This window comes from Pinus tabuliformis, chromosome 1_1 (assembly GCF_031772625.1).
Source record: "Pinus tabuliformis cultivar Carrire ecotype Pingquan chromosome 1_1, CPIR1, whole genome shotgun sequence".
Taxonomy (NCBI): domain Eukaryota; kingdom Viridiplantae; phylum Streptophyta; class Pinopsida; order Pinales; family Pinaceae; genus Pinus; species Pinus tabuliformis.
The window spans coordinates 265444551-265516639 of NC_142297.1; the positions used below are offsets into that span (position 1 = coordinate 265444551).

The 72089-nt window shown below is 39.2% G+C and overlaps 1 pseudogene; it reads right to left on the reverse strand.

The window, feature by feature from the left end:
• Positions 1-10188: 10188 nt before the first annotated feature.
• On the reverse strand, positions 10189-52095 carry LOC149212557 (uncharacterized; annotated as a pseudogene).
• Positions 52096-72089: the final 19994 nt, after the last annotated feature.

Sequence of the window (72089 nt, forward strand, 5' to 3'; positions counted from 1 at the left end):
TAAGCCACAATGCATCCTGAACGCTCTTTTCTAAACCTCCTATCCGATAACATAATCGCAATTAGCAATTAGAGGTAACACACGACACATAGCGGAAGCCCTTTTGAACTTCTTGATTGCGATATCATGGAGTAAGGCACATGTTTCAAGAACCACCAAAAGGTTTTATGGGCAGGCGGAAAACAAATAAGCAGTAATAGATGAAAAGGTAATAAATCAAATAACGCGCTGATTACCCCTCTGCCTTATTATATTATTTTATCGCAATCGGAGCTATGAGTCTGAAGCATTAAGCCTGAACCATTGAATCTCCTGATCTCAATCCATGATTTATCGATGATCGCTGATTGGGAAAATTGAAAGTTACGTTTTAAAAGGACCATTAAGCATATGTGTGATGCGATGGGTAATTATTACATTTATTAACTAAGATTGGCGGTTATGATGGTCATTAAGTTTGCAGTTAAGGGTGAATCCTTCAAGAATTTCACCTGTGTTAACACTTAATTACGTTTGGTTTATCATGTGTGAATTATTTTAACTATTTTCATTTCATATTAGCTTTGAGCAGGTATTTCTCTGTTACGTTTTCCATTGTCCTTGCAGAGCTAATCTGAACCGATGAATCTGGAAAAAATGGGAAAGAAGGTGAAGAAAGCTAATGCCCCTGTCATAGTCAAAGAACCAGAGCTGAATAAGAAAGGATTAATATCAGATACAACTTGCCTTAGTTTAGGAAAAGCAAGCTAGGAGAGTATCTATAATTTACTAGAAGTGGAAGAGCCTGAAGAACTCGAAGATGAAGCTACAACAGATTCTACAAGAAAACCAGAGAATACATTGAAAGAATTAGCCTGCTCATACCTACACATAATAGCAGTGCGTGCCAAGGTTTTGCCATATAATAATGTCGTCAGATGGATTGTTGAGAGCATTGAAACCATAGACAAGGAATTTACTACAATAGAAGGAAAAGTGTTCGGGTCATTTAGAGCAGAGGATCTCAGACAAATGTACCATTTACCCCAGCCAGAGAAGTAGTATAATAAAGCATTCTTAGAAGCTTTTTCCAAAGAAAAAGACATTGAATCAAACCCTATTAGGCAATGGAGACATTTCTTAGCCAAACACAAGCATGAGACATCAGGTATGTAATTTGTAGATTCATTAGCCTCTCCTTATTGTTATGCTGGCGCAATGATGTGCAGACTCTTCGGAGTCCACAATTCTTCTACGTTCTCTATAGATATGGTTCCTTTAATGGAGGCTGCAATTAATGGTTATATCATGGATTGGGCAAACATTCTGTTTGATAAAATGGCCATCGAGATACTTGAATATAGAAGAAAGAGGTCTGTGCCTACCCAGGTGATACCTCCCTTTTACTTTAGTGCCTATATTGTGGACACCATCTATTTCAATTCTGAATACCCTATTCTCAGATGGAAATGGACTCCCCATGATCCCAAACCCATTCACATCTATCATAAGGAGCTATGGAAAGCCCATTATCAAAAGCATCTATATATAATTTGTCATGGTTTTATTCTTCCTGCACATATTGCCATGTTCAATAAGCCTGCTCCTAGGTTATCCGAGGAGGCAATGATCGACTTAACATTAGTTGGCAGTTGGTTTGGAGAAGAGAAATTCACCTATATAAGGATTTTCAGCAGTCTTACTGATCCTCGTGTTCCTCCTCTGTACATCCCCGATAAACTACTGGCCCGGGAATTAGCGTATCAGATAAAAGTTGCAGGGATGTCAAAGATCCTTAGGGATTCCAAGAAAAACATGTCGCCTACGTTTCCTCTTCGGTGTGGTGCCTTTACCTTGCATGATTTTAAACATGCAGAGAAAGAGGATGAGAAAAACAAATTGTTAAAAGTTGCAACTATACCAAAAAGGCAGTATGACTCTAGAAAGGTTGCCTACAATGTTGCCTCTCAGGCTAAAATCGCCAGATTTGATAATGGAGAGGATAGCTTTAACAACTTGTTTTCTTCAATAGAAATATTTTACCAGGTCAAAGAAATGGCTAAGACTAAATTGGGAACAGAAGGATTAGAGAAATTCAATAAGCTCAGGGCCCAGAGATTGGAAACCCTGCCGCTAGATTTATTAGAAATGACATCTATGGTACGAACTCAAGGCTACGTTGAGGAGAAAATTACTTAGAATGCTCCTGAAATTGAAAAGGTCCCTGAGAAGAAGTAGACACTAGAGCAGGAGTAGAGGTAGGTAACAGTTAGTGAACCCCTTGATACACACATTAATGTTCACCCTAAGTTAATCAAGGAATGGGAACAGTTTGATTCTATCATCAGTAATCCAGAGAACACCCAAGGGTTCACTTCACCAAAGGTGTTTAAAGCACAAAATCAGTAGTCAACACAATTCTGATTGTAGGAACAAGTGGCCCACTCCAGCTTCACAAATACATAGAGATCATCCTTGAAAATCCCACTGATGAGATTGTTTTGCATATAAAAGAAACACCACCATTAGATGTCTTCTATAGCCCTAAGCATAGGGTTGTAGTCAAAAGACAGAGGAAGAAGAGGAAGATTGATCACTCTCCTATTTTGACTCCTTAGATGGAAATGATGAAGGTGGTGTGGAGGGAGGAAATAAATCCCTCTGAACATTTAACCAAACTTTCTCAGTATGCCAGAGCATATTCAGCAGAAACAATAGATAAGGTTTCAGAGTTAATCATTTGTTGAAGGAAAAAGACTAGGCAATCATTCAGCAAGAGGCATAATTGGTAGAATGACAACAAAAAATAGAGCAACTTGAACAACAGTTGGTGAAACATAGACAACTTAATGAATAATTGAATGAGAAATTAATTAATGAAAAGCAGAGAATTGATGAACAGGCCATCCATAAGCAGCAACAGTTGTCTCAAGCATTGAACAAACTACAACTATTGAATGAGCAGGTGAAGAAATCAAAAGAAGAGTAGATTTCCCAAATGAAAGATCAAATAGAGCGATTTAAAGGATATCCCCAGGTGGATGACTTTAGAACTGAAGCCATGGAGATGACCAAGGTTTTATCTCGGAAATTAGACCTTCTATGTCATAATATATCATTGGCCCTTCCTTTATGTGATATCTCAGCAGCTATGATCGAAAAATCAGTGGATGCAAGGCTTGAGTTAAAGAATGCAGATGAAAGCTTAACTAATTTTCTATCTTGGCAAGATTCAAAGGAAGGAAAAGTTTCCAATCTACCAAAAATATAGGAGTCACATAAAGAAATCCTATTTTCTGAATGGGAGTCTCAGTTAAAGAAAGCTGAGAGAGCTACATCCAGATGCAGATCAACAACAAACAATCTGATTGAATTAATCAACAACAGTCTGTATTTATCTAATCTAATAACAGAATTATCTCCAGGAAAGCTCCCAAAGGTAAAATCATTAGAACAACAGTGGAAACAAGAGCTAATAAAAAGAGAAAAACTGATCGAAGGCATTCACAACTTAACATGGGAAACGTTTTGGTTTTTCCTTGTAAAACCACATAGTCAGTGAATGGCGATGAAGTGTCTCATAGATGAGATCAACCATATGATCCCCGAACTTGTCGATGCAACATTTAAAGCTCAGTTACACTCTCGTATGAGTCAGACACCAGAGGTCCAGCCAATGCTTGCCATTTGTCAACTACGATCATAAGAAGACAAATCGATAAAGTGAATCCTTGCGATCGACTGCAGCACTGCTATTCCAAGATAAATCCCAAATTTCTATGTTTTAGTTATACCAGTGCATAACATATTTATTTCATTGTTTGTTGTTAATTATAGTATTTATAGACCCTTTCATGTTTTTAGAAAGTGTCCTCAATTTTGTATTAAGACTTAAATCGGAGGTTTCACTATTGTACTTCCGATATATAACTTTTATAAAAGACTGGACCAGAATTCTGAATTTTGACAAAGAAGGCTTTTATGAGATATGCACTTTTGCTTCCTATGAAAGTATTTCTAAATTAGAAGGAAAAAATTGATTTTGATTTGCACCGGAGGAGATTCAAATGCATACGGTACTACTATCTATGTTTTCGCTTTATTTTTCTATGTGAATTAGCATTTATCAACTTTGATATTGTTGATGAGTATATGTTTCTACAAAAATTCTTTAACCTGTCACTATTGAATGTTTCTGAATTATCATCTTTCATATATATATGTTAGTGATATATTACGATCAGTGCGATAATGTTTTAATTATTCCTTTGTTCAATTAATTGAACAAAGTAATTATCATATGAATATATATTTTTATATATGAGTAAGTCATCTTCATGTTCACTTGTCAATAGAAACAATCAACAACCGCATTGTGAGAAGGATACCCAGGATAGATTAGTTATCTTTGTATATTTTTTGCACTTTAGAATAGAGCACTTATCACTCCTGTTATACATTACAAACCAATCATCCATCAACTCATGTATCACTGGGAAACTGGTCCCATTACATCAAGTCAGAGCCACCACACCAAATGGAAAAGGAGCTACTTTAAGGTATGGACTGGGTGGTTTTTCTCGATGTTGATGTAGCGATTTTAGAGGCATCAACAAGAAATTACAAAGTTGCCACCTCTCATGGAAGTATACTTTTCTATTGAGCTAGTGCTAGGGGCAACTCCAACATTGATGGCACCTTACACGATGATAACACCTGAGTTGGTTGAGTTAAAGTTGTAGCTAAAGGAAATGTTAGACAAGGGACACATTATGGTGTATTGCCTTGGGGCGCACCAGTCTTGTTTGTGAGGAAGAAAGATGGTACTATTAGACTATGCATTCATTATAGGAAATTGAACAAAGTGACTATCAAGAACAAGTACTCTTTGTCGAGGATTAATGATCTGTTTGATCAGCTGAAGAGAGTATTAGTGTTCACGAAGATTGACTTGAGATCCAAATACCATCAAGAACGCATCAAAGAGGAGAACAATTACAAGACTGCGTTTAGGACCAGGTATGGGAATTATGAGTTTGTCGTGGTTCCATTTGGAGTAACTAATCCTCCAACTACATTCACGTGTTTGATGAATAGTGTGTTGCATCCATAATTGGATAAGTTTGTTATAGTGCTCATTGATGATATATTGGTATATTCTAAAAAGGAGGAAGAGCATGCCAAGAATTTAGCAGCAGTGTTGAGGTTGTTGAGGGAGCATTAGTTGTATGTTAAGCTTAGGAAGTGTAGTTTATTTCAGAGTGAGGTACATTACTTGGGACATGTTATCTCCAAGGAGGGCATTGCAGTAGATCCAGAGAGGATAAGGGCCATCATGGAGTGGGTAGATCCTAAGAGTGTGGATGAGGTGAGATCTTTCATGGGTCTTGTAGGCTATTATAGGAGGTTCATTAGGAACTTCTCATATACTTATTATCCTATTATATCATTGCAATGAAAATTTAGGAAGTTCAAATGGACATAGGAGTGCGAGGATATTCTTGAGTAGCTTAAGAAGTTGTTGGCACATGCACCAGTGTTACAGATTGTAGATCTCGACAAAGAGTTTGTGGTATGCACATATGCTTGCAATAGAGGGCTTGGTGGAGTCCTTATGTAGGATGGAAAGGTGGTATGTTATGAGTCACGGAAAATAAATGCGCACGAGTAGAACTAACTGACACACGATATTTAGTTGGAAAGGGTTATATATGCATTGAGGATGTGGATACACTATCTTCTTGGCAGGAGGTTTGTACTTATGAGTCATCATATTAGGTTGAGTTATTTATCTTACTAGCCAAATCTCAATTCCATGCATGCTAGATGGTTGGCCACAATTAGTGAGGTTGATTTTGAGATCAGGTACATCAAAGGTAAAGAGAATAGGGTGGAAGATGCTCTAAGTAGACGAGTACAGGTACACCACTTGGAAACTATGAGCTCCTATGGTACAAACTTACAAGATAGGATCTTTCAAGAAGGTCAGTAGGATGTTAGATACATGGAGATTGTGCATAGATTGCAGCAAGATTCTGGTACAGGTATAAGTGGCAGTATAGGTATAAGCACAGGTGCAGGAAAATAAGGTGTGGATTATTGTCTTACAGTTGTGGATTGGTCAGGTTATGCTACATGATAAAAATGAGCTCAAGAAGGCTATCTTGAGGGAGTTTCATGCGAAACTATATTTGGGTCACCCAGGATATTAGAAGACACTGACAATAGTGAAGAGATTCTACTATTGGAAAAATTTGAAGAGGGATGTATCAGAGTTTATGGTGAGGTGTTTTGACTGTCAGTGAGTGAAAGAATAATGTAAACATCCAGGTGGACTGCTACATCAGATTGCAATTACAGAGTAGAAATGGGAGGTTATTTCCATGGATTTCATCACAAGTTTTCCGAACAGAGTGAAGCAGCATGATATCATCATGGTCAATGTGGATAGGTTGACGAAAGTTGCACACTTCATTCTGGTGAAGTCTACATTCTTAGCTAACAATGTGGCATATGTATTCATCAGAGATGTGGTCAGATTACATGGTGTTCTGAAGAATATTGTGTCAGACAGGGATGCAAAGTTCACTTCCAAGTTTTGGAAGGAGTTATTTGCAGGTTTGGGCATAGAGTTGGTCTTCAACACAACTTATCATCCATAGAAAGATAAAAAAATAGAAAGGTTCAATAGGATATTGGAGGACATGTTGAGGATGTAAGTTATGCATCAACAGAGGAAGTCAGAAGAGTATCTCCCTTTGGTAGAGTTTGCATTAAACAATGGTTATCAAGATTCATTGAAGATGAGTCCTTTTGATACATTGTATGAGCGGAGTTATAGAACTCCTATTAGCTGGAGTGATCCGACTATCAAGGTATTGATTGGACAAGATATGTTGGCACACATGGAGCACGAAATGCAGGTGATCAAGAAGAATCTAAATGCAATACATCATAGGTAGAAGAGTTATGCAGATAGGAACAGGTTGTTCAAGGAGTTCCAAGTTGGTGATCATGTGTACTTGTACATCAAACCGAAGAAGAGCTCCTTGCAAATTGGCTCATGTGCCAAGCTAGCACAACGATTTTGTGGACCCTTCAGTATCATTGAGAGGATTGGGCCATTAGGATATTGACTTGCATTGCCTCCGATAGTGAAAGTCCACGATGTTTTCCATGTATCTTTGCTTAAGAAGTATGTTAAGTATGTTGATCATGTGATTGATTGGTTTGTACTATAGGTGGAACCAGAGGGAGAATTCCAGTCGAAGCCTCAGTATATATTTTAGAAAAAGGTACTCATGCTCCAAAACCAAGCAATTGAGAAAGCTAAATTGCAATGGAAGGACTTTGGGCCCCATTGTCACTCACTACATTGTGGGTTTCATTGGTCAAGATTTCCCGAGAGAAGTGACTTTAAGGCCATTTTTCAGGCCACAGAAGCTAAAAGAGCTTAACCAGACCATGTCCATTGCCAAGTTCTCATAATTATTTTTCCAACGGTATATAGAAGTCTGAAAATGGACTTCCACATCAAAAGTTAGAGCTTCTTGAAGATTTCCTTGGAAATATCAGGAAACCCAAAAAAATGACTAAGTGTGGAGATGAAGCATAATCAAGGTCTTGGATAGATCAGAATCAACCATCAACAGGATTTTTGGGGCACAACTAAACTATTATTAGCAGGGGGGAGGAGATTTGCGATATAACGTTGAACCACAAGGGAGGGTTAAAACAACATAACACATGAATGGATTGCAAAAACAAGGGTCAAGCCTCCCCTTTTCTCTCCTGCATGTGGTGTCAGAAATTGGCTATCGGTGGGTCAGGGCACAACCTTTATCGGTGGGTTTTTGATTTAAAGGACCTTTGCAAGACCCAATTTGCAATATAAGGTTATATCACTGGGGAGGGGCTGGAAAGTGTTAACAAAGAAAAAGATGAAAAAACCAAGGGTTGGACCTCCCTATCGCTCTTCTCCATCGGTGATCGGTGATCAACCATTCGACAGAGTGTCAAATTAAAGCAATCTTCCAACCTCCGATATGGCGATAAAATGTTACATCGTGGGGGGGGCTGAGAAAATCAAATACAAAGGAATTCCCTGCAAAACCAAGGCATGGCCGACCTTTTTCTCTCCTCTTGGGAGCCATGTGGCAACCTCTGATTGGTCCACCAAATTGATGTGGTGGATGACGTGGTGAGTACAGATGATGATGTCGAGATGGAAACATGTTACTCATTTTTGGAATTTTTAGGGGTCCTATGGGGCTGTTTTTGGGTGCCACGTGGCACCACTCACATGGTGACACATCGTAGTGATGATGGAAACAATGATGTCTGCAGGTTATTGGCGATCAGTGATCAGTAGCTCTAAGCGTCGAGCTTATCGAGAATTGCGATGTGATAAGAAAGGCCCCAGATATGATATTTCATGAGTTGTAGTTTATAAAAATTTTGGGTCTGAGAAATCAGGTGGTGAGGGATATTGTGATATAAATAAAAATTCCCCCCACAAGTTTATTGAGGGGCTTAACCGATTCAAAGAAAATCCCCCAGTCTTCGCCTATGGTCCAATGGGGAAATTCAGCAAAGGGGATGAAAGTATAGAGACTAAGGGGAAAATTAAAGGCGCTCGCCTGTTTCATCCATTTTTTAACGTTTAAAGGCCCACGACTGAGAGAATTAGCTACCACACTTCAGCAAGGGCGATAGCATAGGACAAAAGGAAAAAGGTCATGATAGGTCGGTGGTTAAGGAAAACAGTGACCAGGGACCTATTGAGAGAGGATTAGTCATGACTTAGCAGGAACATGACAGGACCAAAGGCCAACAAAGAGGAGTGGCATGAAGATATTTCCAAAAACCATCATTTCAATTTCGATGGACTAATTCTAATTTTTTGTGGTGATCATTGTATTGTTATTCTATTTCTCTTTCAAGAAAGGAATCCCCCTACTGTAATAGTTAGATGATTCACACTGAGACACCAATTCATAGATACAACTATAATTTCAGCTTGAAATATATTTTATGTAATAGATTTTCTTGTCCTCCTGCTCATTATAAAAGGGAGGAAGAAACATTGAATAAAGGTTCTGAATTCTAGGAAAAAACTACATGTTCTTCTGAAGTTGTATGGATTTTAGATCTACATCTTTTTGAATATAAATGAAACAACAGTGATTCCCAAATTCGAGTATTATAATATGTTGTTCCTTTGTTAAAATTCCATTACGTTCGCACTTCCTCTCCAATTTCAAGAAATTTTAGCTTCCAGAATATCTCTTATATTCTTGTAGATTCATTGGTGTTGACTAGTTAATACATATGCATGTATACAAGTCTAGATTATATCTTTAGATGTGTGCTTCCTAAAATCATATAATTCACTCTTATTACATCCACTTGTCTATCTTTAGCTCAAATAAGTATAGAACTCTTGATGTTTCAAGCTCTATGTGATGAGTTAGTATTCTCTTTCTCTTCTTTCATTATTCAGCAAAATCTGATTAAAGTGTAAGTCCTTGATTATTCGGCCTCCACTTGTTTTTTTCCTTATTCTTGTGAGTTATATATGTGAAAGGATACTAGAAAGACATGGCTTATATCCTTGGATGAAGGAACGAACCCATATTTTTATGTGTATATTTGTATATTTGTACTTACTTTGTGTAGAAGATGCATATAATACCTTCAGTTTGTTGAGGATCATATGAGATACATAGAATTTAGATGTGCCCAGGAATTGGTCTTGTAAGCACTCCAAGTTTTTCTCTGGGAGAGACAACATCTTTTGGCGCCATTTCCCGGGAGCTTATTGAGGTATTTTCCCCCCAGGATATGACAAGTTGAACACCCTTTGTGTAGATGAGTGAAGCCTGTTTTGATTGCATTCATATCACCTTGGTGACTTCACACTCCCCTCATTATAATTAATAACCTTGAATTTTAAAAGGCATCATACTTACTCAGATACATCCCAAAAGAAAGTCCCATCTGTATCTAATCTAGATAAGTTAATTTCCAAGAAAGTCGAGAAAGAGAAAACTCCATCGGCTTGTAATACCATCTCATCAACCTTTACCACCTTCGCCTCCAATTCTCAGTCGATTGTTGTGCACTACTCAGGACATACTCCTAAGGCCCTGACATACCCTACTTATCCTCCAATCACTGTGGTCTTGACCCCAGTTCCCGAAGAAAATTTTAATCCCCCTCCACCCATCCAGATGAATCTTCTGATATTTTTGCTAAATAAGTATGTACCTCTTAATTTACCTCAGCCTCTAAGTGCAATTCCCCAGAACCACCTAAAGTAGTTTCCTAGGTTCAATGGGGAAGATGATAACATTTCAAAGAGTCACATTGAAGCCTTTAGTTCTTTTGCTCACATCCTAGATGTGGTCATGATACTTTTTATACAAAGTCTTGGTGGAGAATCCAAAAAATGGTTCAAAGATATACCCAATGCCTCCATCGCTACCTGGGAAGAGCTGGAAAATTATTTCACCTAGAAATGGGGAGGAAAGAGGGATCATTAGTACCTCCTCATTGAGTTTAATTCCCTACAAAAAAATCCAAAGGAGGATACTTAAAAATTTATCAAAAGATTCAATAAGCAGTACCATAACCTGCCTACTCACAAAAAACCTTCTCAAACTGTGGCTCGTGTGGTTTTCCTGGGAGCTTTTGAGTCTGACATTTTTCTTTTCCTTGAGAGAAAGGAAGTCTCTCACTCTAGACCAACTATAGACTGATGCTCTTGAAGTGGAAGCAAATCTGGTCTCCGTTGGAAATTCAAGGGTAAAGCAAGAAACTACTCAATCCAAAATATGGAAAGAGGAGGCATCCTCCTCTAGTCAAGGTAGAGAATCATCAGACCCAAAGTTGGGTGAGCTGTACAAACTCGTCAATAGTTTAACACAAAAGGTTGGAAAGCTTGAAATTGAGAATAAGAACCTTTCCATACAGAATGCTCAAGTCAACAATGAAGGCTAATATAGAAGGCCTCCACTGCAACTACTTCCGAGGGAAATAAAGGAACAACTTGATCAGATCCATCATCCTTTGTACTTGGAATATGGCCCCGATGAACAATAATTGGATACACAAGAGATGCAGGGAAATATGTACTCTTGTTTTACTAAAGAAGAATATGAGAATATGGCTCACTACGAGGCCAACCATGATAGAGAATGATCAATAGAAGAAGAACATATGGATTATTATTGCAAAAGTTTTGCAGAGTTCATGCAAGCACAACCACAACATAAGTATGATTTAAGATCTTCAAAAAAGAGGATGAGAGAACTGAAACAACACAGGGAAGCTGCTCCCCAAGTTGTTCCACCAGTACTGAATAAAGGGAAGGGTAAGCTGAATCCTGACCCTTCCAAGATAGAAGTCTCCCCTAATCAGGAAAGAACTAGTTCATAGGGACACATAGAAAAAGAGACACCTATTCTGCCAAAAATTTCCAGTGGCAAGGAAGAAGTAACAAATACAAGAGGTACAGAAAAGGTCCAACTTGCATTCAATCTCCAAAAAGAGCTTGAGAAGGTAAAAATTCCTATTCCCCTAACTGAGCTTTTAAAGAAGCCTATTTATAAAGCTCAGGTCTCTCAATTTATGTATCCCTTTATCTCAACACCGACCAATGATAGTCTAAACCTCTAGGAGGAGAGGCTAATGGTCATTTTTGGGCTACATGTGGAAGAGTTGGATCCTTCTACCACACCTTTTTATGTGACTTTGGTGATCCATGACCTTTTTCTACATAATGTTGTGCTGGATTTAGGAGCTTCACACAACCTCATGTCTTTATAAGTAATGGAACAACTGGGTTTGGACATCACCAGACCATACAAAGACTTGTACCCCTTTGATTGCAAGAGAGTCAAGTGCTTAGGCATGCTAAAGGATCTGTTGGTAAGCTTGTCCCACATCATGTTGAAAAGTGTGGTCATGGATATAGTGGTGGCAGATATACCTCCTCACTTTGGAATGCTCTTATCCATATCTTGTGGTTCCAAGGTGGGTGGCTCTATCAAGCTAGATTTGACTTATTCCACCATTCCCACTTTTGGAGGTGAACAGAGAAGGTTATACAGAGAATCTCAGTTTTTGAAAACTGTAACCCCAACTAAAGGCTCAAAAAACTCCCAGTGCATGGGAAAGATAGTGACATCTCCTGCCTATTCTTAGAAGAAGATGAGAACCTCTTAGAAGAAGAATCAATGCACCTGACAAGGCAATTGAAATAACAAAATTTAAATCAAAATGAAGTATGGAAATTGTACTTCGATGGAGCAAACTCAAAAGAGGGAAATGGAGCTGGAATATTGTTAGTATCCTTGGAAGGCAGCATGATACCCCTCTCATTCAATCTTGAATATTTGAGGTGACCAACAATGTAGCGGAGTATGAGGCATTACTCCTGGGGTTACAAACAATCAAAAAGATGAATATCAAATGCCTAGTAGTCTATGGATATTCTGAACTAGTCGTAATGCAGATAAAAAAATAATGCCACGCCAAACAACCCAGGCTGAGGACGTACCGAAATGAAGTGTGGGACTTAATCAAAAATTTCTTCTTGGCCTTTAACATCTAATTTCTACCCAGGGAAGAAAACAGGATCTCTAACTCTCTTGCAGTAGTTGCAAGCACTTTCAGACCCCCACATAATCCACTGCTCATATATGGGATAGAAGTGAGACACAAGCCTTCAAACCTGATAATGTCAAACACTAGTAGGTATTCGAAGATGACGAGCAGGTCATGAAGTCATTAGAGAATTTTCCCACTCTACCATCGAAGAATAAGAAGAAGAATAAGAACAAGAAGCCACTCCATGGAAAGACACAGTGGTTGGGAAAAAAAATTTGCAACTAAAAGGGAACACAATCCCTCGTGGACTTATTCCACTTGAAAGACTTTTCAATAAAGATAATATACCATTAAGCAAATGGCCCCAGAGAAGGCTGAGCAAGTAGAGTGATAAACTTTGATAATATCTATATATCATTAATCATTTGTAATCTGTTGGGTGAGAGAATATCTCAACCACACACCAATGTAGGAAATAGATCCTAACTACTAGGAATAGACTCCCTTACTTAGTAAGAATCACAGTTGAGACAAGTAGGAATTAGATATTCCAACACTCCCCCTTAATGAGTACTTGTCTCCATATCAATCTACAAAATCTAGTTGTGGTCAAACATAACTAAAGAATATGTCAACGTCCATATAAAGGAACAACCATCTATCGGAATGCATGGGTGCCAACCGCTGCAACCGCCAGTCTTGTAGGATGTCCTTCGCATACATGGTTCTGTCAACCATTATAGATGCATACATGTACCTGTACCTGTAAATCCCCCTCCATCATTGTTAACCTGGGTTTTGTCGGATTACCCATAACCATGCATTGGGTTTTATTGGATCACCCTCAACCATGCCTCTAAGGGCTCTCAGCCACCAAGGCTAAACACAACCACGAAGGCTCACCTCAGCCACTATGGGCCACAAATCTGCCGCTAGGGCACTCCATCCACTCTAGGCTACAATCCTACCACTAGGGCACTCCAGCTACTAAGGCTCACCAAAGACTCGACTCAACTAGGCCAAGGGTTTTCTCGGCTAACCCTAAACCATGCTAATAGGAATCTCTGTCCCACTTCACTCTTACATGTGGTTTCTGGCTTACCACAAACCAACATTGCAAATACAAAGTGGTTTTAGATGACCACGAACTATATGGGGATACACGCGCCTTACAAGGCTTACAACACAACTCCAACTCTTTGGATTTACCAGGTACATACATTACAAAGACCACTACAAAACATCCTAGACTTGCTTACATTACAATTGTGATTCACATTACAACATAATAGAGTCTATTCCACAAACAGAAACAAACTCACACTTTCACCTCACTGTCCATCATCGTTTAATAGATGTTTCTACTCGTTTCACATCTTTGGCATATTTTTCTTTGTCAATTAAATCTTGGAACTCCATGCTTAACCTGTCGTCATTTGTTAGAGTCACGAATTCTAAGAAAATAACTTTACCTAAATTGAGTTAGCTAGACTCAATAAGGCACAATAAATTTATCAAGACTCCAAGAAATAAAAAAATAAACTTTCCGATTAATAGTTGATCAAATTTCTCTATCTCTACCCAACATAACTTTTGATCACTATTTGAAAAATAGTCACAACTCTTGATTTGATCAAAGGCCGCTCCTCTGATTTTAGTGGGAGATGCCTCTGAAATGTACAGTGGGATGCTCAACCATCACACACAAAATACTAGTACCAATAACAAACATCAGCATCACAGAGATAGGCACCATATCAATTCCCTTCCTCACATCGAGAAATTGAGAAAGAATGGGATGCAGTATCACCAAACTCCACATGCCACACAAGTGCTATTGCAGTCACCATGGCAACCGAGAACATCATGACCAGCATTACCAGAGGAGTGAACAGAGGCGATGCAACTATTTTATAGGGGGTTGCATTATCTGTTTCTGAATTCTTGGGTGTGACTGAAAACCCTATTTCTACCAACCCAATAGATATGAAGAATGCTTCCAGAGTGCCCAATAGGAAACATGATGCGTTTGATATCCACCAAAATCGCTCTTCATTCCACCATTGTTGAAAACTTCCATCACTAGCCCACCAAAACTCTAGAAAGCTCATTACATGCTGGAAACACATTGCTGATAAAAACCAAATGCTCTCTGGGTCTGAAATCTTAGGAGTAAGTGATTTGGCAGACAATAAACAAGCAGCATGCAATATCGCATACAACACTACCAACACAGTCCACAAGATATCTGTTTCCTTTGTGCTAAATGATCCAAAGCAATAGCAGGTGCCACCCCTTTAAATGCAGGTCGAGTAGGCCAAAAGTAAATAGATCTCCAACCCAGACAATGCATCTCTAATCCTGTCAACAGATCTTCTGTGCTTGTCCCATACCTCCATCCAATCACAATAATTGGTGGATGGTCTCTTGGATTATCAATAGGCCAGGACGTGTGCTCCCTTGCGAATTTCAGGGCTTGATTAGGGCTCTGTGCCAAGTAGTTAACTCGAATCTTCAACTTCATACCACACCAGATAAAATACACAACCTCACCAAATCGGGCAGCGAATGTGATGCAGCTCCATCACCCAGATATGATTACTACCAGACAAGCACAATCTGAACACAACGTCGTGTGCCACTTCGATCTACACAGTATACAACTTGACTGTGAAACAGCTCCACAACTTTGAAAAAATTGAATGTCCAAACACTGATCTTCCGCATCCTCTTCAACAACAGCAGAAAAACCACAAACGACTCTCTACATGCCAAGCTCAGCCCGAATGAATGGACAAATAAAAAAATATTACCAACTCTTTATTTCCTTAGCCTAGGAGAGGCCAAGTCCACGAGGGCAAAGGCCCTCAGGGCTCTAATACAATGATAAACTCTGATAATATCTATATATCATTAATAAAATGCAATTACATATATGCATGCATACACAATCTGTTGGTTGAGATAATATCTCAACCACACACTAATGTAGGAAATAGATCATAACTACTAGGAACAGACTCCTTTACCTAGTAAGAATCACAACTGAGACAAGTAGGAATTAGATATTCCAACATAGAGGACTGCAACATCATATCAAAGGAGGAACCCCAGATGATCAGGATGTCCAAAGAAATCCCCTTGCAATAAAGACGAAGTTATTTAGATCTATTCAAAACTTACAAAGATGTATTTTATTGGTCTTACAATGATTTTAAATATTTTGATACAAATATTATTCAGTATAAATTCCTTTGAAGGGTGGGATAAAGCCATGCAAATAGAAACTCAGACAACTAAATCCATTCTTATTGCCCTCAATTGAAAAGGAGGTAAGGAAGCTATTGCAAGCCAAGATCATATTCCCTCTAAGATACTCTGAGTAGGTAGCTAATCTAGTCCCTGTCCGTAAAAAGAGCAGAGAGATAAGGCTATGCATGGACTTTCAGAATTTAAACAGGCCATCTCTAAAAGATAACTACCCTCTTCCAAAGATGGATAATATACTGTAGAAGGTAGTAGGTGTAGCCATAATGTCCATGATCAATAGATTCTCAAGATATAACCAAGTGTCGGTCCACCCCAAAGACCAAAGAAAGAATGCTTTCACCACCCCGTGGGGAACACGCATGCCGTTTGGGTTGATAAATGTAGGGGCCACATTTTAGAGAGAAGTGGACATATCTTTTGTGGGTGAGCAAGATACATTTGTGGTAGTCTACGTAGTCGACATCACAATCTTTTCTAAGACTGATGAAGGGCATATCCTCCATTTAAAACTCACTTTCGAGAAGTGTAGAAGGTATGATCTCTCTCTGAATTCGAAAAAATCTCAGTTCGCCCTGAGTGAGGGGAAGTTGCTTGGACACAGTAGTTCAAGAAGGAGTAAATATTGATCCTAAATGAGTCAAAGACATCAGCCTTATTCCCCTGCCTAGAAACAAGAAAGAAGTCCATGCCTTTTTGTGGAGGATAAATTTATTAAGGTGATTCATACCCAACTATGCTGAGATAGTTAAAGGAACCACATATATGCTCAAGAAGGAGAATGAAGTTAAGTGGAGCTTCGTCCCTCATGATTCTTTCACAAGGATCAAATAATATTTCGTTGAGGCCCCAGTGCTACTCAGCCCCAATTATTCAGTACCCTTCTACATATTTTCTTTTTCCTCTCCACATACCATTGTTGTTGTGTTGTTACAGCAAAATAAAGAAGGACACAAGCAACCCATTTCCTTTTTTAGCAAAGTCCTAAGGGACGCTGAGATGAAGTATGATATATTGGAGAAACAGACTTATGCACTGGTCAAGGCATTGAAGTCATTCCGTATGTATGTACTACAATCTAAAATCATAATGTTTGTCCCAATGACTACAGTCAAAGACATTCTGGTGCAAGGAGACATCGAAGGAAAGATGAGTAGATGGATAGCTAAAATACATGAATATGAGCTAGAAATAAATCCTACCAAGCTTATCAAAGGCCAGGGGTTGGCCTAGAATTTTTCTGAATCCAACTGCCAAGCTCTAGGGATAAGCCTGATCACAGAGGAGGGTAGTCTAGAGGATGAACAAAGTAGAATTAAAATGGATGAACATAATATACATGCCAAGTATGAGGGATCACCCAGGTATAAGAACATTGTTCATTACCTCTTGTTTCTAATATTCTCGTTGGGATTGCATAGATCAAAATACTGGAGTCTGAGATTGTAGGCACATAAATACATTATATCCAATAGATTGTTGTACTGGAAGGACCCGATGGGTGTATTACTGTTGTGTTTGGTTGAGGGAGAGACCCATGAAGTGATTGCGGATTTCCATGGGGGAGTCTATGGAGGACACTACAGTTGGAAGGAAACAACACAAAAAAGTCCTCAAGGAAGGATTTTAATGGCCCATGCTATTTGGAGATGTTTATTCTAAGGTCAGGTCATGGAAAAAATGCCAGTTGTTTGCTGAAAGACAAATGTTTTCTCCTCTCCCCCTAATTCCTGCATAGGTAGAGGAGCCCTTTAGACAGTGGGGATTGGAGTTCATCGGAGAAATAAACCCAGCTTCTAGCAGTCAACACGAATGGATTCTAACAACCACTGACTATTTAACCAAGTCGGTAGAGGTTATCCCAGCTAGGAATGCTACTGATTTAGTGGTGATAAAATTCATGGAGGAAAACATAATGTCCCGCTTTGGGTGTCCTTTTAAAATCATCAATGATAATGCACATGTCTTAAAATTGGCCAAGTTCACCAACTTTTGCCACAAATTTAACATAGTTATTAGACACTCCACTACATACTACCCTTAAGGGAATGGTTTGGCTAAGTCTTCTAACAAAAATGTGGTGAGAGTTCCAAAGAAGATCATCACTAAAAATCAAAGGAACTTGGACTCTCAACTAAAGTTTTCTTTGTGGGCTAACCATGTAACACCCCAAATATCCATTGGGAAATATCTTTTTGAGCTAGTATATGGCAAGGTTATTGTCTATCCTATCCAATTAGCAATGCCAATAGCTATGTTGGGAAATTAACTAGTGGAGCTTAATGGGAACAGAGAGAAGGCGGGGACCAAACTGTCAAACTACCAACAAATGATGAAATCTCTATTTGACAAGAAGGCTAAGGATAGACCGCTTCAGCAAGGAGATTTAGTTCTCAGATGGGATGTCAAGTGAGAAGACAAAGGAAAGAATGGGAAATTTGATCCACTATGGTTGGGCCCCTTCAAGATTGCAGAAGAGAGGGGAAACAACATTTACATGCTTGACAACTTGCATGGTGAACTGTTAGAACTGCCTGTAAATGGTCAGTTCCTAAAATTTTATTTTCAAAAATTAGAGATAGTTGTCTCTTACTTATTGTAAATATCCAATGTCTGTGTTGAAAATTGTTATTTGAATTTTCAATTTATTCTCAAAAAAGTCCTTTCTTTCACATAATTATATGTTGTTTAAGAATAACTCCATGCCCACTGGAAGGAAAGGCTACTGGTCTGCAAGTCCTCAACACCTTGCCAACAATACACTGTCCCCAGTTAGAGCTAATGTTGTCACTCACTACATTGTGGGTTTCACTGGTCAAAGTTTCTCAAGAGCAGTTAATTTAAAGCCATTTTTTAGGCCACAAAAGCTATCATAGCTTAACTAGACCATCTCCATTTCCAATTGCTCAGAAATTTTTTTCCAACGGTATGTAGAAGTCCGAAAATGGACTTCCGGATCAAAAGTTAGAGCTTGTTGAAGATTGCCTTGGAAAGCTTAGGAAACCCAAAAAATGGCTAAGTGTGGAGATGAAGCACAATTAGGGTCCCAGGTAGATTGCAATCGGCCATTGGTAGGATTCCCAAGACACAGACAAATTGTTATCAGCGGGGGGCTGATCTGCGATATAACATTGAACCACCGGGGTAGAGTTAAAACAACGTAACACAAGAATGGATTGCACAACCAAGGGTCAGGCCTCCCCTTCTCTCTCCTCCACGTGGCGTCGGTAATTGGTTATCGGTGGGTCAAGGCCAAACATTTATCGGTGGGGTTTTGATTTAAAGGACCTTTGTGGGGGGCGATTTTCCATATAAGGATGTACCTCTAGGCAGGGCCTGAAAAGTGTAAACAAAGAAAAACATGAAAAAACCAAGGGTCAGGTCTTCCTTTCTCTCTCCTCCATCAACGATTGGAGATCGACCATTCGGTGGAGTGTCAATTCAAAGTGACCTACCAGTCATCGATATGGCAAGAAAATGTTGCATTATCGGGGCATTGAGGAATCAAATACTAAGGAATTCCCGACAAAACCAAGGCTTGGCTGGCCTTTTTCTCTCTCCTCCAAGGGCCACGTGGTGGCCTTTGATTGGTCCATCGAGATGATGTGGTGGATGAAATGGCGTGTATGGATGATGACGTGGTGGTGGACACGTGTCACTTATTTTTTGCGTTTTTAGGGGTCCTATGGGGCTATTTTCCGGTGCTACATGGCACCTCTCATAGGATGACATGTGGCAGTGATGATGTTAGCAATGACGTCAACAAGTTAGCATCGATCAATGGCTTTGAGCCTCAGGCTTATCGACGATTGTGATGTGATAAGGAAGGCCCCAGATGTGATATTTCATGAGTTGCAGCTTATAAAAGTTTCGGGTCTGGGAAATCAGATGGTGAGGGATATTGTGATATAAAGAAAAAGTTCCCTTGTGCATTTATTGAGGGCCTTCAAAGAAAAGACCCCAGTCTCTGCCTATAGTCCTATGGGGAAATTCATAAAAGGGGCTTAGAGCATAGAGACTAAGGGGAAAATTAAAGGTGCCCGCCTATTTCATCCATTTTTTAATGTTTAAAGGCCCACGACTGATAGAATTATCTATCACACTTCAGCAAGGTACTGATGGCACAGGACAGAGGGAAGAAGGTGTGATGGGTCGGCGGTTAAGTCATACAGTGACTAGGAACCTATTGAGAGAGGATCAATCATGACTTAGCAGGAGCATGCCAAGACCAAAGGCTAGCAAAGAGGAGTGGCCTGAAGATATTTCCAGAAACTAGCATTTCCGTTTCTATGAACTAAATCTGTTTTGTTGTTGTGATCATTGTATTGTTATTTTATTTTTCTTTCAAGAAAGGAATCCCCCTGCTCTAATAGTTAGAGGATTCACTTTAAGACATTGATTCATAGAGACAATTTTAACTTCAACCGAAAAGATATTTTATGTAACCGATTTTCTTGTCCTCCCTCTCATTATAAAAAGGAGGAAGAAACATTGAAGAAAGGTTCTTAATTCTAGGAAAAACCTACACATGCTTTTGAAGTTGTATGGATTCTAGATCTACATGTTTCTGAATATGAATGAAACAGTGGCGATTCCCATATTCGAGTATTATAGTATGTTTTTCCTTTGTTAAACTTCAATTATGTTCGTAATTCCTCTCTGATTTCAAGCAATTGTAGCTACCAAAAATATATCTTATATTCTTACAGATTCGTTGGTGTTAACTAGTTAATATATATGCCTGTATGCAAGTCTAAGATTATATCTTTAAGTTTGTGCTTCCTGAAAGCATAACATTCAATCTACTTACATCCACCTGTCTATCTTTATCTCAAATAAGTATATAAATATTGGTGTTTCAAGCTCTATGTGATGAGTTAGTATTATCTTTCTCTTCTTTCATTATTCTGCAAAATCTAATTAAACTGTAAGTCCTTGATTACTAAGCCTCCACTTGTTTTTGCCTTATTATTGTGAGTTGTATATGTGAAAGGATATCCTTGGATGAAGGAAGCAACCCATGTTTTTATGTGTATATTTGTATATGTGTAATTACTTTTTGTAGAAGATGCATATGATACCTTTGGTTTCTTGAGGATCATATGAGATACATAGAATTTAGATGTGCCTAGGCACTAGTCTTGTAAGAAACTCAAGGTTGTATCTGGGAGAGACAAAAAGCCTGATGAAGCTACATGGAGATGGTGGATTAGATGCGGGCTATGTATCCTTCCTTGTTTGTCGGTTGAGAAAAAACAACTTCAATATGGTGGTTTGGTATAGGCTTTATGGTGGTTTGGTATATGCTTTGATATGATGTTTTAATATATGCTTAGATATGGTTTTTAGTATATGTTTTGATATTCTTTTTGGTATATGATTGGTATATGTTGTTCGCATATATTTTTTGGTGATGTTGCTATATGTACATATGTATATGGATGTAAATACCACCATGATCTAGGTTATGAAGCTCTACTATGAGTTATGGGTGTCATGTCATTATGGTTATGCTTTCATGTTATTATGCTATCATGTGGTTATTTTATCATGATTTTATGATGTTATGTGGATTGGCACTCAGCAGGATGAACATTGTAGATATTGTAATCAACTGTGTTATAAAGCTCCACTATGCGGTATGTTTTCATGATGTTTTCTCTTTAGCAGGTCTTTCATTGTAAATACTGCAATGTTATATATTATAAAGATCCATGAGAAGTATGTCTTCTTTCAACAGGTTTTTGAGGTATATGCATGATTGAACGTCAAGGACGATGTCCCCCAAGGGGGAAGGTTCTGTAACAGCCCTAGTGAAAATTCCATGAAATAAAAGTTAAAAACAATAACCACGGTCAATGGGCACTAATTCCAAGATGAACGTTGGGAAATACATCCTAGTGTGTGTTCATTTGTTTTTTTATGGCTAAGGAAACTGGAAAAGTCAATGGCTAAGGCTTTGGAAAGGAAAAATGTGATTTTTGGCAAAATTGTTTATCAAAATAATCGAAATTAGGAGAAAAAGGAGGTGAAAGGTCACATGTTGCATGTGAGAAGGAAAATGAAGGAAAATAATGGGAAATGAAGAAAATAGAGGCCTCCTCAATAAAAAGGCTTTTGAGGATCAGTTGGTAACCTTTTGTCATATTATCTTTGGAACTCTCCCATTATTTTCTCTCTCTCTCTCTCTCTCATACTCTTGGAAACTTATACTTTTCTTGGAGCACTTTGGCATTGGAGAAAGAAAGGAAAAGAAGGAAAGTGGAAGAAAATATAAAGCAATGAAAGGCAAGACCAAGCAACTACAATAGGCTTCATTATAGGTATCAACTTGCATGTGTATTTTCCTTGCAATATTTGGAATGCATAGGATTTCATGTGTTTCTTTCCTACCATGGCATGGGTTTTGCCAAGTGTGACTGTATTTTCAGCCTAGCCTTGCCATTTCTTGATAGTTTTGATGAGATGGGTTCTCTCATTTAGTTTATGTGAGATGGGCCGAATTGGATTCGAAGTTAAGTGGGGTGGATCTAGGAATTGATAAACACATGGCTTGAGTGGTACCTGAACCAGATTAAGGATCATGAAGCCACTGGCCTAGGAACCCTTGAACTAGACTATGGGTTGTGTTAAAGAAATATTATTTCCCTAGATGGGCCTAGGAATCCTTCCCGTTGCATGTCGAGATATACGGTAAAGACAAGAGGTGGATTTTCTCTCCACTGGGCCTAGTGATCCCAAGATGGGATGCATGGTAAAGCCTGGAGAATATGTCTCGATGTAGGGCCTAGTGATCCCTGGATCAGATGGTGGATGCATGGTAAAGCCTGAGAGAGTAGGAGGCACTCAAATTCTTCACGATGTAGGTGGAGAACTTTGGTGGCATCCATGTTGATTGATGTTTTTGATGTGTTCTATGAGTCACACGTTCATTCTTGGAATATGGCACGAGGGTGATTGGCTGAAGAGGGACTTGGCTCAAACAATCTATGGTCGGGTGGAACATGGTATTCACATCTCCTGTTGGTTCTGTTAGTGTGAGTTAGTTATGCCTGTCACCAGTGATCAAATATTCTTTTACCAAGTTTTGTCTCAAGTTAAATTTTATCATGTCACTAGTTTTTAGAATAAATTTGGCCACTGGCTAGTGTGTCTAGGTCTACTACTGCTCCATCGAGATTTCCCTATCCGGTCAATGCCATCACTCTGTTGGATGTGCCATCATTGAACAAATAATCATCATTATTTTAGTCATGTCACCATGGTCTTCATTCAGCGCAGTGTCTCCACTAGGTCATTAGGGTTAGAGTCATCAAGGTTGTCATTTCATTCAATAAACCTGGAAATGAAGGAGTAGTGGTAGGTTTTGATAAAAAGGTTCCCTTTCTAAGTGTAATTCACTTCAGAATTATGTAATAAGTTATGTTTCAAAGATGCATGAAAAGGTTCCAAGCTACATAGTTTATATCAAAAAGAAAATTAAAAATTATGGTGGGCCACCCTACCATTACAAAGTTGAGTTCTATGGCCTATAAAGACCATTTTTCTTTCATTCCTCTCATTAATCACATTATAAAGGGATATATAATCCATCATAACTCATTTACTCACTCATTTCATTGCTAAAGATAGCTCATTCATCATCAACCACTTCCTCAAAATTTTTATGGCGAAAGACATTCCAAAAAATTGGTCTCAAGCTACCTTGTTGCGTTTTCTGTGGGAAACCCTTCTTTTCATGTTTGCAATTATAGAAAACTTATTCCTATACATTTTATCCCCCCTCACACTCAAACACACCCCTAAAACCCTCACACCCCCTCACTCTTAGTCATAAAACCTTCTATACCTAGAACCTATCCCTACACTGCATTTTCGACAACCTTCATAGATGGGACTGTGTATACATTCCCTATCCCTATTCCCTCACACTTTTCACTTCCCTCCACTTCCCTAAGCTCCCTAACATCCCTCCCCATATCAGAAATGTTTCCTACACCCGTTCCTACTCCCTAACCCCTTCATCCTATTCCCTCATTCCCTTCCCCTATTTTTCCTTCTAGGTTTTGTACTCACAAGTTTACTTTGGAGAAGGAAAGGAGGCCTTACAAAAAGGATGGGAAAAATGAAAGGTATGAAATCCTCAATACACACGAGTTGATGCCCTCAACACTCTCCAAGCAATGTTTTTAGCATGTAGAGTGTCTTGAATTTTGTGAGAAAAGTCAAATGTCATGCTAAGTTGACTAGTTTGTTTTCCACACATCTTAAGAAGGTTCAAGTCACAATTACAGGGGTGACATTCACTATATCAACTGAAAGCATATCAACAACCATAGGGATACCGAATATTGGTGAGAAATGGTTCAAAACTCAAGAGTTGGATGCCCAATTCTACCAACCCTACATCAAAGCTCATTGACAAAGAAATCAATGAAGACAAGGAATATTGGCTAGGCAAATTCAATGATAATTTGGAGAAGCTTCTCAAGAGGGATAACAGAGATAATAGGTTGCAAAGGCACCTGGCTGCCCATTATTACACAAGGAATTAGGTTGCCAAGGTCAAAATCGAGCAGTTGAAGGAAAAACCAAAGGAAACCCTAATCAGATAAAAAGAGAATGTTAAGATGGATTTGCTTTCTGATGCTTCCTTCATAGCATAGAATACCACTTCAGAACTTCATGGAGCAACTCTGGACCCATTTTGAAGAAATTTGGAGAAATTTTGGTTTTGGTGAATGTTTGGAAAATTTTGAGACAATTCAACTCAGGGAAAATTTTAAGAACCCCCCTAAATTTATAAATATAATAAATGGGCGAATCTCCATGGTATATAGGAAAAATGGAAGGCGATTTTATCAATAATATAATATGTATATATAATTTTTTGGTGAATCTCTCACCAGGCATGGCGAATATTTTACTCAATTATAAAATCTTGTAAGATCTTGGCGAGTCTTTCACTAAATAATAAAACTTTGTAAAGTTCTAGTGAATGTTAGCATAGGCTACATGCTGGTTTAATTCCCCCATTTAAATAGGCTACATTCCAGGTGAATACCATGGGTCAATACCATGTTTCATTTTGGTGAATACCATGGGTCAATACCATGTGCCATTTTTATTTTTATTAATTCTAATATTAGGGTTAATAATGGTTATTTACATGGTATTAATAACAATCTAGTCCATGGTATTTGTCGCATAGTATTTTGGCCATAGGTTTCACCTAAATATAACCCATTTTTTGAGTGTTTGTAAATATAAGGTGACTTATGGAGTAAATATAAAAAATGTTTTATTTGTTTACCATACCTCTCGTTTATTTATATTTTTATTAATTTACCATACCTCTTTTACAAATATGGTATTTGGCCCATAGGATTCACTTAAATAAAATCTCTTTCTTGAGCCTTCATAAATAGAACGAGGGTTATGGACTAAATATAAAAAGAGGTTTTATTTATTTACGATACGTCTAGTTTATTTATATTTTTATTTATTTACCATACCTTTTGAGTAAGTATAAAAAGACGTTTTATTTATTTACCATACCTCCACTTTATTTATATTTTTATTTGTTTACACCCTTACATGTATATAAGGTGACTTATGGAGTAAATATAAAAAAATGTTTTATTTATTTACCATACCTCTCATTTATTTATATTTTTATTAATTTACCATACCTCTTTTATAAATATGGTATTTGGCCCATAGGATTCACTTAAATAAAACCTATTCTTGAAAATGGGCAAATGGATTCACTTAAATAAAACCTATTCTTGAAAATGGGCGAATGGAAGGTTGTAAGTCCTAATTTCAAGGGCTAAATTTACCTTTTTTACCCTCTCCCTTAAAATAAGGTGGTCTATTTGAGGTGATTTGTAAAAATGTACTATGATACAAAATATTCACCCACTAAAAATTTAAAACCCCTTAATTTCCCCAAAGGGGGAACATTCGCCCCTAAAGTTATCCTTGATTCAACTTCAAAATTGGTTTATGAAGTAAGGAAGATGATTTTGACAAAATGTAAAAAGGTTTTGTGAATAATAGACCAAAGAAAAAAAACCTCCTTCACAGGTGTTATTATTTGGGAGAAATGTCCAAAATATAATTGCTACATGAGAGTTGCTGCACTTTTGGGAGTAGTATTGGTAAAATGCATTTGTTTCTTGCATGGAAAGTCCAAATGACTTTCTTGATGAGTCAAATGATAACTAGACATCCACATATTTCCAATGAGATATCAAGAGATGAATTTGGAGTAGGGTAAGGCCCTCAAATCACTCTCCAAACGTTTCACTGCACTTTTGCTCTGAGCACGTCGTGCTTTTCCAATTTTAAGTGACCAACTTAAAACTTAGATTATGAACAAATGGGAAAATATTTTTGAAACTTGGAGGAGGTTTTTATTCTTAACATACCAAAGAACAAACGCCTCTCTCCGTTTTCTAAAAATAATTATGGGTATAAATATATCGCTCCACCTTTCAGCCCTATGTTCATATAAGTTTGGTAGTTTTTGGCACAGTGACCTTGCCAAAAGCGTAGTGTGGGCCACGCTGCACTTTTTCTAGAGAGCTCGAAATGGAAAAAAATCTACATGGCTGGATATCCTTTTACCCCTAAATCAAATTGGACACATGGAAGCCCAAGTCATCAACTTTTACAGGGTGAAAATGCCCAAAAACCATCTAAAAACACCTTTCTGCCCTGTTTTTTGAGGCCACGCTATACATTTTTACCAGTCTTGGGAAAATTGATTTTTGATGGGGATATAGTTAGTACTTTTCAGTTTGTGAGGACTCCATTGTGTATCAGATAGAAAGATATTTCCAATGAGCTATCATGAGCTCAATTTGGAGTTCAGGAAGGCCTCCAAAAGTGGCCTGCAAGTTCACGCTGCGCTTTTTGCAGCCCACACTTCGCTTTTCACAGAATTCACTGTGCTTTTTCCAGGAGGCTAGTTTCTTTAGCAATGCAACCTAGTTAAAATTTTTCAATTATTTAAATGATGTAATTGAGTAATCCTAGTGTAAATATGATGTAATAGTAGGTGATTAGTATTTGTAGGTGGTTTTGATGTAATTTTTCGCTTATTTATGAGAGTGGTTGGAGTCAAAGTTAATTGAAGAAGTTGTTTTTAACTTCCCTAGAGAATACGGTTTGGTTTGAACACCTCATGTGGCAGTTTCTAGAGTCATGGATTCAACCCTTAAGAGTGGGGAGATGTTGTTTTGGTATTTATGTATCATTTTCTCAGTGATAGAAGGGGTTGGACATCTGACGAGAGAACTCTTATAACTTTTGCTTGAACATTTTCAAGAAATCAAAGGAGCAGTTACAACTATTATCTAGGAATTCATGTCCAGTGAGTTTGTGATGTTTTATTTTCTCTGTTATAGCTTTATATGAAAGATATTCATCTTCTCTTTCCATTCATCAATTCTTTAATGGTTTTCCTTACAGTTTATAAACATAATTCTTTGCATAAAGCTCTATTTTGATGGAAATATCATTATGTGTTACTTTATTTCTTGCTGAATGAATTCATGTTTCATGCTCATTAAGACCTTTATCTTCTTTTGAACACCACACTACACCAACAAACCCTAAGATCCGTCACAAAAGTATTTCTACCTTGCTCCTGAGTACCTATTTTTTCTCCCTTATCCAGCAACAAAACCCTAAATTTTCCAAAACTTGCCTGAGCCCAGCTATCTAGCCTAAAATCCTTTACATTCTAGTCATCTCTTGGCTGTGATTTCATAGAGAGAGCCCTCTTTGGTTTGGTAGGGCTAGCTACAAAAATAAAATCTTGGTCTATGGTTACCTCCGTTGATCTCCTTATCACCCTGGGACATTGTGGAGGATAACACTTTTGGTGTTGTTGCTAGGGAACGAAAGATCATATCTTCCCTCGGAAAAATGACAAGAATCAGATCTGATTGTTGATGGTGGACAGCTGTTAGGCACATATGAAGGCTGAAATCATTCACTTGGCGACCCTAAATTAGTTTCAAATTTAATTCGAAGACTCCATTGGAGGATGAACCTTACCAACATAAAAATGAAAGGACAATATCGGAAGATTAGGTATTCAAGTTGGAATTTCATCCAAGACTTCATGTTCTTTATTGTAAAATATTTTTTCTCTTTTCCTAAGAATGTCAAGAAGGTTTTCCAGATATGCCGTATTTGAGAAAATATCCCAGACCCGCATTTGATTCTTGTTGAGTGTCCGTTTTGTCCATATTTTCATACTTTTTGTTGAATAACTCTATACCTGTACTGAGTGTTTATAATCATTATTATTCTTTTTAGAGGCATTTAGAGCTAACAATTTTTGATTTAGGAATTCTCCTTGCTTTGTTAAATTTAAAAGTATTTAATGTGAGAATTTCATTAATGTTAGGATCTTTTGTGGCAGGTGCCTACATTCCTGCACCAGCTCTGCCTCCACCAACATGCATGCACCAACATGTCTGCACTAATTTGGGGCTTTCATGCATTGATACATTTCCAGGAAATATGAAAGAGATTTTTGTTCAAAATCGTGTTTGAAAAATTCCACATAAGCTAAGATACACCCAGGTCATACGGATTTATGTTTAGGAAATAATTAACTCATCAGCCCTGATTCACAGCAGTTTCTAGATTTCCAACTTCCACCTCGATTTCCATGCAGATGAAGGCGAATAGAGAAATTTTGGAATATGGGTTTTGGTCCCAGTATAGAAAATTGACAAAGCCTAGAAAAAATTTCTAAAATTCGTAGCTTTCTAAAAGTTACATAACATTCTTTGAGGTAGTTTTATAAAAATAGACTGTTTTTCCAGAATTTTAGGATCTCAGATTTCAAACAGTAAGCTTCAGGCACGATTTTCGAGGCAATAGAGCTAAACCACAAAATTATGGCAGAGGTTATTGTTTTAAACATAACAAGCTAGGATTCCTAGAAATTTTTTTCCCTAATTCGTAATGGTTAAGGAGATACAAAGAGTTATTTGGAGGCAGTTTGTTAAAAATATCATTTTTTTCCAGAATTGCAGAAAACACCAAGATTTGGGAAATTCGTGTTAGATATTCATTCCTTCAATAGGTAAATGGTTTTATTGATATTCTATTGATTAATATCAGTTTTGATTCAATCCCCATGTTATTTTCTAAGGAAACGATCATGTAAAAATAATATAAAAGGAGTTACGTAGGTGTGCATGATGGGAGATTGAAGATTGTAAAGCGCACTTCATTGCAGAAGGAGGATTGGTATTGATTGTGTGGGGAAGGAGGAGTTTCATGCTCAGTGGGATGGTCCTTGGAGGGGACCATTGGAGACAAGCAAAACTTGTTTGGTCATGATGTAAAAATACTTCAAGATTAATAGACATTTTGGCATTCTACTTACATTTATGTTTCTTATGAATCTACTTGGATTGTGATTTAATTGCTACAAGGACAACAAGTTGGGTGGTTGGGCCCACTAGCTAGTCCGTTGTCCCAAACCTCTTAAAATTATTTTGTTGCATTTTATGTTTTGCATAGTATGTGAGTGTGATTTCATATAAATTTTCAATTTCATTTCACAATTCTGCTTCATGATTTCTGCTTTATGCCTTGATCATTCAATTTGTGATTTTATCTACAACACTTTCTCATAGCTTTGATCATTTTAGTTCAATTAATAATAGCATTATGTATTTTTATAAAGACCAAGGCAGAGGATAAGCATCGAATTTTTTTACTCCATCTCTTATTTCCATTACAACTTAAGTGTGATACTTGCCATGATCTCATTGTTTCATAATGAGTTTTTCTTTCAGGATATAATGGTGAAGGAAATGATTGTTGAGTAAGAGTTCTGATTAATTCAACTTAACATGTATCATTGAGAATTCGTGTTTCCTTAAGATCATAATTTAAATGTGAAACTGATTCATGCGCTTTGAAAGAAAAACATTTATTCTTGCACTTTTGCAAGAAAATGTTAGGATCAACATAAGGAAAGATTGTGAATATTGTTGACAAAACGCTCACATAATTCTTCATTACAATTAAATGTTTCATATATTATAAGGAAGTATTTAATAAGGTTAGGCTAAACAACACGAATTATATATTGGTTCTTATTGCATATTTCTCTTACAACTAAAGTACTGAATTGTCTTTAAGAGAAGCAGTGCATTATTATCTTGATTCTTTTTAAAGCATTCGATTATTTCCTTAGATTAGTTGGAATGAAGGTTCCCTGTGATTTCTAGTTTAATTTCATGCTTGCAACATAGTTGTAATTTTTAAGAGGTTTTGCATTCCTTATTTCTTGAATCACTTTCTTTTGAATGGGGCATAGATTCCTTTGTCCCTTAGATAAATGACGAAGACATACTGCAGGAGTCAACTCAACCCAGAAGAGAAGCCAAAAGTAGATTCCTAGAGTGTGTTTACTTTTATTTGAAGAGTCTTTTTTATTTTTCCTGAATGATGCTTATTTTGAATTTCTTGCAAAAACTTGATTTTTATTTGACAAAACCCTTAGGTCATATTCTGGCATATATTGTGCTACGCCTCTAAGTCTTACGGCCCCAGATTGAAAAATTTAATGTTGGTGTAAATCTTGCATTTATACGCCCGACAGTTTGGCGTTGTTGCCGGGGAGGCGTTGTAGGATAAGGCCTTAATGATTTTTCATGCTTTTCCCTTTCCTTTCGCAATTGAATTTCTACATTAATGAGATTCCCTTTGGTTGCTGAATCATACTGGATGACATTCCAAGAGAGCTCATAAGCCAGGTTTTCATTTCAGCAAATGAGTGACTTCCTTTACTGCAAAGTGTGATGCCTGATTTTCTACTTTTACTGCAATTTAGTTTTTATTAATAATTTTTCTTTCTGTAAAGTGTGACGCTTTGTTTACCACAATTGAGTTTTTTATGAGAAATTTCTTTTACTACAAGGTGTGTTACTTTTTTGTTCTACAATAGAGGTTAGTTAATTTCCGCAAGTGTGATTTCCTTAGTTTACAATCTTGGTTTGTTATTTTTACTACAATTGATCTTTTGAGTTTTTCAAGTGATAAAGGAACCCCCCGCTCTCAATCCAGGTGCTGATAAGACTTTTCAGTTAGCAGGAAAATGCCAATAAATGTGATGATATTCAAATAACTATCTCAAATTCTGGCAGAAGTTGGGGTCTCTTCTTCATAGAAAGAACACATCCTGGCATCAATTAGAAACCAGTTTACTCCTTGTTACACTAAAAAATGTCACCTTGACTACTTACAGTTAGTATGGCTCAAATCAACAAGTCATGCTACCCTCTTAGGCAAGTCTCATGCCTCTGTTATCCATCTCAAACTCAAAGAAGAGAGAAAGTCTTGTAAAAATCATGTTTATCTCTGGGGTCGCAGGTTCTCTCTAGCCTTACCTGCGGGGACGCTGACCATGTTCACAAAATCTGCGTCCATGGACGCTCTGTATGTTAAGGGACAGGTGCGTCCCTCTGTAAAAGGCAAAATGCGCGAGTTTTATCTTGAAAAAGTTACTTGTGGTTACTTCTAGAACATTCTAGAGGTCGGTTTGATGAAATGGATGCGCCTCCAGTTGGTTCATGTATCTCTATTAAGGGGGAACTTATCCCATCAATAAGGGAGCTATCCCACCCATAGAGGGGGATGATCCCATTGATAGTGGACCTGAATAACCTCTTTACAGCACTATAAATAAAGGCATTGAGCCAGAAGGAGAAGAGGTTGGAGCTATACATTTTCTTTGGGTAAATGCTGCAGGATTTAGGTCTTCCATTAGAGCCTTTGTGAGGAGAGATTGTCTTCACTTGATTCTACTTGGGAGAGGGTGAGCTTTGTCAAAGTAGAGGAAAACCCTTGATGGACCCTGGGAGGAACTTGCACAACACCAAGGCCAGGTTGTAAGAGTTTCTTTGTTTCGTTATTAATACAAACTGGTTTATTTTTCTCAATAGCTTGTGTTAATGAGTTATTTCATGTGTTCCTTGGTCTGCATGTTGAATATATGTTTTATTATATGAAATGCAAGTGCTTGGTAATTGTTTGATTGTTTGTGGTTGCAGGAATTGACTTGAAGGAGGAGCTCATCCGGATCGTCAAGAACGGACTTCAACAACAGCGTTTTGGAATAAGGTAAGCCTAAACACTTGTAGTTTTCATGTTGTAAAAGGTGTATTTAGAGAAAGATCACTCCATTTTGTCTTGTTTGTCATTAGAATGTCTTAGACTTCTAGGAAGGTCAGTCGTGTCCGCACCCTTGACAGATTCCGTGTGACAAATTGGCGACTCCGCTGGGGAATCCATTAATGAGAGAGTCTTTTCCTTTATATGAACTTTGCTTTGAGAAAATCATTTTTATTTTCTGGTTTTTGACTGTGAGAATTAGTATTTGGGTGGCTTAGCTTAGATTTAGTTGGCTTTAGTTTTTCTTCCTTTTTCCAGAAGGACGCAGTCTCTGTGTGCTGCACAGTGCGTCCTTGGACGCGCTGTTGTCGACTGCACAGTGCGGGGCCGCACCTGTGACAACGGGTGGCCTGCGTCTTCCTGTAAAAGTTAAGAAAATTCCATTTTTGCCTTAAATTACTTTTAGATTTTGTTTTTTCTTAGTGTTTTCTGCCCAGATCCTTTAGTACCCTGTCAAGAATTCTCACCTGAACTCGTTTTGTGAGCTTTGAGTGTTTTAGTGGTTTTCAACGAAGTTTAGACCTAGGGTTTGATTTTTGGAAAGGCTTTGTAGTGACTTTGAGCTTAGAAAGTTGTCCAGCCTTAGATATCTCTGGTTAGTCAACCTTCTTAGAAGTTGAGCCTGTCGTAAAGTCTCCTTGTTTGAGCAACTTGTCATTTGAGTTGTTTTGGGTCAAATTTCGAATTGCTTGTTTTTAAAGTATTGATTTCCATTTTCAAAAAGGACAAAAAGATTAGAATTTTGTTTTGACTAGTTTTTGGTTCTGCAATAAGCTAGTCCTTGATTTGATTGTGATCAAGTAAAACACCTTAGAAATAATCATTGTTAGTTTTGGCCTCGTTAAGATTGCTTAGAGTAAATTTGCCTTTAGTTTGCTTATGAGTGCATTTTCATAGATTTTAAGAGTTTTAAGATTGATTTTTGGTTATATTAGATTTATTTGCTTTATTAAAAGAAAAATACAAAAACATCTTCTTAAAAAGTCTTGTTTCAAGTAGCTTTTTGTTTTCAAAAGAAGAAAAGAGTTTTTTTCGTGCATGTAAAGAGAAGTTATGTTTTTATGCTTGGAAAAGAAAAACGAATTGTTTCTTTGATTGTCTTCAATTAAGAAGTTGCTTTTATAAAGATTGCATTCTCTCAACTTTTTAGTTAAGCAATTCATCGAAAAAGTAAAGTAGTGGATAAATCATTTTAGGTGCATTTTGTAGTGGTTTCGAGTCGAGTCAACACACCACTAGTTTCACTTCCATCACCTTTTGACTTAAGAAACAACCTTAAAAGTAACGCTTAAATTAAAATCAATCTAGTAATCTTTATTTTTCTAGGGCTCTGAAGCACCAACATAGCTTAGGCTAGGGTCTTGGAGTAGGTGAGTACTTAACTCTCCAAGACTACAAAACCAAACAGATAGTCTATCTTGAGTAGAACAAATCCAATTGTTTCAGTTACATTCTGGGAAAGCTCCTCTTAAAGGAGAAACACGAGCTCGTGTCCGAACCAGTGAGGGGATCATTCCTCCCTCGTTGGGAACGACGCCAGGCAGTACGTATTACAAACGGTAAACCTCGGATTAACCATTGTCGAGGAGCCAGGGGTCACTTATCGGTAAACCTTGGATTGTTGTCAAGGAGCCGGTAAGGGGATTGGAGCTTGCTACTCTGCCCTTGCGTGCTGTCGGAGTTTAGACTGTTCCCCCAGGTGTAATTGTTGTGATTGGTAACCTTAGTGGCCATAATATCTAGGATTCTACCCAAGGTGACGGTGGAGGGAAGGTCCCACTGTACCTGGAGCAGACGTCGGTTATACTCACTTGGATTTTCTGGGGGGTTCGCTTCACTTCGAGACGGTTAAAGTGGAGGAACTTGGTCCAGTCTATTCATTAAGCAGGTTGCCGGGGTAACTGTTCCACCCACTATTTCTGTACTGAATCCTGCGAGGTTGGGCCTAATCACCAACTAGCGCTTTTGGTCCGGAAGACTACTGTTTGTGTGTGGTTTGACGCTCTAGATTATTTAGGCGTGTGCTTCAAATTTGATTGGTTCTTTAGAAGACTTTAGGTGGTTTGATTTGAAATTTTTTACTTTGATTTCGTGTGTTGTAGTTAAAATCTTTAATTGTGGCGGAATTACCGAGAAGGTCCCGTCGCATTGCGGGCCAGTCTCCTGAAGTTGTTTCTGTGGCCGAATTGTTGAGAAGATCCGTGAACTTAGGGTTCACCTCCTCGAGACGACCCCAGTTATTTAGAGGGTTTAAAGGTCCTTGTAACTCCTCCTAGTGGCAGTAGAGTAGGTTCACCTGAAGAAGGAGAATCTTCTTTGGTAGTCCATCCAGATTACCAAAGATTAGAAACAGGTTACAATCCCGAAGCTGTTACAGTTTCCGAGCTTGCTGGTAGTTTTTCATCTGCCAGTGAAACAGGCGAAGAACCTGAAATTTCAGAACCTGTTACTCCAACTCCTAGTGTTCCTGATTCACCAAGAATAGAAAGAATTATCACCGAAAATCTTCCTGTTGGATTAATTGCTATAGAAGAACTTGTTCCAGAGGAAGAAATAGGCGTTTCTGATTCTGAAGATCTAATTACCCTTGATCTAAGGGAGCGTGAATCCATCTTTTACAGTCCTCCTAGAAGTGAATCTTGGTACCTTGCATTAACCAATTTTTTAGACAACTCAGTAGGTTTTTCTACACCTCGTACTCCGGTTCCACCTAGAGGAATTCATTCTCCTGTAAATATGTCTGGTCAGTCATCTGTGTTTTCACAAAGTCCTGAATCATTTTTACATGGCGGTCCTTCTGTTCCTACTGGGTATCAGTCACTTTCTGGTACCTTTGCGGGAGCATCTCCTCAACCTGTTGATCATGGGTTATTAGTTGGAAACAGTGGTAATGTACCATTGAGTATAGGTGAAGTTTATATGATGTCAGGTTCAACTCCCATTAACCAACCTCAAGGTGGCCAATTACCGCCTGGGGGGCAACCTTCGTTAATGCCTGGGGGGCAACCTCAAGGTACTTCATTTGTGACTGGGGGGCAACCTCAAGGGTATCAACCCCAGCCTCAATACGTACCCCAAAGTCAACCTCAGTATCAGTATCAACCTCAAGGATGGCAACCTCAAGGATGGCAACCCCAAGGATCAACCCAAGGGTATCAACCCCAAGGGTATCAACCTCAAGGATACCAACCTCAAGGTCAAGGTCAACCCCAGTATTCGTATTTACCTCAAGGTTATCAACCTACGGGTCAATACCCTGGTCAAGGTTATCAACCACCTCAAGGGCAATCATATGGGACTACACCTTACAGTTATCAACCCTATCCTCAATACGGCTATGGATCTCAGTATCCTCAACCTGTTACGAGTCAATACCCTGGAATGTTAACATGGGATCCGTCACAGGGTCAACAGATGTCGCAACCAAGTATACAGTCGGTACCTCAAGCAGGACAACCTGCAGTTCCTGGTCCACCCCAGCAACCGCAACCTGTCCAGTCAAGTGTTCAGACCCCTGTAACTTCTGTAGTTACTCAGCCGCCAATTGCACCGAGTACTCCACCTCACACGGCTGCAGCAACTACCGCTTCATCTACCATGCTTACATCTGGAGTATCGGCAGCTCCGGTTTCTACTGTCCCTGTAACCGCTCCTCAGACATCTGTACCGTTGTCTGGACCCACGGTTCAAACCACAGTCCAGATGCCTGCAGGTCAACCTGGTACAAGTACGGTTGTTACTACTCAACCTCAATTTGTTCAACCTCCGTACCAGGGACAGTATCAACCTGGGCAAGCTGCCCAACAACCGGTTTACCAGTATCAACCGTATCCTGGGTACAATTATCAACCACCTCAACAACCCCAGTACGGTCCGGTTAATCCTGGTTTTCCAGGAGGATATAATATCCCAATGCGAATCCTGTTCCTAGTTATCCTGGATATCCTCCTCCTGGGGCTGGTATTGTGACTCAGAGTTTCAGAGATCCTAACCGGCAGTTACCATTTATTGCGACTTTAGATTTACCCGACTTGACGCGCCTAACGAACGATCCAATTCAATATCTTCCGTTCTGGCCGCCAATGCCAAATAAGTTGCCCAGCGATATACCCAAGTTCGAAGGTAAGTCTGGAGAGGATCCGTCTAATCACGTGATGACTTACCACCTCTGGTGTGCATCAAATTCCATCTCAGATGATTCTATCCGCTTACGTCTTTTCCAGCGTACACTCATTGGTCTCGCAGCCAAGTGGTACATTGAGTTGCCACGGGCTTCTTTTTACAACTTTAGCCAGTTAGCTACTTCATTCTTAACTCATTTTCAGTTACCAGTCAGATACGATAATGGTACGGAATTATTAACTTCGCTAAAACAATCGACATCCACGTACATTTCTGATCACATCCATGAGTGGAGACGTCGAAGGAGATTAGTGAAAGTTTTTATCCCGGACCAAATTTTAGCTGAATGGTTTGTAAAATCATTATTACCAAGAATTACTGAAGATGTAGCTAAGGCCGGCGTAGTTACTGAGGAGCAAGTCATTGCTCAGGCACAATACCTTGACTTAGTTTACACTCAGTCGGGTACGTTACACGAGAAAATTCCGGATCTTCCAAAGTCAAACCAAATCGCTGCTGCTCCTTCGGGATCTCATGCCGCTGATGGTATGATCGGTATCGTGACTACGAAGAGTAAGAAGAAGTCTTCCAAGACCTCCAATACTCCAATTATCACTTTGCCTGATTCTCCGACAGGAGAGTCTTCTCCTCCTGAACTTACCGCCGACATTCACGCTGTAGAGTCATCTACGGCCAAATCCAAAAACGGTGGAAAGAAGAAAGGAAAGAAGAAGGCTAAAGCAGACAAGGCTCCAAAGGAGAAAACGGAAAAGTCGGAAACCAATGACGAAAAGCGCAAACCTCGTTATCCTTGTCTCATTTGTGAAGAAGATCATTTTACGAGAGACTGCCCTCATCGGGCCGAGGTAGTGAAAATAGTTAAAGGTTCTCCGACTCCTGCTGTGTTAAAGAATCCATTCCCCGAGCAGGAAAATAAGATGATAGGTTCTTCTTCGAATGCCAGTGAAGAACCCATTTTGATGATGTCTCATGTCAGGATTGCGACTCGATCGCAAGATTATGGTAGTAAGGCTCCTGTTGATGGTAAAGAAGCAGAATCTTCTCACTCTAACCCATCAACCTCAGCTCCTGGTTCCGATCCACTACAGATCGAAAAACCTAACCCAGACTTAGTGATTAAGCCGCCCGCCAAGGGTGTACTTCGAAGGTCTGCTTTCAATCCACATGCGAGAGCAGCCCAGAATTACAACATTGTTGAAGACTTAGCTGTTTCACCTTCAGCAATGTCGGCACTCGAAGTGCTGCAATCATGTCCAGCGCAACGAAAATTGCTTTTGTCGGCTATTGGAGCTGTCGATGTTCAGGACCCGAACCTAATGATCTTTGATCTAGAAAGTAGTACACCGCGTCTCCCCCATCAAATGGCTTTCCAAATTCCAGTGATAGTCAAAAACAGGCCTATTCATCGGACTGTGATTGATGAGGGAGCTTCTACGTGTATTATGTCGATTCAATGTTGGAGATCGCTTGGTTCTCCTTCGTTGAACCAATCCCCCACCATCCTTAAGGCCTTTGATGGCCGTGGGTTCCGTCCGTTTGGTATTCTACAAGAATTGCCTATAGGGGTCGAAGGTAAAACCGTTAGTCTGGATGTGGAAGTGGTTGATGCCCCTCTAGACTACAACCTTCTTTTGGGTCGAAGTTGGTCATATGCTATGACAGCGGTCGTTTCATCGGTCTTCAGAGTCATTAAGTTTCCACATAACGGTAAGATCGTGACTATTGATCAGCTGACATACTTTTCATCCGACCCAACCTCTTTAGAAACTATCCAGCATGTTGGTAAAACGACAATCCCTTATAGGGACATTGGTGTAGGTTTAGTTAAGGATTCCGGTTTACTGGGAACTTTTCCTCTCCCTCCACTCAATGCAGACCCTTCGTTCGCAACAATTCATATGATCACGTCAGAAAACATTATTTATGATGATCCTTGGTATGTTCCCTCTGACTCTGAGCTAGACTCACTCGGTGATGTTATGCCGTTGAGTCCGTATGAGATTGCTTATGAAGCTCTTATGTCTTTTACCGACTTTCATTCAACCGACCAAATGAATGTGGTCAGTGAAGAGTCACTTTTCACCTCACCCTTAGAACGGATAACGTTTCCCGAAGAAGTGTCATCTGACGAACAACTTCGCGAAATCCTAAGTGTAGATGATCTACCATGGGAAGATCTCCATCACAGATCTTCGTTTTTACCTAAGGATGATGCTTTGAAAATGATTTTTCATCTATCTTTACCGCTGAATATGTCAAAGACGCTCAGGATCCAACGAAACATTCTGATTCAGAGCTGAATTTAGGGAATATTTCTCGTACTATTCCCATTGATATTTCAGTGAAGCCCGGAATCAAGGAGAACATTCATATAGGTGCCGCATGTACTGACGAAGAAATTGAAACTTACAAGGCCCTATTCCAAGAATTCCGCGACGTGTTTGCCTGGTCCTACGAAGAAATGCCAGGAATCGATCCTGCCATTGTTGTTCATGAAATCAAAACCTACCCGGATGCTAAACCCATTCGGCAACGGTTGCGTCAGATTCACCCTCGAAAAGCAGCTGCAATCAAAGCCGAAGTCGAAAAGCTGTTGAAAGCAGGTTTCATTTATCCGATCCCGTTAACGGATTGGGTATCGAATATTGTTCCCGTCAATAAAAAACAAGGAACAATAAGAATCTGTATCGATTATAGGGATATCAATCGAGCTTGTCCAAAAGACAACTATCCTACGCCTTATATCGATCAAATTATTGATGATTGTGCCGGAAGTGAGATGTTTTCCTTCATGGATGGTTTCTCAGGGTATAATCAAATCAATATTCTACCTGCCGATCAACCAAAAACGGCATTCATTTGTCCATGGGGGACATTTGCTTATTGCAAATTACCTTTTGGCCTTAAGAATGCCGGTGCTACTTTTCAACGGGCCATGTCTTATGCATTTCATGACATCAAGCACATTGTGCAACCCTATCTCGATGATTTGCCTGCTCATTCTTTACACCGAGCTGATCACCTTGTCCATTTACGAGCAATCTTTATGAGGTGTAGGCATTATCGAATTCGGTTGAATCCCCACAAGTGTGTTTTCTGTATAGAAACAGGTCGATTGCTGGGATTTGTTGTTTCCAAAACCGGCATTCGCGTCGATCCCTCGAAAGTCGAGGCTATCATCCAATTGCCTCCTCCTTCGAGTTTGCGCCAACTCCAAAGTTTGCAAGGGAAAGCAAACTTTTTACGCCGATTCATCCCTAACTACGCCGAGGTCACTAAAGGTTTTACACGGTTGTTGAAACAGAACGTACAATTCTTTTGGGACGAGATTGCTCAACAATCTTTTGATGCACTGAAACACGCGTTGACCCATGCACCGTTATTGCATCCTCCCAACTACAACCAGGACTACTTCTTATACCTCGCAGCTTCGCATTCCACCATTGGAATGGTGTTAGTTCAAGAAGATGAATTCAAGCAGAGCATGTGATATATTACCTTAGCAGAACCTTAAATCCAACTGAGTTAAAATATTCGCATGTGGAGAAATTGGCCCTGGCAGCCGTTCAAGCTGTCCAGCGTTTTCGTCACTACATTCTTCTCCGCAAAACTACTGTTATTTCGGATTGCAACCCTATGATTTATATCTTGACAAAACAACTGCTAGGGGGCAAGTACTCTAAATGGATCGTCATCCTGCAAGAGTTCGACTTGGAGTTTGAGAAGTCCAAGTCTAAGAAATCTTTAGTCTTCGCGGAATTGATGTGTGATTTCCCGAGTGCTGACACAGAGACTGTGGCAGAGGAGTCCATTGCGGACGAATCTTTGTTTCTTATTAGCACTGTAGATCCGTGGTATGGGGATATAATCATCTATCTCCAAACCCAAACCTTTCGGCCTGAAGCTTCCAAGGAAAACCGTCGAAAAATTCGGTTTCAATCCCAGCAATACAGAATTATTGGAGATACACTTTATCGCCTGGGGGCAGACTTAGTTTTTCGACGTTGTTTAACTCACGATGAGGCTGAGAGAGTTTTGAATGATTGTCACTCTGGAGCATGTGGCGGTCATATGTCTGGGTATGCCACAGCTCAGAAGGTGTTGCGCGCTGGCTATTTCTGGCCGTCTATGTTTAAAGATTGTATCCTTGCCGTCAGAAAATGCCACAACTGTCAAGTGTTTGATCGCAAGATGCGCGCTCCACCTGCTCCTCTCCACCCTATAATTGCCGCTGGTCCATTCGCCAAATGGGGCATTGACTTTATTACTTGTAACCCTCACTCGGCCGGGGGGCATGCGTATATCATCCTTGCGGTTGATTATTTTACTAAGTGGGCCGAGGCGATGCCTACATTCGACGCAAGCGGCAAGACAGCTGCACTTTTCGTATTCAATCATATCATAACTAGGTTTGGTGTCCCACAAGCAATCATTACGGACCATGGAAGCCATTTTCGAAATGTCATGATGACTGAACTTACAAGCCAGCTTGGTTTGCGCCACGATAGCTCTACACCTTATTATCCGCAAGCCAACGGTTTGGTTGAGTCAATCAACAAAGTTCTAGTCATCATGATTCGACGGATCATTGGTATCCATCGAACGAATTGGCATAACATGTTATTTTCGGCGCTATGGGCATATCGAACTTCAGTGAAAAATTCAACAGGTTTCACCCCTTTTCAGCTAGTTTATGGCTTAGAAGCTGTGTTACCTATTGAGTGCGAAATCCCATCACTTCAAATGGCTGTCGAATTACTTCCAGCTACTTCCGAAGAGGAGAAACGGTTGTTATACTTAGCTAAATTAGATGAGACTCGACGTGACGCTACTTTAGCTATCGAGACTCACGCGAAACGAATGAAAGCTCAGTACGATAAAAATGTAACCCCTCGAAGTTTTTCGGAAGGAGACCTAGTACTATTATATGATCAAGCTAACGATAAGCTAGGTGCTGGAAAATTCGTTCCCATGTGGCATGGGCCCTACATTGTAAAGCGAAAGCTAGCAAAAGGGGCTTATGAGTTAGTTGATTTTGATGGGGACTCTTTGGGCAAACCCAGAAATGGACTTTACCTAAAGAGGTATTATGCTTAAAATGATGGATGGAGAAATTTTTAGATAGGTTAGATTTCCTTTCTAGCTAGCAAGTGTGTTAGTTTAGTCAGTGTGCTTAGCTTAGCAAGTGTGGTTTTTCGTCATTATTTTGGCTCATCTTGGTTTTACTCTTGATATTGTAGATGTCGACGCCTCTCCAAACATACATTGGATTTGCTGATGGTGCTTGTCGTAGTACACGGAATATCTCTTCCGCAGCTTGGGTTATCTATTCGCCCTCTGACGAGTTAGTTTCTATGCATGGGGTAAGCCTCGGTCAAACAACGAATAACATTGCAGAATACAGTGCAGTGGTTGAATTATTATCCGAATCTATTTCATTTGGAATTCGACGTTTGATAGTGAGGTTAGATTCTGAACTTGTTGTATTACAGCTTAATAGAGTTTATGCCATTAGAAATCCTGTGTTATTAAGGTTGTTTTTGAGAGTGCGTCTCTTGGAACGTGAATTTGATTACATTGAATATCAACATATTCCAAGGTCTTTGAATACATTAGCAGATGCAATTGCTTCTCAAGTGTTGGACAGACATTTATAATAATCATGCAAGTAAATTTAAAGACATTTCATCATACATGTTAAACAAGATAAGCCGATAATAGTGATATATAGATATAGATAGAAGTGTGTCCAAAAATATATACATCGTCTTCGATCATAGGTTTAACACACCTTATGATCGGCAAAATGATAGTGCAAAAAGTCAAAAATGTCACATGTGACTACAAAAGTGACTAGTCAATCACTGGTGGTGCTCTCTGTACGACACCACTGCGCGGGCTATCTTGCGCAGAAATCTCCTAAACGGTCCAGGGACTGCGACCACGAAGCGCTGAAGCCTCATTGGAATATCATCCATAGTAGTCTCAGGTATATCTGCCGTGAGACGCTCTAGATCATGCTCCAAATCGGCTAGTACTTCTGCTGTCGCATCCTGTAAGGCCGGTGCCGGTGCAGCTGGATGTCGTCTGTCGTAAGGCCGGAGATTGGCTGGACGCTGTGGTCCAACATCTGCATTTTTAAAATTTTACTGTTACTTTGAGACGATATATATGAAAAATAAAAAATACATAATTAGAAAACTTGTGAAAATGAAAGTACCTCTGTCATCCCATTGTTCTCCCTGTGGAAGAACCATGTCCGGATCACCTCTGAAATCCATTCCGGCATATGGAAAGTCTTGTATCACAAAAAGCTGGCCCTCTAGCCAGTCGAAGTAACTGTCTGAGAATCGAACCACTGCAGCACCCTCGTCAGGATGCCGGGCCATCACCGCAACCCATCGAACAAGCTTTGGCTCCCGAGGACCCAAGTCATCAACAGTGAGTTGCTGAGGGATCAGCATAGGAACTCTCTCCAAGGCAAAGCTCACGACTAGAGGCCCATATCCAAAAGTCTTTAGTCGTCCGTTCTTTGCCTTGGTTAGTTGGCTCTTCATATGAGCCGACACAGCTTCGCACCAGTTGAAGATGGTGCCTTGGTAACAGTCAACTGCCATCCGCATTTGGGATCCGGAAGCAATGTGCAAGGCGGCCGCGCCACAAATCCTAGTGACCGTAAATGCAATAACTCTAAGTTCCGCCAGAGCGATGTGCTTTATCTCCACGCCTTTTTTATGGCGAGTCCCTGGTCTGCACCACTCCTCGCGGAGATCATCAAGGGATTGGCCACCCGGCCTGGTCCCCGCAAGGTTGAGTTGCTCACCTCTGTTTGGCAAGCCAGTGAGAAAGTATACATCCGAGGGCTCTATCTCGAGCTGGTGCCCTCCAATGTAAAAGCATTGATCTTGAACGTTCCATCGCTCAACCAGCCATTCCAAAAATCTTACCTGGCCCCTCATGCCCGGTATGGTCCAATATTTGTACAATCCACATGTTCTTAAGGCATCCAGAGAGGGTTGGTGGTTAATCGCAGCTTCATCGTCTTCTACGTGCTCTCTCTCTCTCCAGTCTAACATGTTTTGGGCCCTGCACATCAAAAGAGTCAATTAGAAATTAATTTGAGAAAATTTGGTGGTTTTTTGAGAGAGTTAGGGTTTTGAAATGCGCCCTTTGCGGAAGACGCACCCCGGCTTTTTAGCACAGGGCGTCCGGACGCAGCTCGCCTGAAGGCGGACTGCGTCCCCAGACCTTTTTCCCGTGTGAGAAAAAGTCGGGGGACGCGGTCACCCGAAGGGCACCTGCGTCCGCCGAGGGGCGCATTTTGAACCCAAAACCCCCCAAAAAATGAAACAGAGACCAAAAACAAAAAACTAAACGGATAAAAATGAAGAGTGGGATGTGTAAAATACCTCGGTGAAGCGGCGTTCGATTCCGACGGTCAGATTTTCCGCAGCAACCACGGGAAGTTTCTTGTCAAAAGCTCCTTTTTCAACCTCAACAGTGAAACGGTAAAAATGACATGGTAAAAGGTCTTTTTATAGGTTTTTTGGATGAATTAGTTCATTTTTTACCATGAAAAGATGTTTTCAAATGTATTTTTGCCTATTTTAAACAGGTATGAGTAATGTGTCGCTTTTGTGCAGGACGAAGGGATTTCAAGGGAAATTGTAATTTTTCACAAACAAAATTTCAGAGTCATCTTTTAAGCCCTTTTCTGACTCCTAAAACATGAAAAGATCGCCGAGTGTTTCTTTTTCACTCGTTAAAACGGAATTAAAAGACGGTCCCCTTTTAGCTCTTTTCTGACCGCAAAATCAGGAAAAGATTGCCGGGTTTTTGTCGTTTCAAACTCGATAAGGAAATAAAACGACGTGTCTTTGATCGCTTTTTACTTTTCAGGTCAACGATACTATTATGAAAGTACTCCTTGGTCGCAAGATCAAGCGGTTCCCCCAGGTATTATTTTATACTTTTTCGGGCTTGAGGGACACAAATATACGAAAAAGTTCAACGTGGAGTTTCCTTAAGTTTTTCAGACTCTCTAAAATTGAAAAACGCCGAGTTTCTCCTATACTGGGCTCGTTAAACTTTTACAGTAAAGGACCTGTTCAATTACAAACAGGAACGAACCACTCCTTCCTAGGGTTCGCATTTAAACTAGGTTGGACTCGTCCGAAGGATGAGCTTATAATCAAGCATATGTTATCCTCCTCAAGCTTGTTAAAAATAAAGAGGTACTTGCCAGAAATGGTGGGGGAAAAAAGAGAAGAATGAACCTATTTGTCACCTTTTGCCTCAGAAGAAACTTTATTACCGCTCTTGAACACGACACTTTTCATTCACCTGGGTTGGGAAATCTTTTACCTCACAGTTGACTAAATCACTTTGAAAATCTTTAACCGGGTTCAGGGATCAACTTTGAGTTATTCGTCACCAAACCATCTGTTGTGTCGTTATGTGTTCAAGAGGTCTGCAAGCAAAACTTTCATCTGCAAAATACTTGTCATCCATTTGACCATCCCTGAGTCAGTCCTTACAGCAACATTTCTTCAACTTGAACAATGATTTCGTGTTGCGGGCTTGCCTGCAACGGGTCGCTTTCTATCGACATCGACACATTATCTAGAAAGATGACTTAGGAATCGACAGTACCTTGAAGTCTGCATGCATCAATGGCAGGTTTCTCGCCTTTGACGTCAGTTTACATCATTGACTTTCGATCAGAGGATTCCGTGAAGTGTTCGACATCAAAACATCTATTCACATTTCACGGGTTGTGCTTGGTACTTTGAGAACCATTGACATTACTGGTGGTTTCTCTCACGCTTGTTAACAGTTTACATCATTGACTGGTAATCAAGTGGTTTCTACCATGTTCGACATCGAATCATTTAATCACATGGCTAGAATCGTACCAATTCGGGAAGTAGAAGTGAAGACCCTGGATCTAGTTTCTACCATCCAGGCTGCGAGGAGTTTTGTATTCATTGTCTATGTAGACTTATCATAAACAGATGGCTGCGTCCATACTGTGTCTACAAAAGTCTATAAAAATAATGTACTGCAAGATCATTCCTGTATCAGAATAGTTAGTCCATTAGTTAAAGTTTTGAATCTGAGTATGGGAATGCCTACCTCAGTGATGATATAATCTTATCCATGTATTTTGTGTTGAAAATTGCAGGTTCCAACCAGGCCATCCACAAGGCAATCCTTGAAATGATAAAGCGCTTCACCCTTCCTAGAATTACAAAACCCTATTCTATTCCAGGCTTCGCACTTTAGGGGGCAATCTGTTACACTAAAAAATGTCACCTTGACTACTTACAGTTAGTATGGCTCAAATCAACAGTCATGCTACCCTCTTAGGCAAGTCTCATGCCTCTGTTATCCATCTCAAACTCAAAGAAGAGAGAAAGTCTTGTAAAAATCATGTTTATCTCTGGGGTCGCAGGTTCTCTCTAGCCTTACCTGCGGGGACGCTGACCATGTTCACAAAATCTGCGTCCATGGACGCTCTGTATGTTAAGGGACAGGTGCGTCCCTCTGTAAAAGGCAAAATGCGCGAGTTTTATCTTGAAAAAGTTACTTGTGGTTACTTCTAGAACATTCTAGAGGTCGGTTTGATGAAATGGATGCGCCTCCAGTTGGTTCATGTATCTCTATTAAGGGGGAACTTATCCCATCAATAAGGGAGCTATCCCACCCATAGAGGGGGATGATCCCATTGATAGTGGACCTGAATAACCTCTTTACAGCACTATAAATGAAGGCATTGAGCCAGAAGGAGAAGAGGTTGGAGCTATACATTTTCTTTGGGTAAATGCTGCAGGATTTAGGTCTTCCATTAGAGCCTTTGTGAGGAGAGATTGTCTTCACTTGATTCTACTTGGGAGAGGGTGAGCTTTGTCAAAGTAGAGGAAAACCCTTGATGGACCCTGGGAGGAACTTGCACAACACCAAGGCCAGGTTGTAAGAGTTTCTTTGTTTCGTTATTAATACAAACTGGTTTATTTTTCTCAATAGCTTGTGTTAATGAGTTATTTCATGTGTTCCTTGGTCTGCATGTTGAATATATGTTTTATTATATGAAATGCAAGTGCTTGGTAATTGTTTGATTGTTTGTGGTTGCAGGAATTGACTTGAAGGAGGAGCTCATCCGGATCGTCAAGAACGGACTTCAACAACAGCGTTTTGGAATAAGGTAAGCCTAAACACTTGTAGTTTTCATGTTGTAAAAGGTGTATTTAGAGAAAGATCACTCCATTTTGTCTTGTTTGTCATTAGAATGTCTTAGACTTCTAGGAAGGTCAGTCGTGTCCGCACCCTTGACAGATTCCGTGTGACACTCCTCTGGAAGAAGAGAATCATGAAGAACCAAAATATCTTCTTAGGGAGACTGAGAAGATATGGATCATGCTTGATGAGGAGAAGCCATTAGAAGCAAAGATTGAAGAACACCAACATGATCCAGCTTGCACATTAAAGGATGAATAAAGAAATTTGGAGGAGTTGCATGATGCACTAGATGTTGCCCATGAATTAAATGACCAAGAGTATATGGATCCCATAGAATCTTGGTTTCAGATGACTATCAATGTTCATCCCTACCTTATCATTCGAAAATTTGTAGCATCAAATTATTTAATGTAGCCGGTACCTCATGTTCTGGTATTTTCTTGCATGTATTTTCTAAATTTGAACATGAATATGATTATCCTCTTGTTCTGCACTTGGTTTCACTGGAAGTCCTCTTATACTTAAAAGGGAGTCTTTCGCTTCTTAGGGTAGAGTAGGGTAGAATAATAAAGAAATTCCATGAATAAATCTATTACAACAATGCAATTGGGGTTTTGAATTTCAAAGCATAGCCACTGAAACTGCTTTTGATCCACATTGGTTGTTACACACACATCTGTGAAAAATCTTGTTAAGTATGATTCACTCTAATACCTCATGATTTTGCAAAAGTAATCATGATTAACCACTCTAATGAAGTTTTCATTTGCGATATATATTTTCAATTTTCCTTAGAAGGTACTATTGGAGAGCCCCCAATGGTGGATGACTCTTGTAAAGATCTTAATAATCTATTCATGAGAACACTAGCATTTTAACTTAAAGAATATTTCAGTCATTATCTCGGATATTTTTCATAAGTCTTTAGGGTAGAGGAACTAGCCAATATTGATTAGTCATTAAAAACATTTCACGCCATTTTGTACTCTTAAGGAGTAGATCTGCATCCCCACTTATTAAGTAATCTTCAAAGTTAATTACAATCAGAAGTTTAAAAAAGATTTAGGGGAGGATAGGAGGTCTCTTAATGAGTCGACCTACCATGATCAGGAGACATAACATGCATGACATTAATATGCTGGTCAGCAAGCCAAAGTAATGGCTTTCAGCGGAAAAGCTGGAAGACAGGAGGTCTCATCACGAGCCGACCTGTTCATCAGTGTTACTTCTTATGAGTGGCACTGCCATCAGCTAGTTACCAATAGGACAGTGGGCTTCATCTAAAAATTTAAATAAGATAACTCTGAATCTATATCTAGAAAGTGGGATACAGGAATTTTGTTGGGTTAAAAGATATCCTTGTCGAAGCTATAGACGCGTGTAGGTAGCAGGGCCATGTCTGTGGTATTAAAGTTATTTGCATACTAAGGTTTACTCAGTTATACTTCTCTTTCCCTAAAACTAATCATTTTATTTCTTGGAGAATGGTTTTAAGATTATTTGAGCATGTTGCTTTGAGTTCTATCTTTCAAAAATTAGGAATCTTTAATGATGTGGTACCCTAAGTGAAGGTAATTTTTTGTACTGGATTAAGAAGAAACTTATTTTGCATCTAGATGACAAAAAAATTTAGAGTGTTTGTTGATTGGTCCAAGAAGGTGTTGGCTTAGTGGGTCCTGAACCAGGTTCCGAGTTAAGTTAGCCAAACAAATCCCTACACTATTGGCCATTTGGCATCAACCCACAGAGCACGAATTGAAGTCTCACCTGAAGGAGTATGGGGGGATGATGGAACCAAGTTTCTGCACCCAGAGATTAGTGTAATTTCATTTTATGCCCCAATTTTGTCTTCATGCATATCGATAAGGCGTTTAGGATTTATTGATATACTTCCCTTAATCGCCCTTTATACCTTCGTGAAGGTCCACGACTCTCTTTTGCTGACCCTAAACAGGTGAATCAACTACTTATGTGCCTCTATGATTGGTCCTAATTCAGTATTTACCCGTATCGGCTTGAGTATCTGATACTTTAATATGCATTAAGATATTGTTCATGTAAAGAGATATTATTACTTGCATTCATATAACAATGTACAATATGCAGGTTCATATATCAATACAATATTAAATTAGAAACCCATTATTCATCATAACATAATAACATTCCTACACAAGAGAAGTAAATGGACAAACACAGATATTTCCAGAATAATCTCCTTTATTTATAATTCAGATCTTCTTACAGACTCAAACTACCCTGCACAGTCAGCTACAGGGGTCTGTGCACTTAGTTGCAGAATCTACTCTAGGCCTCTGCGCACTCAGCTACAGAGCCTCTCTTGTACTTTAAGACTCTTCAATTTTCACTTATACTAACCCATTACATTCGTCTTCATCAAAACTTCCCTACCAAAAACTACCTTAGACTCTCTAAGACTTCCCTTTTTTATACAATCCCATGGTCTGTGGACCATGGGTAGATCTACCAAATTTGACACAACATACATAAACAAAGGGTAAAACCTTTTATGAAACTTTGCCATATAAACACTCCATGACCACAACTTGTGGAGAATTTACATTTTACATACAAAAACTTGGGCTTTCTGCCCCAAAACTTGGGCTTTTAACCCCAAGATTGACCCTAGGGGATCTTGTCCCAACAGGCCCACAAAAAAATATGGTGACTTGCCCCGTAGTCACTCTACTGGTGTGGAGATATTATTGCGAAGACCTTCCAAATCCACTTGCGTCACTACAACTCCAGTTGTGCACCGCGTAGCTACTTGCTTGACCTGCTCCACCATCTACTCCATTGCTCGTCTTGTGCTATCTACCTAGATCTTCTGCTGTGTTGTCTATAGGCTGACCAACTTCTCCCCAATGGTGGTGGAGATAACATAGGCCTCCTCCAACCAAGGCCCCAATTTGGCCTTCAGGAATACCTCTTTCTGTTGTGCTGCTTCCACCTATTGTTGCAGTTGCTTTGCCTCCTTCCCGCCAACATTATCCAACACTTCATCTGTGAACGAAGTTGGAAAGGGATCATGCACACATGTGTCATTCAACTTCCTGAGAATTACGCATATCCTTATTTCATCCTTCTACTTATTTTCTTGAACTACCATTGGGATCACCCAATCAGATTCTTCAATAGGTTCAATAATACCTGCTGGAAGCATTTTATCCAACTCTAAGAGGACCTTTTATTTTTACTTTATATTAAGGCGATAAGGCCTTTGCTTAATCGGCTTCACATCTGGCTTTAAAGTAATATTCATAAAACCCAAGTCCCCTATTATCCCTTTCAAGTCTGAAAACTTCGTAGGGAACAAGTCCTGATATTCGCGAAGAAACTCAATGACCTTATCCATTGTGGCATCATCCCAATAGTCCCCAATATTCACAAATTTTGGCTCCACATCTGTGCCAATGTTCACTTGTCTCATCTTCAATGGCGCGATGATATCTGGATTCTCTATTTGTAGTCCCTCAACTTCGTGGTGACCTTCTGTCTCTGGTCACATTGTAACACTCCAGCGCGTGGCGCAACTGGGTGGTCCAATATGGTTGAATCAAATTCAAGGGATCCTGCAATATTCTGAAGATTTCTACCTTGACCTCTTGCAATGCCTCATCAATACATTCAAATCCATCCTCAAAGCTGAATGTTATCAATAATTCCTGTCGCAAAATGTACCATTTTTTAGTGCCATTGTGGAGCTCTTACTACAAGTACCAGTTCCTTGGTATTACATCTAGAGTATGATAGAACAAATGCACCCACTCAGGTTGTGGCTCTGCTCCATAAAATTCATTCCATTTTCCAAATGATCATGTAGATCATTACTTCGATCATATTTATCTCTCAGTCAAACTTTCTGGCAGCCAAACCATAATCTCATCATTTTTTTGTACACGTGCCATTCATCAAAACTATCTTTTGGCGTACCCCACCATCTTGCGGGCATAGCACGCAACACCAAATCCAAGGCTTGGAATCGATGCTTCTTTGGCACTTCCCTTTCAAATGCATTCTGAAATTTATCAACATCAGTTAAACCATCATAGTAAGGCAGACTTCTTACCTTCGACGACACACAATGCAACGATTTAGTCACCATGTTACAACGCAGTGTAGATACTTCATGTAATCGATTCTTCTAGTGTTCCAACTCCTCACGTGAATCTAATGTGTAGGAACTTTCACAGTCCCATGCAATTCATCCATCAGCTGTCAGATTCACCCAATCTTGATCTCGCGCTATTATCTTAACAATCTGGTCCAAATCATCATCACTTTCATAATCACGGACCAGTTCAATATAGCGCGGTCCCTCAGCAGGGTCCAAGGGCACTACTACACGGAGCAATTTCTCCTCAAATGTCATCGTCCGCTTCTTCAAATTTATCACACCATTCATATCAGTGGCCCAGTTGATCACAAGGAGTGTAGGGTAGGTATTTACGTCATCCACAATCTCAATCACTTCAAAATCAGCCAACGCACTCGTGCCTTCAATATCTACTGTTACTCCCTATAATCTTCCCATGGGGATAATCTTCTGTTGATTTTCTATCCTCAATTGAATCGGAGACCACTGCAGTGCAGGTCTCCCCATTCTATCCCATGTTTGTTTAGGAAAAACATTCACATCTAACCCCAGATCCAGAATAACTTGATCCATCTCATACTCTCTGATTTGCGTAGTGAGCCTCATCTCACGTACTATTCTTGCCTTATTCTTACCAATTTTCCTGACTATGTGTGGTCCCTCATGAGCATTTTCTTTTCCAACAACTTATTTATCAGCTCCTATAATCCCTTCACAGCCTTGCTATCATGCAACAACTTCATACAGGTCTCTAAGAATGTAGTGAGCATAGAGGGTTCCATTTATTTAGACTCCTTATCTTGACTTCCTGAGGTAGAGGCCTCACTAAAGCTTTTCTTTGCTTCCATAAACATTTAGCTTGCTTGCCCCAAATCAAAGCCAACCTCCTTTTTTGGAGCTTTGCAGACCCACTCACTTTCTTCGATCTAATTTCCTTTATCTTTTCCAGTCATCATTCCACTTCGCAACACTATATTCACATTAGGATCTTCTTCGCGGGGTTCAACCTTCATCATCTGTAGGTTCTAGGTAGGCTGCTGAGGCTGTGTGCCATTTTCATGTATCTTAGCTAGTAGTAGAGGGCAGTATTTTTTCGCGTGGTCAAATTGAGTATAGTAGTGGCACGACAGGCGCGTCAGGTTCGTACATTCTCGTGTGTAACATCATGGTCTCCCACAGCTGCAGCAAATGACCTGTCCCCAACCTCTACCAAGTCCTCCTCCACCTCGGCCTCGTCCACGTCCCTGATATCCTCCTCATGCTCCCCTAGCGCCTTGATACAGAGGTCGAGTTTCCACCTGCACTTGATATGTGGCCATTCTATCCATTGTTAGATCGTAGCTACGATAGTTACACTCGTCATGACCCACCGATTTACAAAAGTTGTAGAAGAGTTGTTGCAGTGTCTATACAAATTTCTGCAACAAGTGACAATTTTCTGTCACATGTTTTCCAGCTACCTAACAGATAGCAAACCACAATGCAGGCCCTACAGTTGGTCTTGCTTGAACTTACAGCCTCATAGGTATCGACCCTCCTCCTATAACATAATTTGTGAAGACATGGCAATGATCCTTATCATTCCCTTGACTCTTACATTTCAAACACCAAACTTCTTCACGCACCTCTGGCCGAATTGCTCTATCCTTCCTCAAAATTTGAAACTTTAGGCAAAGGTTCTGCAACTTCATCTGAATCTGATGGACTCCCAAAGTATCATCTTGAAACGGTGTCTCATGCAATCTCATCGCAATGTCAGGGCTTCCGCCTGGGTCCTAATATTTTGCTGTGATAAAGAAACCCTTAGATGAGGCAAGAGCGAAGCCACAAACCATTCACAGTGCTTCCCATCCGTAAGATTCATGTTAGTTTTTGGATCTTGCATTTAAATCTCTGATCTAGCTCCCAAGGTCTCTCACTAGGCCTCATCATGGTTTCCTTGAATCCAACGATTGGTTGTGCTTAAAACTTGGGCCTACTGAATTCCTTATTCAGCGTAGTCTAAATATCTGCCAATGGAGCTGTCAGGTTATCAGTGCAGTACTTAATGTTCCGCGTCAGTGCGCGCTCTTATAAAGCAGCAACCAATGTTTCTTTCTTCATCTAATCATCTGTAATACCCTGAGCTTCCCATACAGCCTTCACAATCAATTAAAATTGGTCCACATCCTCATTTCCCAAACCCTTGAAAAAGGGAAACTTCACTACATTCACCATACTGAATGGTGGCAAAGGTGGTGGCAATGTGGGAAAAGGTGTATGATGTGGAGGTGAATATGGAGGTGGTGTGGGCAGATGGGGTATTCATGGGGATGATTGTCGGATTAGCTAGACAACACTCAATGAAGCCAAAGCTGTTTCTTCATTGTCACTCAGAGGAGGTTCAATATGTGGGCTATATTCAAGGCTTGTTCTTCCTTTATCCCTGAATATTTTTCCACTTCGTATAGCTCCAAACATAAAGGTAATTGCATAATCTGATTTTCACACAAGAGCATCTTAATCCAAGTATTCAAAGATCTTAAATACTTACCTCGCAGTCCCTTGAAGAACCATTGCTCTGCTTCACTGTAGCTGACCAAGGTATCGACTGCAAATTCTGTCACAAATCCTCTTATGATACAATCAAATCACTGATCGACAACACATGTGATCTTATCTTCAAAGGCCTCCAATCTGTAGGCTAACTCCGATGTCCACACTATCAAACCGTCAAGCCTCCACCTTCCTTGGTCATCTGCCAATTTAGCGATCCACTCGTATAATTCGATTGGGAAGGAACAAAAGAATATTTCATGTATCTCTATCTATAGATATCTGTCCAACCACTATTTTTTCGTCAATCATAGATTTCTGTTTTCTTGCACCGTGAATTCGTTGGATATTTCTATCCAACCAATCTTCAATTTCCTTCTTAGTTGGATTCCAGTGATGCAACATCACACATATCTTTATGCAGATCCCAGTCCCAGAGACGAAACCATTTGTTGGTTTAGTGGGTCCTGACCTAGGTTCAGAGTTAATTTAGGTAAACAAATCCCTACACTACTGGCCTTTTAACATGATCCCATGTAGCATGGAATGAAGTCTCACCCAAAGTAGTATGGGGGGATGCTAGAGCCAAGTTTCCGCACCCAAAGATTAGCCTAATTTCATTTAATGCCCTAATTATGCCTTCGCGCAGATCAATAATCCTTTTAGGGCTTATTGATATACTTCCCTTAATCGGCCTTTATACCTTCACGAAGGTCCACGACTATCTTTCGCAGACCCTAAATAGGTGAATCAACTACTTACATGCCTCTGTGATTGTTCCTACTTCAGTCTTTACCCAGATTAGCTTGAGTATCTGATACTTTAATATGCATTAATATATTGTTTGCGTAAAGAGATATTATTAATTGCGTTCATATAACAATGCACAATATGCAGATTCACGCATCAATACAGTATTAAATCAGAAACCCATTATTCATCATAACATAATCACATTCATAGATAACAAAAGCAAATGCACAAACACAGATATTTCCAGAATAATCTACTTTATTGATAATTCAAATCTTCTTACAGACTCAAACTACCCTGCGCACTCAGTTGCAGGGGTCTATGCACTTAGTTGCGGAGTCTACTCTAGGCCTCTGCGCACTCAGCTGTAGAGCCTCTCTTCTACTCTAAGACTCTTCACTCTTCACTTCTACTGACCCATTAAATTCATCTTCATCAAAACATCCCTACTAAAAACTTCCTTAGACTATGTAAGACTTCCCTTTTTTATATAATCCCATGATCCGCGGACCATGGGTAGATCTACTAAAGTTGACACAACTTACATAAACAAAGGGTAAAACCTTTTATGACCCTTTACCATCTACATGCTCCTCGACCACAACTTGCGGAGAATTTACATTTTACATACAAAAACTTGGGTTTTTTGACCCAAAACTTGGGCTTTTAACCCCAAGATTGACCCTAGGGGACCCTGTCCCAAAAGAAGGTGTCATCTTGTTCTATTTTTCTTTCCCTTTTCTGGTATCATAGCTCCTACTCTTTATGGTATTTAGAGTGATGAATTGCTCAGTGATGATCTCACTAGGCGTTGATGATCTCATGATTGTTAATAAGACTCTGGACATAAATAAGAGCTTTATGACAAGCAGGGAGTTCATTTGAAACATAATAACACGTATGTGATGTCTATCATAAAGGTGTAGTACTCTTTTTCCATAATGTATGGTACAAAGCATTGCTTTCTTGTACCTGATCTTGTTGCAATTTTATCATTCTTGAACTTGATACTTTCATAAGGCATGTAACATGGTTTTAGTTGGCACAATAATAATAATGTTTCAGACTTGATGAATGCTTTAAATGATGACATAGAATGATATCTTCATAGTTCCTTGTTGACATTTTTGCTAACATTTTTATCAGGAAGCATAGCATGATATTTAAACATTCCCCTTGTCTTCTTCCATCGTTTTATAATCTTATGGCTTCAGTTGGATGAGGATATGCAAGAAGATCACCGTGGGGGAATATTGAGCCTCCATTTTGTCCATATTTTCACACTCTTTGTTGAATAACTCTATACCCGTACCAAGTGTTTATAATTGTTATTATTCTTTTTAGAGGCATTTAGATCTAATAGTTATTGATTTATGAATTATGCTTGTTTTGTTAAATTTAAAAGTATTTAATGTGAGAATTTCATTAATGTTAGGATCTTTTGTGGTAGGTGCTAACATTCTTGCACCAGCTCTGCATGCACCAACATGCCTGCACCAACATGGGGCTTTCATACATTGATACATTTATAGGAAAATATGAAAGAGGTTTTTGGTCAAAATGGTGTTTTAAAACTTCCACATAAGCTAAGATACATCCAAGTCGTATGGATTTATTCTTAGGAGATAATTAATGCCTCAGCCCCGAATTCAGAGCAGTTTCCAGACTGCCAACTTCCACCTCAATTTACATGTAGGAAAATGTGAATAGAGAAATTCCGGAACATGGGTTTTGGTCCCAATATAGAAACTTGACTAAACCTAAAATCGATTTCAGACAGTTTTATAAAAATAGATAGTTTTTCCAGAAGTTTAGGATCTCAAATTTCAAACTGACCGTTGCGGGCACGATTGTTGAGGCAATGGCACTGAACCAAAAAAATTATGCGAGAGGTTATTGTTTTAAAAATAAAAAACTAGGTTTCCTATAAAAAAAAATTCCCAAATTCGTAATGGTTAAGGAGATACGAAGAGTTATTTGGAGGCAGTTTGTTAAAAATATCAGTTTTTCCATAATTGCAGAAAACACCCAGATTTGGGAAATTCGTGTCAGATATTCATTCCTTCAATAGGTAAATGGTTTCACTAATATTCTATTGATGAATATTAGTTGGGATTCAATCCCCATGTTATTTGTTAAGGAACTGATCATGTAAAAATAACATAAAAGGAGGAGTTATGTAGGTGTGCATGATGGCAGATTGTAGATTGTAAAGCGCACTTCATTGCAGAAGGAGGATTGGTTCTGATTGTGCAGGGAAGGAGGAGTTTCATTCTTAGTGGGATGATACCTGGAGGGGACCACTTGGGCCAAGCGTAGCTTGCTCGGTCATGATGTAACAAGACTTCAATATTAGTAAACATTTTGGCATTCTACTTACATTTATGTTTCTTATGAATCTGCTTGCACTGTGATTTAATTGTTGCAAGGGAAATGAGTTGGGTGGTTGGGCCCACCAGCCAGTCCGTTGCCCCAAACCTCTTAGAATTCTTTTGCTGCATTTTATTTTCTGCATAGTATGTGAGTGCAATTTCATATAACTTTGCAATTTCATTTCACAATTTTGCTTCATGATTTCTGCTTTATGCTTTGATCATTCGATTGGTGATTTTATCTACAACTCTTTCTCATAGCTTTGATCATTTTAGTTCAATTAATAATATTGTTATGTATTTTTATAAAGACCAAGGTAGAGGATAAGCATCAAATGTTTTACTGCATCTCTTATTTCCATTACAAGTTAAGTGTGATACTTGCCCTGATCTCATTGTTGCATAACGAGGTTTTCTTTCAGGATATAATGGTCAAGGAAATGATTGCTGAGTAAGAGTTCTGATTAATTCAACTTAACATGTATCATTGAGCATTCATGATTTCCTTAAAATCATTATTTTAAATGTGAAACTGATTCCTGCACTTTGAAAGAAAAACATTTATTCCTGCACTTTTGCAAGAAAATGCCAGGATCAACATAAGGAAAGATTGTGAATCTTGTTGACAAAACGCTCACAGAATTCTTCATTATAATTAAATGTTGCATATATTATAAGGAAGTATTTAATAAGATTAGGGTAAACAACATGAATTATATATTGGTTCTTATTACATATTTCTCTTACAACTAAAGTACCGAATTTTCTTTAAGAGAAGCCGTGCATTATTATCTTGATTCTTTTTAAAGCATTTGATTATTTCCTTAGATTAGTTGGAATTAAGTTGTCGTGTGATTTCTAGTTTAATTTCATGCTTGTAACATAGCAATAATTTTTAAGAGGTTTTGCATTCCTTATGTGTTGAATCACTTTCTTTTGAATGGGGCCTACATCCCTTTGTCCCTTGGACAACTAAGGAAGACCTATTGTAGGAGTCAACTCAACCTAGAAGAGGAGCCAGAAGTAGATTCCCGGAGTGTGTTTACTTTTCTTTGAAGAGTCTTGTTTATTTTTCCTAGATGATGCTTCTTTTGAATTTTTTTCAAAAGCTTGGTTTTTATTTGACAGATACCCGAGGTCATATTCTGGCATATATTGTGCTATGCCTCTAAGTCTTACGAACCCAAATTGACAAGTTAAATGTTGGTGTAAATCTTGCATTTATACTGCTCGACAATTCTTTTCCTTTGAAGGTTGTGAATACAAACTCTTTGTACGCCTTTCATCTGGGTCAAAACCCTTCTTCCGAATCATATGATGACCATATTCAACTTGATGATCCTCAAGAGATGAAGACTAATCCTATAGCTTCTATACATGCCCCTATACCTTTTAAAATTCTAGATATATACAAGCCACTCATCTTACCTCCTATACTCCATGATTTCCCTGAAAATTACTAAAATATCTTCCCAGGTTTGATGGATAATATTGTAACATCATTGTTGAAAAACACATTCAGAATTTTGAAAATTCTCTCGACCTTTTGAGGTTGAAGAAGATGATGTGAGTATCAAGATTTTTACTTTATGTTTGCAAGGAGAAGCCAAGAAATGGTTCAAAAAATTGCCAGATGCAATCATTTTCAGTTTCCATCATCATAAAGAGAAATCTTTTTTTATTTTAGAAGAATATAATCATTTGGAAAGACAACCAGGAGAAACAGTGCAACACTTTTTAGCGAGGTTCAATCAAGTATACCATTCAATGCCTGCTAATATCAAACTGCCACCCGATTTAGATCTTTTACACTATCCGGATGCCTTTGATCTGGAAATGGAATTTCAATTGAAAGAAAGGGATCCTACCACACTTATACAAATGCAAGACAATGCAATAGATGTGGAAGCTAATCTACTAGTCAAAAGGTAAAAGTTGAAAGAAGAGGTGAGGGAGAACATAGAGAAGAAACACTTGACATCTTTAGAAGTGAAGCTCATCATTTTGGTAAGCACAATGGAAAAATGATGCAAAATATCATCATGAGAGATAAACTTACTATTCAAAAACACCATGTCCCTCTTATTACTGAAGAAGAAGAGGTTGTTGACCCTAACCATTATCCTACTCATTCCAATCACCATAGATTAGAAAATGATTGCATTATGTATTGATTTATGGACAGTCATGAAAATTGATCTATAGATCAACCCATGGAGGATCAATATGCGGATCTAATGTCTATGTTTGATGTCATTCCTTATAATGATGAGCTACCCAAGTATGATCAGTATGATGATGATTATGTTGTTGAAATAGAGGCTGACTCTACAAGGCAACCAATGACATGTTTTTGGGAGGAAGAAGCTTCATTACAACAACTCAGATGTAGCACTTAGCCTATGCATATTGATCATGACAGAAATGAAGAGAATCTAGAAAATTTCAAAGCAGATGAAAGGTCTTTGCCTTTATGTTTTACTTCATTTCAATTACGGAGAGAAAATTTTCCTAATATTAGAAATCAACAGTCTTTTAATTTTGATGTTGAGCATAAAGAAGACCATGAAATTCTTGATCAAGACTCCTTACCTTTATGTTTCTCTTCTTTCGAAAGAATAAGAGAAAACTATAAGGTTACCAAGGAAGCAAATAAGCAATTTGACAACAGGCGGCAACCGTCTCCTAAAGTTGTTGAGAATGTTGTTTGTAATATAGAACCTTTTTTCAGTCCACAATCACCATTACCAAGCAAAATTTCATTTGAAAATGTAGCTGAAAGTGTGGAACATGAAGAGCTTATAGAAAATCATGTAGCCTCATTGGAACCAATCTATGGAAATTTGCAGCAGTCCTCTCAAGTTCTCCTTGATACAATAGTTGATATTGTGGATGATATCCATAGTCAAAGTCCTTCTCCATTAGTTAACTATGAGCTTCAAAGAAAAGATGACATGAATTTGATCAGGAAGCTGGCTTTATTGCCTTGTTCACTAGGAGTCTCGTTACAAATTTCATCCAAAATTTTGCATTCTACGTTTGTTTCGCTTGAGAATGACAAACTTCATTCTATAAAACAAGCAAAGTCTAAAAAGGAAGAAGATTCTTGTCTCGATGTTGATCATCAAGAAAAGGTATTCATTCATGAGTTTCAAGATCCTTTTGTTAAGTTGTTGTAGTCATCAAGGGATATGAGTTTTATTATATTTATGGATCATGTACACATGTTCAGTGGACACTTGGAGTGGCCTAGCTTTTGTTTTTTCTACCTGCTCAAGGAAAGTACGAGCATAATTCAAATAAGTATCCATTTGTTGGATTGGTTACACTAGAGGGGTCATTACACATGATTATATATACATCTTCAGTAGGTTGGTAGTTATCATCAGAAGTTTGAATCCCGAAGAGAAGGCCATAAGGATTTTATGATCAACTATTGTTTTGATTTTTTTCTTTAAATTTGTAAAGTCAATTTTTCACTCAGTATGTTTTTTATAGTCAAGTCAGTCAATTTGTCAGTCCATTTTCAGTTTGAGTTTAGTCTTTTCATTTTGACTCCATGCCCAATGGATAACACTACTGGGTCTACGGTGTTCTTGACACCTCCAAGGAGATTCCATCCCCAGTTGGATCCAATGTTAGTGTCAGTCATTTCTTGCCTGTCACTAGTGATCAAATATACTTTTACCAAGTTTTTTAGGAGTCTCAAGTCAAATTTTATCATGTCACTAGGTTTTTGGAATAAAATTTGGCCATTGGCTAGTGTGTCTAGGTCTACTACCACTCCTTCAATATTTCCATGTTTGGTCACTACCATCACTCAATTGGATGTGCCATCATTGAACAAATCATCATCATCATTTCAGTCATGTCACCATGGTCTTCATTGAGCTTAGTGTCTCCACTAGGTCATTAGGGTTAGATACATCAAGATTGTCATTTCATTAAATAAACCAAGAAATGAAGGAGTAGTGGTAGGGTTTGATCAAAAAGTTTTGCTTCTAAGTGTAATTCACTTCAGAATGATATAATAAGTTATGTTTCAATGCTACATAGTTTATATCAAAAAGAAAAATGAAAATTATGGCAGGCCACCCTACCATTACAAAGTTGAGTTCTATGGCCTATAAAGACCATTTTTTTCTCATTCCTCTCATTCATCACATTTTCAAGGGAGATCTCATCCATCATCACTCATTTCCTCGCTCGTTTAATTGCTAAAGAGATCTCATTCATCATCAACCACTTCCTCAGGATTTTTATGGCCAAAGACATTCCAAAATATTAGTCTCAAGCTACCTCACTGCATTTTCTGTGGGAACACCTCCCTTCATGTTTTTAAGCCTACAAACCCTATTCCTATACATTTTATCCTCCCTCACACTCAAACACACCCCTAAAACCCTCACACCCCCTCACTCTCAATCCTAAAACCTTCTATACCTAAAGCCTAGCCTACATTACATTTTTGGCAGCCTTCATCGCTGGGACTGTGTATAAATTCCCTAGCCCTATTCCCTCACTCTTTTCACTTCCATACACTTCCCTAAGTTCCCTAACATCCCACCCCATCTCATAAATGTTTCCTACCCTCATTCCTACTCCCTAACCCCTTCATCATATTCCCTCATTCCCTTCCCCTGTTTTGCCCTCTAGGGTTTGCACTCACAAGTTTACTATGGAGAAGGGAAGGAGGGCTTACAACAAGAGTGGGAAAATGGCAAGGTATGAACTCCTCAATAAATAGGATTTGATATCCTCACCACTCTCCAAGCAATGTTTTCAACATGTAGGGTGTCTAAAGTTTTGTGAGCATGTTGAAAAAAGTCAAATGTCATGCTTAGTTTACTAGTTTGTTTGCCACACCTCTTAAGAAGGATCAAGTAACAATTTCAGGGGTGACATTCACTATATCAACTGACATCATAGTAGCACCATAGCAGCGACCACAGGGATACCGAATATTTGTGATAAATTGTTCAAAACTCAAGAGTTGGATGCTCAATTCTATGAACCCTACATCAAAGCTCATTGACAAAGAAATCAATGAAGACAAGGAATATTGGATAGGCAAAGTCAATGATGATTTGGAGAAGCTTCTCAAGTGGGATAAAAGACACAATAGGCTGCAAAGACACATGGATACCCATTGTTACACAAGGAATCAGGTTGCCAAGGTCAAAATCAAGCAGTTGAAGGAAAAACCCAAGGAAACCCTTATAAGGCAAAAAGAGAATGTTAAGTTGGATTTTATTGCTGATTATTCCCTCATAGCATATCATACCACTTAAGAACTTCATGGAGTAAATCTGGACCTATTTTGATTAAATTTGGAGAAATTTTGGTTAGGGTGAATTTTTGGAAAATTTTGAGACACTTCTACTTGAAAATTAGTTTCTAAAGTAAGGAAGATGAATTTGACAAATGTCAAATAGGTTTTTGTCAATAATATAAAAAATAACAAAAAAATCCTTCACTTTATACATAGGTGTTATGATTTGGGAGGAATGTCCAAAATATAATTGCTACAAGAGTGTTGCTGCACTTCTCGGAGTAGTCTTGGGAAAATGCATTTTTCTCTGTCATGGAGTGTCCAAATGACTTTCTTTATGAGTCAAATGATAACTATGCATCCACATATTTCCAATGAGATATCAATATCTAAATTAGAATAAAGTGAAGGCCCGCAAATCACTCTCCAAACTTTTCACTGCGCTTTTGCTGTGAGCATGCTGTGCTTTTCTAATTTTATGTGACCAACTTAAAACTTATATTGTGAACAAATGTGAAACTATTTTTGAACCTGGAGGAGGTGTTTCTTCCTAACATAGAAAAGAATAAAAATCTCTCTCAGTGTTCCAAAATCTTTATGGTTAGAAAGATATCTCTCCACCTTTCAGCCCTATTTTCGCAGAAATTTCACAATGTTTAGCAGAGTCACCTTGCCAAAACCATAGCGTGGGCCACACTATGCCTTTCTAGAGATATCCAAATGGAAAAAATATACATGGTTGGATGGGCTTTTACCCCTACATCAACTTTGGACACCTAGAAGCCCAATTCATCAACTTTTACAGGGTAAAAATGCCCAAAAAACACCTTTTTGCCCTATTTTTGGAGTCCACGCTACGCTTTTTGGCCAGTCTTAGGAGAATTGATTTTTGGCTAGTCTTGTAGCAGACATAAATAAATTTCCAATGAGTTATAATGAGATCAATTTGGAGTTTAGGAAGGCCTCAAAAAATTTCCTACAATTTCATGCTTCGCTTTTTGCAGCGCACACTGCGCTTTTCACAAAATTCACTACACATTTTCTTGGAGGCTAGTTTCTTCAGCAATTCGACCTAGTTTGACTTTTTTGCTTACGTAAATGATGTAATTGATTAATACTAGTGTAAATATGATGTAATAGTGGTTGATTAGTCTTTTTAAGTGGTTTTGATGTAAATTTGGCCTCATTTATGAGAGTGGTTAGAGTCAAAGTTAGTTGAAGAAGTTGTTTTTAACTTCCCTAGACAATAGGGTTTGGGTAGAACACCTCATGGGGAAGTTCCTAGAGTCATGGATTCGACCCCTGAGAGTGGGGAGATGTTTTTTTGTTCTTTATGTATCATTTTCTCAGTGATAGAAGGGGTTAGACATCTAAGGAGAGAACTCTTGTAGCTTGTGCTTGAGCATTTTCATGAAATCAAGGGAGCAGTTGAAACTATTATCTAGGAATTCATGTGCAGTGAGTTTGTGATGTTTTATTTTCTCTATGATAGCTTTATATGAAATATATTAACCTTCTCTTTCCATTTATTAATTCCTCATTGGTTTTCCTTACAGTTTATAAACATAATTCTTTGCATAAAGCTCTATTTTGATGGAAATATCATTGTGTTACTTTCTTTCTTGCTTAATGATTTCATGTTTCATGCTAATTAAACACTACACTACATCGAAAAACCCTAATATCCATCACAAAAGTATTTCTACCTTTCTCCTTTATATCTTTGTTGTTGTAACCCTTTGATCCTGTTGACCTAGCTACCCGGGTTTTCTCCCTTATCCAACAACAAAACCCTAAATTTTCCAAAACCTACCTGAGCCTAGCTATCTAGCCTAAAATCCTTTACATTCTAGCCATCTCTTGGTTGTGATTTCATAGAGAGAGCCCTCTCTAGTTTGGTAGGGCTAGCTACCAAACTAAAAGTTTGGTCTGTGGTTACCTCCGTCGATTTCCTTATCATCTCGGGGCATTGTGGAATAGGTTCATTGTATTCATTAATGAGAAATTCATTCCCTCGATTTTCATGTGTAAATGTATTGATGTATATGTGTGATCCAGGTGGATATTTTTTACCACCCACCAATTCCACTTGGAACCCCACCATTGTTTCTTTCAATTTTTCAGTTTCCTTAATTGTAGCACAATTTACTATTTTTAGTAGTTTTCGGGTCTTGAACTTCTAGAGCCATTTTGAGGCCCTAAACGATGTTTTTTGGGAAACGTAGGAGCAACATGGGTACATGTACTGATGTTTCTCACTCAAAAGTTGTATTCCTTGGATAGATCTCTCTAAAGAGATATTGTGCATTTCAAAAGAAGATTGTATGCCAAAGTTACGGCCCCGGGAAGTTGATGTACCAATTTACCCAAATGGGGCCCATAGTTTTGTGCTTCATCTACTAGGGTTAGGTTTCTGGATGTTTAGGGTTTTCCATTGTTTCTCAACAATAAATAGGCCTTCGAGCCTCATTTTAAGACAATTTAGAGGAATGTAGTTGCCACATCTCTTCTCAGAGATAAGCTACCATTGCCCTAGTTAGCTTATTTCCATTACTATTTGTAAGCATATTTCAGTATTTTGCATTAATGAAATGAAGTATTATTTTTGCTGCATTTCTATATTTATGGTTATATATGTAATTTTTTGCATTCCTGTTTAAATCCGAATTAGTGGTATCAGAGCGGTCTACTCTTTCTCTGTTTTTCTTTGCATGTCCCCAACGAGATTGAGATATAAGGAGTTAGGGATTGAACTGGTTGAAACTTTACAAGACCAACCTCGCAAATCCCAACAGCCTCCCATGGTAGATGAAAAGAAATATGAGGGGGCAGGAGATCCTATCAAAATCTTGCTTGAAGAAGCCCTCGAGCGAAAAAGGAACATGATGATGGAAAACTTTGCCCAGATCCTTCAGCGGCTACCCAGGGGCGACACATCTACTTCCAGCAGCTACTCTGGAAGCGACACACCCTTTAAGGTACAAGTTAACTTTGACATTCCCATATTTGAGGGTTATATAGATGCAGATGCTGTAGATAAATGGTTAAATCTGTTAGAACGATATTCTTCCATTCATGATTTTTCCAGCCAGGAAAATATCACTTTTTCACTTCTCAAAGCAGCCACCCACATCAAGGACTGGTGGAAAACCTACTGTGAGTAGAAGGATGAAATTACGAACTCACTGGTTTCAGTCGCACCCACTTGAAACTCATTCCGATATGCCATCAAGGAGCAGTACTACCCTATCGAGAGCTATGAGGATCAATAGATAAAGTGGACAATGCTATGATAGGGAAGGGACCAAGACGTGCTAGAGTTTACCAATGTTTTTCATACCCTTCGCACGAAGTTGGGTATCAAGGATTTTGAGAATCATCTATTTCTCATGTACTATGGCTTCCTGCACAGGAAAATCCAAGATGAAATGGAATTCTTGAACATCTCCTCGCTCGGCACGACATACTGATATGTCGTCAAGATCGAGCAAAATTTTAAATAGAAGAAGTGAGACTTTGGATCTGTGAAGCCGAAGCAAGGGAAATGCGCCCCAAAACCACAGAACAAAGGACAAAGCCAAGACGGGGCAGCCCAGGACAACCTTCCAAAGCCGCAAGCAAAGAACAACACCACGAAGCCAAAGAAGGACATGGGAAAGTGGTGTGAGTTCATTAAGAGATCCACTCACAACACAAGTGAGTGTCGAGACAGGTAGTGTTATGAAACCAACTCACAAAAAGATAGAAAAGATAGATCAATGCCTTAGAAACCAACATCTTCAAGGGGGAAACCTCTTTTACCTTACACAAATGAACAATTCTTGGATGATACAAATGACAAGACCTACTTTCTATATATAGGAGTCTATGGGGTCATAATATAATCAGATCTGACATAACAATAATAATGTAAGGGCACAATAATAACACTAGCAGGCTTCTATGGGGCACAATAATAACAATAGGGGACCACATGGGCACAACAATATAATAAGGGGGTTGTACTAATAACAATAAGGGGTTACACTAGTAGTATAGGGACTTAACAAGAAGGTACTAGTGGCCAAGCTAAAGGCTTCAGAATCATATGCATGTTCTGACTCTGAGTCAGAACCTGACAAGGGGAATGGCAAAGGGAATCATATTATCGATGCGGAGCCCAACACCACCATTGCCACGATGAAGATCCAAAACGAGGAACCTAAAGATCCAGAAGAAGAGGAACGCCTCTTCCACTCCGAGATGTGGGTAAAGGGTTCCCCACTATAGTTCATTGTCGACAACGGGAGCCAAAAGAACCTCATTTCGGCATAGGTTGTGAAGCGACTGGCTTACCAAATAGCACATCCACAACCGTACACCATCGGGTGGCTTCACCAGGGACGGTATCTTTGCGTGAGCCAACGGTGTCGCCTTCCATATAACATCAATCCCTTCAGGGATGAGGTATTATGCGACATTGCTCCCCTTGATGTTTGTGATGTATAATTAGGACAACCATACTTATGGAAGCGACACGTTGTGTATGATTCAAGGCCTCATGTTGTTATTGTTACTTTGGGAAATAAGTTGTATAGGATAATAGAGGTAGCCTACCGCCATCTCTTTGGTTACTGCGAAATAATGCAGTAAGCTCATTTCCAAAACTAGGAAATTTGTATTCCTGATGATACACTCTCAAGGAAAGAAGAAGATGGTGGCCACGACCTCCAGACAGGGCTCCTCTGCATGACAAAAATAGATGGACAAGGTCATGGAGGATTACGAGGACATCTTCACCACCTCGGTAGGGGTGCCTCTGCACTGTCAGGTCAAGCACTTCATCGATCTGACCCTAGGTGCGTCGCTACCCAATGGGCCAATCTATCAGCACTCCATTCTGGAGAACGAAGAAATCAAGAGGTAGATTTAAGAGCTGATGTGGAAAGGTAACATCCAATCGAGTTCATCGCCCTGTGGGAGCCCGATCATGTTGGTACAGAAGAAGGATGGGACTTGGAGACTCTGTATTGACTATTGGGTGCTGAACAAGATCACTGTTTGGAATAGGTACCCGATCCCACGAATTGATGACCTCCTAACCAACTGAAGGGGGGAAAATATTTTAGAAAGATCGACTAGAAGTCAGGATATCACCAGGTACTAATTGAAACCTCTGATGTGTGGAAGACTACTTTCAAAGACAAGGAGGGCCTTTTCGAATGCTTGGTTATGCCTTTTGGGTTGACGAATGCTCTTGCAACCTTCATGAGGTTGATGGATGACATCTTACAGTCATTCACCAACTCATTTGTGGTGGTATACTTTGATGACATCTTGATATTCAGCCAGGGTTGGGAAAAGCACCTCAACCACATTTGATAGGTTCTCCAAACACTACGACAACACAAGCTATGTACCAATTTGGAGAAATTAAATTTTGGCATGACCCTAGTTCAGTTTCTAGGATACATTATTGATGAACGGGGGGTGCATGTAGATCCAACCAAGATCTAAGTCATTCAAGATTAGCCATCTCCAACCACTCTAATAGAGCTCCGCAACTTTCTAGGTATTGCCAATTTCTACCACAGGTTCATGTTAGGATTCTCTCATATCACTTGGCCCTTAAGTCAAGTCACCAAGGGAGGAGAGAAAGAAAAATTCTTTTGGTCTAAATCTCAATAGAAGGCATTCACAAAGTTGAAACATCGCCTCTGCTCGACACCAGTCCTCGCATTACGAGACTTGCAACAACCATTTGAGATCGAGACAAATGCCTCTAACTATGCTATTGGGGCAGTCCTTACTCAACATGGGCATCTAGTGGCATATCATAGTGAGACACTTTCAAACACAGTCTAGAAGTATCCCACTTATGAAAAAGAGATGTATTCCATTGTGTAGGCATGTCGACAATGGATCCATTACATTTTGGGGAAAGAAACGATCATCCACATAGACCACCAGCCCCTGCAGTTCATACAGACGCAAGGGAAGTTGCAGAATGATCACCATAAAAAGTGGTCCACATATCTACAACAGTTCCATTTAAATATCAATTATAAGAAGGGAAAAACCAATAACATTGTATATTGCCTTAGTCGACCATTGATCATGGCATTAACCATCGTGCTCAACTCTTATGGGCACGAGACTTTTTATTGGCCACTTATATACAAAAGCGACCTAGAATTGGCCACACATACCAGACACTCTTGGAGGGTCAGCATGTTCCATATTTTCATCTCTAGGATGCCCTGTTATGCCACCTAGGTCACCTCTGTGTTCCTTTAAGTGAGCGTGCCAAGATGATTTGGGAAGCGCACTACAGTCGGGATACTGGGCATTTCACGGTGAAACAATGGTAGTATTGCAGAGGTATTTCTATTGGCCGAATCTTCGACAGGATGTCAGGAAGTACATCTGATCTTGCACTGCTTACACCATTGCCAAACCAACCATCAAGAAGCAAGGCCTCTATACTCCACTACCTACTCCTAGTTGACCTTGGGAATCCATCTCTATCGATTACATGTCGAGCCTTCCTTCTACTAAGCATGGAAATTACTGTGTTTTTGTGGTCATCGACAAATTCTTGAAGATGGCCATTATGGCGACTTACAAGAAGAATATCACAGCAGAAGCCACTGCTAAACTCTTCTTTGAACGAGTGTGGGTACACTATCAAACAGTCTATCATCTCATATCAGGACAACGAGTTTCTCAAAACATTTTGGTCAAGTCTTTGGTTGATGCTGGACAGAAAACTCACTAAGTCTACAACTTTCCATCCCCAAATTGATGGCCAGATAGAGGTCTTCAATAGGATGATCGTACGTATTCTTCGCATGTACAACTCGAAGCATCCATGCACATGGGATGAGAGCCTTCCCTATGTTCAACAAAGCTATAACCGAGCTCTCCACATCTCGACTAGCCACAACCCTTTTCAGGTGGGCTTGGGATGCCAGCCACTATGTCCCATTGATGTGGTCATGCCATTTGCAACTACATAGGCAGATTCGGCTCATGCCCAGTCCGAAACCGATAAGGCAAACAACTTCATTGAACACATCCAACATATCTGCCAGTAGATCAACAAAATTATGGAGAAATTAAATGCCGAGTACGAGCAGTGACATGATCAACATCGGGTGACACACCAGTTTCAAGTGGGCGAAAAAGTCTGGTTGCATTTGCAAAAGAAACGCCTTATTGAAGCCTATTGGAAACTCATACCACTATGATATGGTCCTTACACCATTACCAAGGTTATGGGAGACAATGCATTTAAGCTCAACATTCCCCCATTCCTTGGCCTGCACCCAGTGTTCAATGTGGACCTTCTTCAGCCATACTTTTCACCATTACTACACACATCCGACATTGTAGAACAACTCACACCAATAGAGTTAAATCCAGATTGTATGGAACAAGCTGTAATTGATCAGATCATGGACATGCAGATCAAGCATACTCACCAACAGAAGATCCAACTGCATCGAGTTGTCAAAGCAGGCCAACTCCTTCACCAGGGCAAGTGGCTCACCAAGGACCAAGTTCAACAGAAGTTTCCTCATCTCATGGAGGAACTCAACGCAATGGGGACCATTGCTTCCTAAGGGTGGAGGAATGATCTAGGTGTATATTGGTGTCTACCTGCCAATTCCACTTGGACCCCAACCATTCTTTCTTTCAATTTTTTAGTTTCCTTAATTGTAGCACAATTTACTATTTTTAGCAGTTTTCGGGTACTGAACTTCCGTAGCTGTTTTGAGGCCTTAAATGGCATTTTTTGGGAAACTTGGGAGCAACATGGGTCCACAAATGAATGTTTCATACCCAAAAGTTGTAGTCCTCGGATAGATCTTTCAAATGAGATATTGTGCGTGTCAAACGAAGATCGTATGCCAAAGTTACGACCCGGGGAAGTTGATGTACCAATTTACCCAAACGAGGCCCATAATTTGGCGCTTCATCTCCTAGGGTTATGTTTTGGATGTTTAGGGTTTTCCATTGTTTCTCACCAATAAATGGGCCTTCGAGCCTCATTGTAAGACAATTCAGAGGCATGTAGTCGCCACATCTCTTCTCAGAGATAAGCTACCATTGCCCTAGATAGTTTATTTCCTTTACTGTCTGTAAGCATATTTAAGTATTTACATTAATGAAATGAAGTATTATTTCTGCTACATCTCTATATTTATGGTTATATATATGTAATTTTTTGTTTTCCAGTTTAAATCTAGATTAATATGGATTTTGATGGATGATATGTTTATGGTATTTTGGTTCCTATTATGTTGGTTATATGTACACTTTATGACAACAACTATGTATGGCTCTCAACATGTTTTTACTTGTATATGAATGGATAATGTGTTTATGACCCAATAGCTGATAATGCAACAATTGACATGAGGGAACGATGGTTCATAACGATTCTCAGATAAGTATGAGATCCACACACTTAATTATGTTGTTTACACCTGTAGGTTACATGTTGATGATATGTTTGAAAAAATGTTTGTCATGGCTAGTAGGGGTCTGGTTAAGGTCTTGATGAAATTATTGCTTTTACATATTATTTCCTTGTACTTTTACTAATTTCAAGCTATCATTCCATTTTGGGCAGCAACCTGGGCTCTGGGCTTGAAAAAGTGGCATAAATCCCAGGGTCGTTGGCACAGAACTGGAAATTTTGGTCTTTGGTTGCTGTCAGGCAAGCCAGTGAGAGTGACCTTGGGATGATGATCGCTCCCTTGGGCATAACATGAGAGTGACTATGGCCTAAGAGATTCAGAAAAACAGTGTGACCTAGGGAAAAGTTGTCTGAGTGGCTGACATGTCTCTTAAGGGTTCTCTTTTTGTTGTTGGATGACAGTGTTTGATGTTTCCATCGATTCCACTTCCTTAAGGTCTCATAAGAGGTCAAATATGATCATAGTAGCTTCTCATCTAATGTTTACCTCGGTTGGCATGGTTACTTGGATGGATGTGGGAGAAGGGTGTTATAGTCAAATTGTTCAGAATTTTACAGTGAAGTTTAGGAAACAAGTGTTAGAATTGAATGTTCCACTAGACACTCCTGAGAGGTTGATGAAATATATTGACTCTTTGTATAGTTATTTATGTCATTCATTATTATTATTTGAGGCCAAAATTCTTAATGAAGCTAGTGTGATGGTTGTACATATTAAAAGCATGGAGAAGCATGAACAAGATGACTACCCAAAGAGGACAAAAATAGCTAAGAGAAAGGAAGCAAATCCCTTTAGTACTCATTGTGAGAAAGAAGGGCATGATGAGGAAAATTTTTGCAAAATGCCTCCCAAATTGAGGCCAAAGAGGAACACGAGAAATAAGAAGCATAAGAGAGTTGCAGTTGTGCAACAAGACCAATACTCTGAATCATAGGACTATGAGAAGATCACAACTGTAGGATTTTCAGGTGCTGGAACAATTGACCGAGGATCAGAATCAGGTGAAGAAATAAGCATTGTCGCTCTTGGGATTGTAGAAGATGGACCCATCAACTTTGGCTCTGTTGATTGTGCTATACCCGCCAACATTCAGGGGATCTCCCCAGTATGAAGTTCCAACTAAACCTCACATTGTTTGGTGTAGGAGTCCCATCTAGTATGATGGATGGATTTCCATTTACTTAGAGATTTTCCTTATCTCTTGTTGTTTAGCACATGAGAGTGTTATGCTTGTATCTTCAAAATGCGAGGTGAGTATCCATGGTGATTGCATAATGTAACTTGTGTCCAGATTCTCTTACTGTAAAAGGGGAGAGTAAAATTAGCCTCAAGATGAGAGGTAGTACTACCACCCAGGGAGAGACACATGCGAACTAGAGAAGGTTTGTCCAACATCCAGTGGTGTAGTCCATAGTGGATGCAACAGTTGTTAAATTGAAGTGAAATGGAAAACATGTACACGATCAAGCAGAGTATTCCACACAGAGGTGACGATCATTATATCTAGTACAAGACAGGTTTGTCTAATGTGCAGCAAAGTATTCCACAAGGAAAAGACAACAGTGATAATAAATACAAGACATCTTCAACAATGTAAGTACTAAAACAACAAAAATAGTTCAACTATCTTAGTACAAGTTATGAAAACATGCATTACGAATGTTTAAAGAGTATTCTTACAAACAGCTACAAAAATCCGTGAAAATGTGTTGGCCTTAATAAGCTTCTAAATTAAGAAAAAGTTCCAAGACACATCTGTACACCATACATCACTAATCCCAGTAGTGGGAGATTTGAGCCACTCCTCTCTCCTCAAAGAACAGACTAAAAACTCTCAAAGCTATGTGGGAGGAGCCAAGGTGAAAATTCCTTGCTTATATAACGGGAGAGGTATATATAGCCAAGGGTGATGCTTGACCCTTGCGACTCTTAGACTACCATCATGATCGTTCAACTTCTTATGACTTTTCAACTTACATGACTCTTCAACTTCTGGTGTGCATCCATTGGACTTTTACTTTACATTAGATTCAGTTACCAAAAATTCGGCCCATAATGGTGATGTGGCCATGACAACTCATGACAAAACTTGACATGACACTATTGACATGTACTGGCTA